Consider the following 55,099-nt stretch of genomic DNA (forward strand, 5'->3'; position numbering starts at 1 on the left):
GCCACTTTGGCTTATTTTTTGTCCTTATTCAAAAAAATTTCGTATCACTTGGCTTATTATCATTTTTTTGGAAATTATTGCATCCTTACGACAAGAGAAATCTAAAAAGTAAAAAATTTTGACCGAAATCCAAATTATTTTGAATTAAAAAAAAAATTAAATAAAAACAAAAAATAAGCAACTGTACCTTATTTGTCCAAACCGGCCTCACAAATTTCACCAACCGAAACATGTCCCTCTTCAACTACAAGCTTCACCAACTGCTCCACCGCTCATTCGTCACCCCTTGATTTTTCTTCTTTATCCTATCTTTCTCTCCACTAACCCATTCCCGTCGCCACACACCCCACCTCTTCCCCTCCGCATTCAGTCACCTCGCTCTTCGCGAGTTCTACCGGCTCCTCTTCTGCTCAAATTTCGGTCCAGAACCAGAGCATCACCATCCGCAATGGCCACTGGGTAAGTGGTTTTCCGAACTCGCGTCTGTTGGTTTTGCTGGAAATTGTGGCAAATGGACGAGAACGTTGGAGCTGAATTTTTTTTTTCTCTGTTCTCGGTCTTTAAATCAGGCATTTCTTTAATTACCTCTTCCGGGTTCTATAATCTAAAGGGAATGACTTCGGTGTCTCTGGTCATTTTGGGCATTTTGGGACACCGTAACTTTTGGCTTAACAAAATCATTACGACTATAACCAAAACCATTACGAGCATAACAGAACCATAGTACAGAACCATAGTAACGCATAACCAAAACCATAACAAGGCATAACATTGGGTTTAGTTACGCCTTGATTGTTTTTTTGGATATTCTTTGGTTATGCCTTATTTGGATTCTGTTATACTTGTAATTGATTTTAGTTATGCTCTTAATGATAAAGTTATGCCAAAAATTACGGTGTCCCCAAAATGACCAAGGACACCATAGCATCATCCCTAATCTAAACTATCATGTCAAACCTTTGAAGTTGTGCTGAATACGCTCATATATCAGATTTTCTGATGGTATCCGATCAGAAATACGCATTGTTCTTGAGTATAGCTATGGAATTAGTGATGCTGTACTTAAACTTTATGATTAAACAATGCACAATACGCCTGTTTGTTTGACGGTACTAGGTAAAGATAGATATAATCCATACGGGATTAGCAGTGGTGAAGTAAAAACCCCGTTTAGCTAAGCGTTTGTCCTCCATGGGGTCGCATATTCGAAATTTTGAATCCCACAGAAGCCAAACTCTACAAACCTTGGGGCCACCGGAGGGGTTGCCCAATCGTTAAACTTTATGGCCCAGAATTATTCGAGGTGCGCACAAGCTGACCCGGACATTCGGTTATAAAAAAACTGTGGTGAAGTAAAAATACCACACCCCACGATATTGTATATTTCACGCATCGGGCTTATATAGGTGATTCGTAGTTGAATTTGGAATAAGAATTTTGACTAGAAACTGAATATGTTGTTCCCTTGGGTACATTGAATCTGATGCTTACATGATTATATCGGGTTACAACTGGCCTGCTGGAATTATATAATGACTTCTATAGGTCTACTTATGGACAATTGCTAACATCTCTCTTGCAGAAGTGTGCAAGAGGTTCTGCCACCTGCTCTTGACTCTACCTCAGACCCGCCCGCAATATTTGATGGGACTACACGGTTAGTTCTGAATTGACTCACTTTTCTTGGGTTGTTGGATTTGAATTGGGTTTTCGTACTTTTACGGGATGCATCTATGTGGTTGTTGAAATACCCGTGTGGATTTTACAGTTTATGAATCAGTTTATATACAATAAATTGACCATGTGATGGGGTGTGTTTTCTTGATTGAAGGTTGTATATATCCTACTCGTGCCCCTATGCACAACGTGTGTGGATTGCCCGAAACTGTAAGGTTGTGTCCAAAACATTTTGTTATTTGGGTTTCTCTGTCTGCATGTGTGACAATTATTGGCACAAATTTACAATTTGTGTGATGTTGGGGAACAGGGATTGCAGGACAAGATAAAATTGGTACCTATTGATTTACAAAACAGGCCAACATGGTACAAGGAGAAAGTGTACCCTCCAAACAAGGTGAAATCGTCTGAATTCTTCTGCGCTTTACGACTACTTCGATGTACAATGTAGATGATTTTATAGGATATATTATCTGATGCGTGAAACAGTTGGTCTGATGCCTCTAATGCTTGGTTTTCATGTTGAATGTGAAAATCTGTAAAGTTTTTGTGGGTTTGAAATGCAATGTATGTTTAACGCTTGATGATTTAGGCCCCATTGCATAAACATAGCTTATTTGGATTAGGTGCATATTTAATCAAGACACAAAATAAGTAAAGATTCAGAGACAAAATAAGCAAACAATCTAATAACAGATGTTCACCAAACGGGGCTTTGATACCTTTGTATTGGAGAAGCCTATAGGACCATGGCTTCCTCCCTTAGGACCTGTTTATGTGGCAAACGTAAACTGGGCTTGGATATCTCTGTTTACAGAAAAGATGAAATTGAGATGACTCAGAAACAGCCAAGAATTGTGTATTTTTAAAAACCATCGCTTCTAGAGATAGTCCAACTTTCTCTTCAAGTTTTTTTCAATCAAAGTGTTAATGCAGGTGCCATCGCTGGAACACAATAATGAAGTCAAGGGAGAGAGTCTTGATTTACTTAAATATATCGACACTAGCTTTGAAGGGCCTTCCCTTTTCCCTAGTGTAAGTTTCACTTTTTTCATTTTTAACTCTCTCTCCATTGCATGAAATTGAGCTCATAATCTTGAGAATGCAGGATCCTGCTAAGCGACAATTTGCAGAGGAGTTACTCTCATACATAGACTCATTTAATACAGGAGTGATTAGTTCATTCAAGGTTGAAGGAATGAATGATGCTGGTAAGTTGAGCACCTAGGCTCTGGTACGGACCATATGGTTTCTGTAAATTTCGAATTAAGTCATGTTATGTAGAGGCCGGGACACACGCGATGCCTACAAGTAGAGTTTGTTAAAATAGGCACAAATAACTTCTGGCTTATTCTTAGATCAGTTTGTAATGTCATATTACCCTTTCGTGACAAATAAACAATGTTCAATAGAGGCCGGGTCACACACGATGCTTGTACAAGTCAAGTTTCGTTAAAATAGGCACAAATAACTTTTGGCTTATTCTTTGATCAAACGTAATGTCATATTAACCTTTCGTGACAAATAACCTATAGTAAAATGAAAAACAAGAAGGGTGGACAGAAGGTTGAGAGTGGGACTACCCTGATATGGTGGAAGGTGGGTGTTTTGCAGACATTTTCCCTTTTAATTCATGTGCAGAAGTTTTAGGGCAGTGAACCAAAGGAGAGAGAGAGATGGTTACAAAAATTTGGAAGAATTGGAAACTGAATGTGGGAGGAGTTAGTTTGAGCGTGGACTGAAGGTGAAGTGGGTTAATTGCTGTTTCTGTCCCTCTGCAGATTCTTTCTCAAGTCTCAGTGTGGTTAGTTTTGAGAATTAGAAAATTATACACCACCTCTTTTTGGAGGACACCACCAGGTGTAGCTCCTTTATATTAGGACAGATGTATTAGAATAGGTTTCAACCAAGAAATAAGAGGTAGCTATAGGTGGCTTGTGCAATTAGTGAATTAGAGGTAGAAGGTATATATTTTTTTGGGATTCTTGTCTACGACAATACTTTAACATGAAGGACACTCCTATTAGATAGTTTACTTTAGATATATCATGAAAACTCACAAACTCAATGTCAAAATCAAATGGTAAGCTGTCAAATCTAAATTGACATTTTCACATTAGTTAATAGTGTCAAATCCCTGAATTTGTTGATCAAAAAGAAAATCCCTTCATTTGAATCCCATATCTATCCAGACAGACCCTTAAAGATATCAAGGTACTTGCTCTCGAAATATAGATGTCTAACCATTATATGATTCTGCAACAGATGCTGCATTTGATTACTTTGAAAAGGCTCTTTCAAAATTTGACGATGGACCTTTTCTACTAGCTGAGTTCAGTCTCGTAAGTGAAACCCTGCATCTGTTACTGTCATTTTGTTTTTGGATTTTTCCTCTTACCTACTCAACATTTTTTGGGCTGCTGTCAAACACTGGTCTATACTCTTCTACTGGTCTTTTCTCCTAATTTACTTATTCTTACTTATACTCTTCAGGTGGATATAGCTTATGCCCCTTTTATTGAAAGATTTCAGCCCTTCTTGTTGGATGTAAAGAAGTATGATATCACAGCAGGGAGGCCAAAACTGGCAGCATGGATTAAGGTAAGACTAAAAATCTTCCTTCTCTGGTGGCCTTATATTTATCTGGAATTCCAGCAAATTCATGGCCCTTCTCATTAACAAGGATGTGGCTCTAGATTGGGTAATCCAGTCAAGTATGATGGTTTAATTAAAGGAAATAAAAAAGGTCAGACAAATGAAGTTCGTGTTGAAGACGAGTGGGATGCAACGTTTAATGCATAGTTGGTGATTTCTTTTCTTCTTCTTTGAACTTTGGTGTAGGTGGTGACTAGAAAGTGTAAAATTGTGGTTATGGAGTATGAACCATCTTTCGCTATCAATATTATTTTTCTTCCCTGCCTTCTCTTTTTAAGAGGAGGTTTAGACAACATGCATATAACCCAAAATCGTTGAACTTGAGTATGTTACCCACAATGGGATAGTGGACTCATTTGGCCCTTAGTCACTTACCATTTGAAGCCAAGAGGCCTTTGATCCAATGGCATCAGGGGGTGTACACAGGTGCTAGGAGAAAGGAGGTCAGGAGTGCAACTCCTCTTCCAAGGTGCTAATCTAACTTATAAAAAAAAAAGGGTGTTAATCTAACTATTTTAACAATACAAACTTTCGCCGATCTCAAAAGTCGCTTACCATTTGAAGAGACCAGCATGTATCTTTTTGGCTAGTGGAAGTGAGGACAAGTATTTATGTTGCATATAATCTGCAAAACAGGCTGAACTGGAATGAATCTTACAAACATCACTATGACTTCCACCAAGACCGAGAACTTACTATATAATTCAATCGGTACTTGTGGTGCTTAAATGATTAAACTCCAAAAGTATTTTGTGTATGAATTAATAGGTGGTGTATCAAGAGTACTTATGGGAGTCCATTTGTCGTTGTTACTTTTCAATGGATTGGATTGGATACAAAGCATATCAAGAGAACTTAATCTACAGCAATCGTAACATGCCTGGATTCTTTTGTAGGAGATGAACAAGAACGTGGCTTACAAACAAACCCAACGCGATCCAAAGGAGCATGTCGAGTCCTACAAGAAGCGTTTCTTGGTATTCCTTGCTTTCCCTACTTCTACATGAGAGATTGTATTTTTCTGAAGTTTTCTTGGCGATTGCTTTGGGGAATGACTTCAGATTTTGGTGTCTCAAAAGTTGTGCGGTTATTTTGTCATCATTTCTTCTTCTGCTTTTGAGAAACAAAAAAAACTTTGAATATTGCTCAAGAGCCGATTATGAAAAGCATCAGTTTTGATACTTTCAAATTCTGATTTTCACAATTATGTTTCGTAAAGCTAAATTTTTTGATAAACACCTCTTCGGACTCTCCATTTTGTTGAAGGAACCCAGCTAAGTTCTCGATCCAATTCTCTTAATTCTCTTTTCATGCAGGCTCAGCTTTGAGTTCGCAGAGCATGTAATTCAAGACAGCTTTGCATATGTAAAATGGCTCTAAATCAATCTCGAAGTATGGGTTCAGGAACCTTAATAATGGTATACGATTCTGTGGTTCAAGTAGGAGTCATGCCCTGAAATGCTGAGAATTCTGATATTAATAAGTCAAAAAATGCCAGTACAATACAACTAAAAGTGCATAGATTTGGATACAAATATGTCCTCACGATATGTGACCTCGCATCTATTGTGTTGGATTCACATGCATTTGACGGTTTCAGATCTATGAACTTCTGAATGTGTTTGCAATAATGTTGTTAATAAGCAGATTGGGCTATTACTTGCAGCGCTGGAGCACCACTACTTGTTCTGGTTCTTGATAAAATATGGTTAGCTGAGCTGAGCTCACCACTACTCTCTCTCACACGCGCACACACACACGCACACACAGAAATGGCGGACAAACCTGAGCTGAGCTGCCGACCCATTTGTAAACGACAACGAATAAGAAAGGTTGGGGGAAGGCGTTGATGAGGAAGAGCCCCACGAGAAGATAGAAACTCCCAAGTTCTGGACTTCACTGCTCCCTATCATTACTAGCTAGTGCCTATTAGAGTTAAGAAATTTTTGAACATCTTATTAAAAAAAGTATGGAGCCACCATTGCCGTTCCCGATCCTCGAATCAACATCGATTCCCCTCCCTGCCCCCGATTCCCATGGAGTTTATCCTCCATCCCCGCTCCAAATAAGAAACGATGATCTGCAAACAAGGAAAGAGATCCAAATACTGTAAATAAATAAATAAAACCCTTACTTTAATCCGCGAACAATCATTCTATAAAGCTAAATTTCAACATGCATTTTTCTAACAAAAGCCCAAAACAATTCGAGCCATTCATTTTTTCTTAACATGCATTTTCCTCCACAAGTAACTCATTGCGTAGCAACCATAGTGCCATACCATAATGTTCAAACCAAGGGAAACTAGTTACAACCCAAAATGAAACATAATTCTTCAACCCTTAACAGAAACGAAACTAGTCTTGCTTCATAACAAAAACTACATTTTCAAAAGACAAAGCAACATCATCATTAGCCATCAAAAAGCATCATTTCCATCCTTTTCAAGCAGCGGATGCAGTAATTTCATCTCTTACTTCGTACAACATGTGATGTAAAATACAAACATATTATTGCTCTCTAGTTAAATATAATCACTTGGGATGATTATGAAGTCAATAAACTCTTACCCGATCAATAATCATCAACACATGTTACATCAAACACGCGCTCGTCAATATCTGTATCCTCATCATTCATAATTGGGAAGGAGATTCTCGGCATTATTTGCATGCCTTGAAACATAAGAAAACAATGGTTGTATAGAACGTTAGCAAATAGAAATGACATAAAAACAAAAACAAAAAGTACGGAAAAACGGAAGAGTAAAGGAAGGAAATCCCAATCCCATCTTCACAAACAGCATTCAAGTTTGATTTTCCAAAAAAGGGACAGAGAAAGAAACTAAGAATAAAATGTACAAGTGTGAAATAACATCTCTATTTGTTTTATACTACTAAACAAGCTTAAATCCAAATCCATATATTACAAGACGATTTACTTCAGAAATCAAGGGAAATAGAAAGTAGGGAGAAAATTATTTGAAACCCTGGTGGGAATCTTGATGACATTCTGATTCTGTACAAAAAAAAATCAAAAAATTATTTTTTTAAACTCATTATTTGTAAGCTAAAAGGGAGGAAGCGTGTGCCAGTATATGTAGGTGTACCCTGCACGATTAGTCATCCCAGTCCTGAGCTTTCACTTTTTTGGATATTTTTCCCGTTCAAATTTTATCCATGTCCAAGTTTGGACAGGAGGAGATAGTCCAATAACTTGGACTGTCCTGCAATTAATAGTTTGAATTTACTCAAAGACTAGGTTCTGTTTGGATAACAGAAATTTTCAGTAGGAATAGAAATGTGATTAGGGAAAATGACGGTCCAAGACGTGTTTTGATAATTAATACCCACTAACGACATGTTGAGAACATTTGTTAATGCTAAAAATGTTCTTGGCGGGTATTAATTATCAAACACGTCATTGGCCGTCATTTTTTCCCATGTGATTACTAAGAATCAAATTCCTAGCAATTTTATTGAGTGGGAATAGGAATATGATTAATAGGAATGAAATTCTTAAGAATACTATGCCTGAAGTAATTTCATTCCAGTGTTTGGATTAATTCAGTAATCTTATGCATGAATCAATTATTTTAAAAATTTATCAAAGTCAATATTTCATTTTTTTATTGATTGAGCAAAGAATCTAAGATTCCCATGGGGTAAGAGAGGAATCACATTCCCATTCAATCTAGTAATGTGATTTCTGGTCGGATGTGTCGAATCACAATCCTATTCTTGTCTCTCTCAAACATGGAAATCCTGAGAGTGTGACATCACAGTCATGTTCTTGTTCATTTCAAACGTTGAAATCATGAAAGCATGGTGTTACATTCCCATTCTTCCTTAAGATTCCTGTCATCCAAACTGAGCCTTAACAGAAAGACTAGATTCTCCACGCAAAGAGTCTTTGAGCAAATTCAAACCATTAATTTTTCAATGTGTGGTCCATATTTGAACTATTTCTTTCGGCCCAAAATTTGGACCAGGCAGGATTCAATTCCTTTCCTGTTTTATATAAAACGTGGAAGGATCCATAATTTTCAAATAAAATAATTAATACATACATTTTTAAAAATTTATTTACAACAATATAACTTAATAGTAAATGAGATCATTAATTTAATTCAAATAAATTGAAAAAAATTATGTATAAAAATAGTTTTTTATTTAAATTTGGGACGTAAGGAGTTTTTTTTTTTTTGTGTGTAAGTAATGACATTCGGGCCTAGTTTTTTAAAAGTTCTAAAAGTAATAATTAATTTTTTCCCCTTTGTATTTTCTGAAGGAAAAAAATTCTTTATTGATAAACTTTGTATTTTGTGAAGGAAAAAAAATCTCTTTAGTGATTGAAAAAAAACCTCTTTAGTACTTTCAGTATTTTTAGCACTTTTAGGAAACTATACTCAATTTGGCGTGCATCAATTTAACTCCATGAGCACTAGCTTTTTAGTATTAAATTAAAAATGGAATGCAAAATAACTAATAAAAATACTTTTAGCTTTCCAACAAAAAATAACAAAAAGACAAATTGCTTGTATTTTGTTAAACTTGTGTAATTTGCATATCTACAAATGAATACTTTACATTCAAATTGGTATGAATTCAAAAAATTATGAACCAGTACATTTTATTTTTCAATTAGAATATGACACGATTGTTTTTTGAAAAATAACAAACAATTAAATGGGAATATGTGAGGATGCGAGTAATTTAAAAATTCTTATGCGTATATGGGAATTTCAAAACGGGACTGTTCATTTTGAAAATCAATCAACATTAAAGAATTGAACATCAATTTTCCAACAAAAGAACAATCTTATGGCAAAATTTTAATATCCAGTTCCATTTGTCACTTGTTTTGATCCCACAAGAACGTCACGATATAAAACTTATTATGTGATTTAGTCGTAGAAACAAAATACAAAACGAGAAATTTTGTGTTCAAATTTTAATGATGGGAAAACTACTTATACATTAAAATTGTGGTGGTAGCGTGAGAAGGATTGAAACCTAGCAAATGGCTGTCGGGCCATTGAGTAAGGATTTGAACACAGGAATGACACTTTTCGACGAGGGTTAGTTGTTGTTGGATATTATTCGTAAAAGTTTAAAGCGGGAGGTTATGTATATGTATTTAAAAAATTTGGTTCTCCATGTGCGTTTTTTTGTTAAACTTTTTAATGCTTGATTTAACTCTCTTGTAGTCTTCTAGCAAAAGCCACTGGGATATTGTTATTTTCATCCAAATTGTTGAACTTTTAAATAGTGATTTCTACATAATCTGTGTAAAAATTAAGTTGAACGAATACTAATAGGTTCCTCATCGAATCCCAGTAATGTAGGAAAAATAAATCATGTTAAAAACTTTGTATGGAGGTGGCACGGTGGCACTGGCACCTACCCGACCGTCACCGGCCTTGTGGCTCCGCCACTGGTCAGGGACCTCGGGGTAAATGCATGTCCACTTGTCCTACCTTTGTGCATCAACGTCCAACGAAAATTGTAAAGACACTGACGGTGTGTGCATTGACGGTGTATAAATCGGCACATGGGGCCAACTCTGGATTCCGCACGAAAAATTCAAGCTGTTTAATAAATTTTAAAAGAAATCGAATAGGCCTGTGAAAATTCATCGTAATTGGATATGTTTAGGTGTTCGATTCAATCTTCAAATTCTTCATTTAGATTACAAGTTTATCCAATTAAGCTGAGTTTTTATCGGCCCACTCGATTTTTGTTTATATTATTGAACAGCTCGAATTTTTTGTACAAAATCCGAAGTGGGTTTTGCGTGCCGGTATCTGCACCGTCAGTGGACGCACCATCGGTGTCCATAACAGTTCTGAAAATCCAAGTGCCGTATTTGATTCATCAAATTTAGTTCGTGTTAATGTACTCCGTAATTTCTCTATAGGTGTCAAGTAGGAATTATTCACAATATTAGGCGGCAAGGTGCTATAACAAGAAAACAGGTGGCATAGCCATTCATGTCAGTGATGTCACGCCAGCGGCCAAGGACCAATAAGGCGAGGCGCTGTGGAGGTTACTGGTAAATACACTTTTCCTCCCAAGTATCGTGAAACTTTTACTTCGGCTCCTCAATTACTCCATTTTTTCAACCTGGTTCTTAAATTCTCCGCCATCATTTTCCATCCCCATCCCCGCTCGAAGTAAATTTTCTGCTCCCTGGAGTACAACGCAGTGTTACCTACGTGGTACTCCCAAGTTGTGACATCCCGACATTGCTCAACGGCAAACCTATAATTTATTAATGTGTTATTTTGTGTTCCTAAATATGGCCCGGTGGTAATGTAGCACTCATTTATAGTGTGAGATCCAATGTTCAACTCTTGTGAACAAAAGATTGCCCCTCCTTGTAATCAAACAAGTACTAAAGGCATCTCTAGTGGGGGTGGTAAGATGTGAGAACCCACCTCTTGGGCACTTGTCCCACATCGGGAAATTCTAAGAAGTGAATAAGGTATATAAGTGATTCCGGCTAGCTATTGTATAATTTGATGTTAGCCTTTTAAGTCACGTGGTTAGGCTAAGAGTTATCAAGTCAGCTGGCGCGAGTCGTTACAGTTGGTATCGGAGTACAACCTTGGTTTACATGGTGGGGGCCACTTTTAGAATCTGGTACGAGCACATTGATTGTGATGTACATAACTAAGTGCCACACCATGACCTTCGGGGGAAGGTTAGTGCAACGAAGATGTTGCATCATAATGTGAAGAGATTGTGAGAACCCACCTTTTGGGCACTTGTCCCACTTCAGGAAAGTCTAAGAAGTGACCATGGTATATAAGTGATTCTGGTTAGCTGCTACTGTATAACTTGAGATTAGTGTGAATATGGTGTATAAGTGATTCTGGTTAGCTACTATATAACTTGAGGTTAGCTTTTTGAGCTATGTGGTTAGATTAAGGTTAAAAAATTACCTAACTTAATGGAAAGGCTAGCAGTTTGATCAATAGAAGAACAATCAGAGAGTCTAGCTGCTCATCCTCCCACGCAACCAAAGAAAATGCCTCCACATGTCTAACTAAGCTCATTCCGATCTTCCAAGTGGGTTTGATAAATGCTTGGTTAACTCTAACTAAAACTAACTATTGAGATAACTATACACTTGTTAGTAGCTAAAAAAATTGGAAAAGATAGAGAGAGACAAGGAATGAGTAAGCACAAAGAAAAACGAAAGGTGCGACTGAGGTGGGCCAGAGGATGTGAGAGAGAAGGGAGAGACGAGATAGTAGAGAGAAGAGAGGAGATGGGTGGGTCCAGATGCATACATGTATGTATTTTTTTTTTTTATCTCTATTGTTATTTTTTTTGATAAGTTTTTATCTTTGTTGTTAACTAACACTATCACAGGTCTTAATTACATCACTACAATACATATTCATTTCTTAAATTTATACACTCTTAAGTCTTTACATGCAAAATTGAGACCCACATTGTACATTTTTTGGGGTCATATAACACAAACATTAAAACAAAGACACCAAATTCTCTAACATGTCATCGTCTAAACAATACTCCTACAACATAATTTAGGGTTAAAATGACAATACACTAATACTTAAGGGTTAATGTCGTAGTTTCACTTCTCCGGCTCTGGCTCCTACAAAGTCTTCTCCTCGTCCTCCACTGATCTCACGACCTACAAAAACCGTCTCTGTATCTCTCTGTCCCTCCAGTTTCGGAGCTCGGATTAACAGTCAATGGCGGCCTCAGAGGACGCCAAATCGTCGAGTCTACGATTCGCATTTGGAAACGTTCTATCAGTCTTCATCCTCCTCCTGATCGGTGTTCTCGCATTCTCGATCCGTCTATTCTCTGTAAACACTCTTATTATCATATTTTGGATCTTTCGTTTGAATGTTATTCAAATTCCGTATTTACAGCTGTTTGAATATGAATTTCGTTGCTGTAGGTTATAAAGTACGAGAGTGTTATTCACGAGTTCGATCCTTACTTCAATTACAGAGTCACTCAGGTTTGATTCTTTAAGTATATTTTTTTTCCCAAAGTGCTGATTTTCTATAATCTGTAAGATGTATAACCAGAAGTCGAGAAACAGAAAGAATACAAATGTGTCTGAAGCTAAGTCACTTTATGCACGTGTGTGATCGGGAGCGCAAGTGCGAGCATGAACGCGTCTTTCAAAAGCACCTCAAACTACAACGAGAATTGGGAACGCGAGCTCAGAGTAGGACTGAGAGTGAGCGGAGGGTACTAGTGGAGGATTATGTGACTAAGGTCCGAAGTGTATGTGGGCTACGTGCATCAACGGTTCTCGACACAATAGTGTCCAGAGTTGTGTTCTAGAGTTTGTGTTCCTAACATGGACACAAATGCGTCTGAAGCTAAGTCACGCTATGCACGTGTGTGATTGGGAACGCAAGTGCGAGCATGAATGCATCTTTCAAAAGCACCCCAAACTACAACGAGAATTGAGAACGCAAGTGCAGAGTTGGATTGAGAGTGAGCGGAGGGTACTGTAGACACCCTATTTTGGACTATTCGGATTAGTTTACTTACGGTCTTTGATTCCCCAATGATGATTAAGGTCAAGAACATTTTGAGATTATTAGTATGTTTGAGCTTTGAGTTTCCCGGACCTCATTCGAACCTTTGTCGAGCCTCTTTCGAACCCTTTAAGCCAGAGCCAAATGGCCTCAGCAAAACCTTACTGGCTTACGCAAGTGCCATTCTGGCGTGCGCTGGTAAACTACCATGTGTCAGTCATCGACCGTTGACTCAGTTGCCACTGGTGTACGCCGGTACACAGGTTGCGTATGCCCGTCAAAGTCAGTCAAATATCTCTATTCAACCCCGTGCACGAGACTTTTGCGGCCACCCCAGTACGATGAACAGTCTTCTGATGATTGCCAACGTGCAGGGATGTTCCCTCTACTCCCACAAGCCCTTTCATGCAAGTCTCATGCATTAAATGCATGGAGACTCCCTCCTCTAACCAAACCAGCCCTTAACCCCAGCTGGTTACTGCCCTCTTCAGTCCTCCCTTGGGCTATAAACACCCCCTTTGCATTTATATGCAAGGGGTTCACAAGTATTAACCACCATTAAAGAGTTGGAGTCTTTCTTTCTCTATTTTCCTTGTTTTCTTTGCTTCCTCTTCTTTCATCACTTGAAAGAGTAAGCAAGGAACCTTTCTTTCCATATTACAATACCCTCACACTCTTCATCCATCCACAAAATCTCAAGCTCAAAGCTCAAACCCATCATCAAACTCAATCCAAAAAGGTATACCACCTTTTATTTTGTAACCTGTTCTGACCCCTGAAGGGGGCTGGTAGGGTCGAGGCCGGTAATCAATACCAGTCTTGGCCCTAAAGCTGGCATAGTTTCAAAGATTGTGTGGGGCTATCATTGGCGCACGCCAGTAACCTATGAAGCACGGATACGCCTAAACCAGTCACGTACAGGTATCAGATACTTCCCAGATACGGATACGCACCCGATACGTATCGGATACGGCAAATAAGTATCCTGTAATTAAATTAAATGTTTTAATTTTCGGATACGCGAGAGATACGGCCGGATATTTTTGTGATACGGTGGCAGTCACTCACAGAGAGAGAGAGAGAGAGAGAGAGAGAGAGAGAGAGAGAGAGAGAGAGAGAGAGAGAGAGAGAGAGAGAGAGAGAGAACCAAACGACGACGGCGGCAGCTAAATCGACGACTGATTTTTGTACCCCTTTCGATCGACGAAGACGGCAGCTAGATCAGATGTAGATCGTTATGTTTTTTTGCTGGGTTTCTCTGTTGTTCTGTACTTATATATATATAGAATACAAAAATTACACCATAGCCCCTTAAGTTATTTTTGTTTTGATCATACCCCTTAAGTTCTTTATCACGACACTAAAGTCCCATAATTTCTAAAAATTACAGTTTTATATCTCCCAGACTCCTAGTTTTATATTTATCTCCCAGTTTTACCCCTAACAAATATAAACATTACATCATTTTGACTTCTTATGCCTAGTAGGAGACTAACAATTATGAATATATATAATTTGCACAGCCGTATCTCCGACGTATCCGTATCCTAGTTTTTTAGGTTTGGCCGTATCTGTATCGTGTCGTATCCGTATCCCGTATCTGTATCCGTACTTCATAGCCAGTAACATAGAGCTGTACGCCAGTTATGGTTGAGCGTGCAATACTGGCGTGGGGATCACTGATCAGCTACCTCCTGCTACCCCTTTTATTTTATCACCTTACTGCATGCTATAAAACCAGTTTACAACTTTCTGTATTTTAGAACCGTGTAACTGTTTATTTGTTATCTCTATCTTAGAAGGCCTCTGGGATCCTTCTGGTCATATTCCAGAGCCCAGATGATGCAAAACCATGCATTGGATCAATGAAGTAACTGGCATACGGTCCCTTGTGACCGGTGCACGGCGGTTATTTTAAGGTCCAGTGGCTGGCCCTTGCATGACAGTTAAACCCTGGCCTCTGTTTACTTCCCCACATTGTTTATGAGGCGTCTTGTCTATTTTGTTTCCTTAGATTCATTTATGCTGTTTGTATTTGTATGAATCTGGTTATATAAACTGCGTGGTTTGTCCTGGGTGTGCACTGGTCCTTTCCAGAGCCCAGAGGGTCGAGAGTAGGAGCTGTGAACTTAGATCTACCGGTGCACGCCAGTCCTATGGTGGAGTACGCAGGTAGTCTCTGTATGCAGTGGCCTGGCCAATGCATACAGGTTTTCTCCCGCGTGCGCCATCCTGGGTCAGTGTGTTCCAGTTTATCTAAATGCTCACAGAAGTGCTTATTCTCAATCTATATTCATTGATTCAATCAATCATCCATCACATTTTGCCATAAATACAACTTGTTACAGTTTAATCCCCCTTTAACTGCTTCCCCGCCCTAACTGGCTAAAAAATGATCAGTGAGAGAAAAAATGCAAATATTTTATAAAATGCCCGAGTAGAGACCGATCTCCGGATTGGGCGAGAGGGGTGCCATAAAACCCTTTCCTTCTCGTAACCTGGCTCCTGAACCTCAGTTATCAAAGGTGACGACGGACCGGTCTATGCCTTTTTCAAAATCAAATTACGTAGCAAACATTTCAAGTTTGGTTCCTTGGGTGATTTACCGCTAAAATCTGAGTGGCGACTCTGAATTGTAGCGTTTCGCCGCACTTTTCCAAAAATGGCGCACCCGATTTTGTACACGAAAAATGGAATTTTCGGGGCGTGTGCCCATAGGTACTAGTGGAGGATTATGTGACTAAGGTCTAAAGTGTATATGGGCTACGTGCATCGACGGTTCTTGACACAGTTGTGTCCGGAGTTGAGTTCTAGAGTTGTGTTCCTAACATTGCTCAATGCGTGAGTAAAGTGATGGTTGCTGCAACACTTGTGCATTTTTGGTTAGGGACACTGCTTCTGTGTTTGACTTATTGGCCAAAATCACACCATATGATTCTTTACTGCATCTCTCTCTGAAAAGGTCTGAAGGCTACGATTTTTTACGTTCATTTTGATTCATCCTTTGCAAGAAGCCGCAGCCAGTACAGGCTCACACATGAGCTAGTAAATCCATTGAAGGAGGTTGTTGCACACGTAAATCCTGACGTGGCGACAATCTATCTGTTGCTGATCGGTGACAATTGACAAGCACAATAAGTCAATAACCTATTATGAGTAGTCGAGTTTGTATTTTTTTTTTTGCTGTGTATCCACACCTGCAAGTGAGCCCCCAAAAGCACATTGACTCATTAATTCCAATTTGCAATTCTTCTGGTTGCATTTCAGTAAGATTTTAGTTGGTAGCTTTAGTATAGTATGTTTGCTGCGACACTTGTGCGTTTTTTGGTTAGGGACATAGCTTCTGTGTTTGACTTATGGGCCAAAATCACACCATATGATTCTTTACTGCATCTCTCACTTTAAAGGTCTGAAGGCTACGATTTTTTACGTTCATTTTGATTCATCCTTTGCAAGAAGCCGTAGCCAGTACAGCCCCACTCATGAGCTAGTAAATCCATTGAAGGAGGTTGTTGCACACGTAAATCCTGACGTGGCGACAGTCTATCTGTTGCCGATCGGTGACAATTGACAAGCACAATAAGTCAATAACCTATTATGAGTAGTCGAGTTTGTATTTTTTTTTGCTGTGTATCCACTCCTGCAAGTGAGCCCCCTAAAGCGCATTGACTCATTAATTCCAATTTGCAATTCTTCTGGTCGCATTTCAGTAAGATTTTAGTTGGTAACTTTAGTATAGTAAAAAGTGCACTGTAACTTGATTTCTTCAATTGTGACCACTTTGTATTGAGTCTATAACAATTTATCTTCTGCATGTTTTGCTTTGGATCGTTAATAATTCTGATGCAAAATGAAGATGACAACATTGTTTTTTGATTTCAGTATCTCACAAAGAATGGAATATACGACTTTTGGAACTGGTTTGACGATCGGACTTGGTAATTGTAATTCAAGTGGTTATCATTTCATGCAGTGAAACACTTGTTTACCTAATTCTCCTATACGATGTTGTTTAATGTGAATTACTAACAGTTTATCTTAACTTGATGTAAGGTATCCTCTTGGTCGAGTGATTGGTGGAACGGTTTACCCTGGATTGACATTGACAGCTGGCACCATGTGGTGGTGCGTATTTTAGATTCTGACTGAAGATTACCACATACTTTTCTGTGTCCCTTTGTAAATGGATGATTGAAATCTGTAAATTTCGGTTTGAGCGGAGCCAGGATATTCAATAAGTGGGGTCGGAAATTTGAACTATGTGTACCGTGTAGTTCACTTTTTTAGTTGCTAATTGAAAAAAATAATTAGGATTAACAAGTTAATCAAAAAGATATATATTAATAACAAAATGTAGCTTCGATTTACAATTGACCTCGACAACTTTTCATACTTTGGAAACGATGGATTATAGCCTCGTTTGTAATGGTTTCAAAAACATCTTTCTTTATATACACAATCAAACTATCATGCATCCATTGGTCACATATACAATTTTGAAGCCTACTCTTTACAATCTTCATAGTGGAAAATGCTCTCTCTAGCGTGGCAATAGCAACTGGTAAAATAAGGGCCAAAGTAAGAAGCCTATAAACCGAGGAATATGCCATATCTCTTCAAGTCTCAACCATCTTATGCGCAAGGTCACTAATTCCTTTCAAATTGGAAAACTCCTCACTAGAATGCACATCCATGATGGAATTTTATGGGTGGAGATTCTATTTTGACTCCTTTTTTCCCCCAAGTACAAAACCCTTATATGGGCTAGGGCAAAAATAAATTTCAAAGTGGGCTCAAATTAGTAAAAATGGGGTAAAAATTATACCTATCTCTATGAAAATTTGGCAGCCTATGGGGTCGGTTGCCCACCCTTGTCTCTATGTCCTCCGCCTATGCCTCTACTACAGAACAGTAAAGCAGGTGTATGGGAGTAAGTATTGCTTCAATTGGTTTTGGTGAGACTGACTTTGAATATTCCTCTATCTGTGGAATCCGGCAGGATACTGAATTCTTTGAATATTCCTCTATCCGTGGAAACTGTTTGTGTGTTTACGGCTCCAGTATTCTCTGCTATTGCTGCATGGGCAACCTTCCTGCTTACGAAGGTTCACTTTCTGGCTAGATTTGTTTTTGTGTTCTGGAACTTGTATTTTATATCCTTTGATTCATTGTTATGTCTCATTGGGTGTGTATCTATCACAAACTGATATTTGTCAATCTTGTCCAATTGCCCCTCTATGTAGGAAGTTAAAGGCACTGGTGCTGGACTGACTGCAGCACTTCTTTTGGGCATGGTAAATTCTATGCTGTGTTTTTACCTTTATTTGTGTTTGTTTTATGGAATTTCAAAACTTCAAGCAACTGTTTTCCACTTTTGACCTGCACCTTCTATTATCATCAGTTAGCATGTTCATGTTCCGTTAGTTAATCTTTGAGTGGATAGTAAATAATAGTAAATAATTTATGTTTCCAAAGAATTGATAGTTACCAGTTTATCTTAACTTAACAAAATAGTACAAGATACTAATAGTTTATCTTTAATTCAGTAGGTCTTGCTTTCTTTGATTTTTTCTTTTGGATGTAAATAGGTGTCTGTAATGCTGTACTTTGGCACTTAGCAGCGATATATGGGCGGGGCAGTATTAGCTTAATGGTCTGTTCCTTTGTTTAGGGCTCATTAGTATTTAGTTAACTTGCTGCCCACTGCCCGGTATACCTTTTTGATGTTCCCATGTTTGCATTTTGTTCATGGTTTATTAAACTTACGCTAGTTGTTAAATTTGATATAATTCCGCAGTTCTTCTGACTATCATCTTTTGCATGTAGTGATATTCTTAGTACTTCGTTACCTTCTTGCCCACTGTCCAGTATACCTATTTGAATTTCTAAGTTTTCATTTTGTTCATAGTTTATTTTATTGATGTCAGTAGCTAAATTTGAAATGACTGCAGTTCTTTTGGAACATCATCTTCCACTAGAATTTCATCGTCTAATGACTAGTTAGATGCTGTCGATGAAAGAATATCTTTAATCTCTCACCCTCACAAACATTTTGGCAATTTGTTTGCTGTCAGTGAGCGAAGGCATCTGGGGGCCTCAAGCTTATTGCCTCTTGTGTACTTCAGAAACTGCAGAATTTTACTGAAAGTGTGCTACTTTACATAATTGACAGCGTCTAAATCTCTATCATAATGAAATTTTACTTGCTGCTTTTCGCTATGTTATATTCCACAGGTTCCATCCTATATATCTCGATCTGTGGCTGGAAGCTATGACAATGAAGCTGTAGCTATATTTGCTCTGATCTTCACTTTCTATCTATATATAAAGGTCAGACTTTGATCACGTCATTGCATCCTTAAGCCTTTTGTGCTATCTTTCCTACTCAAATGAACTTCTGTAATATCCTTTTTATTTGGTAACCACAGTTTGTTTGTCTCTTGGATGGTTCCTTTTTCTTTCTTTGCTGGATGTTACTGCATCATAACATGTTTTGAACTGTTTCCTGACCTTAGTTGTTTCATGCAGACGTTGAACACAGGATCCCTTTTTTATGCCACTTTAAATGCCCTAGCATACTTTTATATGGTAGGTTTTGTTTATTCTATGTTTCCAATGCCCTTTTTTACGTTTAATTGATTTATGTTTTCAGCTTAACAATTCCTTTTTCAGGTTTGCTCTTGGGGAGGGTATACTTTTATTATTAACCTCATTCCAATGCATGTCCTTCTGTGCATTGTAACTGGTCGCTATTCCTCTCGGCTGTACATTGCGTATGCTCCACTTGTAAGTATTTTTCCGCACTCACAAAACTTTGATGGCATTCGAAAGTAATTGATGCATATGTTTTAGCACAAAGAATGTAGAATGCATACTTTAAATGGAATAAGTACATTTTACTGCTTGACGAAACTCAACTTGGCGAATGTGGGTGGTTTGCAAGTTAAAAGAAGTTTGTGAAGATGTGGGAAGGCTTTGGCCTTTGGGAGACGGATAACGGACATGCAATAAAGATATCAGTGTTATTGATAATCTTATGTCTTTTTGCAATGCAGGTTGTCTTAGGAACATTGTTAGCCGCATTGGTGCCTGTTGTTGGTTTTAATGCGGTCATGACATCCGAACATTTTGCATCATTTTTGGTGAGTTCCACATCCATAAATGGAGCTCTGTTTGGCATATTTTTATCCAGTTTTACCTTCTGAAATATTTCAGTGTCTATTAGTTGCCACCCCCTACTTGCTTTTGATTAATCAGTAGGGGCCTAAAGGCCTCTGAAGAACAGGCTCTACGGGTAGTCCCGACAGGATGGAATCCTCCTATAGTAGTTAGCAGTACTGGACAGTGGACAAGCGAGTCATCGGTCCGGCCTTTTGTCAAATAATGTCTTCGCGAGAATAAATCTTTTCAAAGCACAGTTTGAAATGGGATTGTGATCGGGGGTGGGAGGAATAGCAGATCCTATCAATGGTTGGCCTGGCCAGAGCCAGGATTGTTTACCCACTTTCTATTCTCCTTATCAAGATAGATGTACTCAAAAGGAGTTCTAAAAGTAACATTGTATATAGATTATGTTGTGCTCCAGCTGTTTCACGAAGCCATCCGTATTCTTTGGTGGATAGGTCAGGGTTTACAACAAGGATAATAATGCCATGAGGGGTTGTGTCCATGGTCATGAACCAAGTTTTCATTAGGAGGATGGTTTTGGTGATTTTGGGCATCAAGAAGTAGTCTTTGGAAGTAAATATTATTTGTCTGGTATAGCATTTAATGACCTGATGGTCATGATTTCGAGTCATTGTGACCTTGTGGTCTTAAGTTTGAGTCCCGGAAACAGCCTCTCCGCTTGCGGGGTAAGGCTGTGTACATGTGACCCTCCCCCAGATCCAGTAGTAGTGGGAGCCTCATGCACTTGTTAGACTTGTCCCACATCGCTCCTCTAAGTCACCCAAGCTTGGTTAATAAATTCTAGAGGTTACTCCACCTATTGCCAATTGGTTTTAGGTTGGAACCCTCCAAGAAATCTAACATGGTATCAGAGCTAGGTCTTGGGTGGTCTCACCTCGCGTGGGAAAGTCTCTGTCATTTCTGTCGCCCGAGTCAGTCAGTCAGCTCCTGGTCTGTCACCTCCACGTGCATCCGGGCTGCACGTGAGGGGGAGTGTTAGACTTGTCCCACATCGCTCCTCTAAGTCACCCAAGCTTGGTTAATAAATTCTAGAGGTTACTCCACCTATTGCCAATTGGTTTTAGGTTGGAACCCTCCAAGAAATCTAACAGCACTCTGTAGCCTTTTGTTTTTTTTATAGCATGTAATGAAACAGATGGTTGACTAGAAAGGTAGTCGCTTCCTTGTTTTTGCAGTAAGGATTTTTGCAGGAGTCAATACTCGCCTGCGAATTGATGATATGGTAATCTGCTACAATACGGACTGTTTGGTGATATTTGATTGGTGGTCAATTTGATCATGGCATACTTTGTTTTACTATAGCAAAGTACCCAAACAAATCAATGTACATGTTCACCAGAAAGTTTCATTATCCTTTTTCCTTTTCCACCATTTGGATGGTCTATTGTCACCTTCAAATGTGAGTTGACACTTGACTCATCTAGTCGGTTTAGTTTGGAGTTATGGTTATCATGTAGTTTTGCTTGTGTCAGCCTACTATTGCTTCCCAGAGTCTTAACCGATGAAGAATATAATTTGGAATGTACTTGTATAGTTGTGTTATAAGAGCAATATTTGTTTGTGTAACTCTTACCTATCTGCTTTATTTTTTCTGTTTGCTTGTTGAGGTACTACTAATCGTAGAATTCAGACTTTAACAGTTTTGATTTGCTGAAGTACCAAGATGATGTTTTGGTTTTGAATGAAGGAACAAAGTATTTATATATGTCTGGAAACTGGAAGGAAATAGCGTCTTTGGTTATATAACAAAAAGACTAAGGAAAACATGTAACAAGTACTACATGCTCTTTCTTGGCAATGGGCGCGTTTATTTCGTGAATGGAAGTTTGGTGAAGAGAAAAACAAACATGCTCTGTTCCAGTGTTATGTGGAACTTTTGTGAAGTGTTATCCATGAAATTAAAAGGGGTTTAACTATAGTGTATGTGGATGGCACCCCCGATACTTTTTTAATTGAATGATATGGATCAAAACATAAACCATGTCTTTATTGTAAATGAAGGTTATTCTTAGGGATAAAGATTAGCTTTAAAAAAAGGGCTACCCAGTCACGAGGCTCCTGCTACTGCAGGGTCTGGGGAAGGGTTAGATGTATGCAGCCTTACTCTTGCAAGTAGAGAGTATGTTTCCGCGACTCGACCCCGTGACCGCCATGTCACATTGGAGAGCGTAGAGTTATGACAACTAGCAAAATGATTTTTCTTGGATTCAAGTGGAGACGTTGATGCTCTGTTTTTCTTGAGCCCTTGTTCCATTCCACTGCCTAGTTGGCAAGATAGTGTGGAATTGCTTCCTTATCCAAATACAAAGGGTTCAGGTCCCTTATTTCTCATCTAGAAGGCTAGAACATTTAAGTAAAGAGTCGGTATGATACTTTATGTTAGCATTTGTTATTACTGCTAATTTTTTATCTTCAGGTTTTCATTATTCTCCATGTGGTGGCTCTTGTGCATTATATCAAAGGGATTCTCTCGCCAAAAATGTTTAAAGTTGCTGTTACCCTTGTTGTATCTGTTGGACTGTAAGCTTCCGTTATCTCTATTTTCTTCAAAACATTTACAAAGCACTATAAAAGTACTCTCTCCGTCCCATATTCTTGGTCCTTTTAAGAATAATTCCAATCAAATGTAACTGGATGATATTGATTTCTAAAATTATACCTTTAATCCCACCTTTTTTTGTAGTCAGCCATTGACTAGGGATAGTTTTGGAAAACTAAAGCATATATACTGACTTTGTAAAGACGACTTATACAGTTATGGAGGACTAATAATCTGAGACGTCCCAAAAATAATGACGTACCAACAATTAGGACAGTAGGAGTATTAATTAAGTAGTAACATTGATTGTCACAAACTCGGGAGTTTTTCCCGGCCTTGTTAAATTTTGACAATTCGATTTTGCAGGGTAGTATGTTGTGCTGTGATAGCTGTACTAGTAGCACTGATAGCTTCTAGCCCAACAATGGGATGGAGTGGACGAAGTCTGAGTCTGCTTGATCCGTAAGTAACTCGTTTATTATTTGAGTGAGTATCTATATATCCGGTTACATTAGTCTTCCAAAGGGGTAGTAGGAAACTTGAAGCAATTTGCTTCTGCACTGTCATTCTATTAGTGGGCTTGAATACGTGGATGCCCTGTTTCCCTTAGTTAGGTGCCTTGCTCTTGGAATCTGGTAAGCTGGTTATTGGGCATCAGCTCTACGACTTTGTAGCTGATTGCTTATATAAACGATTGCTGAAATATTCAGCCATAGAATGTGTAGATATGTAATATATGTATTATTCCAAGTACTAGTTGATATTCAGGTTTAGATCACCATAGTGTTGCACTGTTCTAAAACCATTCCTTGTTATGTAACTACAGGTGTGGGTTAGGCCAACTTTTTTGGTTTTAAGCTGGGTTTATTGCAGTTTTCCCTAAGTAGTAGCACAGATTTATGGGAGATGTGAAATTAGTTTTCCGATTTCTTGATTTACTGCAGATTTGATATCGATTTTGTTTAATGATTTGAGGAACTCGAGGATGTGTGATGTTTGTGTTGTCTTGTTTCTTATGCTGTCCTTTTGTTCTGTTTCTGTAAATACATTTGTTTTATTACATTTTGTATAATGATTTGGAAATGCTTCTGTTATTACATTTGTTTTTCATTATTTCTGTCATCACACTTATAAAACCTTCACCATCAGTTCTATGTCTAGTTGTTCTGAGGGACCTTCTGACATTTGCCCCCATAATGACTCATCACAGAACTTATGCAAGCAAGTATATACCAATTATTGCAAGTGTTAGTGAACATCAACCACCTACTTGGCCTTCATACTTCATGGACATAAATGTTTTGGCATTCTTGGTTCCAGCCGGCATTATTGTAAGTTCTGGATGTCAGACCCATATTTACGCTTGTGTCTATTGGCATTCTCTTCCTTTCTTAAGTTCTATTGTTTTATTTGCTGATATGTTTTGAACCGCTCAACTTTATGCTATGGTCTTCTTCTTTTGGTTCTTGGCAGGCTTGCTTTTTGCCACTATCTGATGCAAGCTCCTTTGTGGTCCTCTACATAGCAACATCAGTGTATTTTTCTGGAGTCATGGTAAGTACATCCGACATTCCCCCCCGCCCGCCCCCCTACTTTTCTTCATCTTCTTTGCTTCTCTTTCATGGTCATCATTGATTTTTGGTTTGCATTACAGGTGCGTCTAATGCTTGTTCTTGCTCCAGCAGCATGCATAACATCTGGAATTGCTCTTTCTGCAGCTTTTGAAGTTTTTACACGTTCAATCAAATTTCAGTTGCCTGAATTGTCTGGAAGTTCCCAGATTGATGTAATCGTATTATCATCTCTTTTCATTTGTAATAACCTTCTTACCGTTTGGTGAGTCAAAATTGAGCTTCTGGACTAATATTTGTTTCCCCGCTGTCTTTTTAAGGCAGGGGATACCAGTTCAGGTACAGCCGTCATACAAAATGAGACTACGAAAATTGATAAAAAAGAAGATTCTGCAAAAGAAAGAACTTCGAGAAAGACTGAAAAACGTGAAGATTTATCTAAGGAAAGACCTTCAAAAAAGCACAAAAAGAAGGAAAAAGAAAACGTGGAGAAGATTTCTGTGAAGCCTCAGGAGGAAAAGAGGCTTCTGGTTTTACCTTTGGAAACATCTGTTCTTGGTGTTTTCTTACTTGTGTTGCTGGGTGCCTTTTATGTGGTATGTATACTTCACTCCGTCTTGAGTGAATCTTAACTGCACATTGAGATTCAAATTTACATATTTGATATAAATGCTGGATGCTCTTGAAGTCACTGTTAACCTTTTGCATATTATGAACCCACTCCTACTCACTTGTGCACCCTTTAATCTTACTCTGTAAGAAGTTGAAATTTTTTAGTCCACTTGTTCTCTCAAGTTTCAATTTTTTCTGAATCGGATGATGCTGTGATTATTTTTATTACTTGTATCTTTGCATATTTTCTTCTAATTCTTGCCCTTTTTCCTGTAAGAATTTAGCTCTTGTATTTCCTTGTAGGTTCACTGTGTCTGGGCGGCAGCAGAAGCTTATTCAGCACCTTCCATTGTCTTAACATCTCAATCTAATGATGGTCTTCACGTGTTTGATGATTTCCGGGAGGCTTATGCATGGTTGAGCCACAATACTGAGTTGGATGATAAAGTGAGTCTTAGCCCACTATATACCTCCTTAAAATCATATAAGCTTCTTTATGCCAGTTTTGTTTTGCAAACCGTTAGTTCTCAATAGTTTCTTTGTGGCAATACTGTTTGTAGGGGCTGTCACTCTATGATCTTGGTCATGTTAGTGTTTCAAGTTTATTACCTTCTAGTACTCTTCCTAGGGTAGGGTCGTTAGGGATTTGTCATGCCAAACATTTCCTTTCATTTCTCTGAATGTGATGTCTTCGTTGGTGTTATTTCGATGTGCTACTTCTTGAGGTGCTTACAAGTAAATGACATGGATAAGCTCTGAGTAGATGGATTGTGGTTGATGTGGTCTTCTGTATGCCTTTTCATTGCTGCTTGTGGATGAAGTTGTTAATGGACAGGTCAAGAGTTAGCGATAGGGATCCACTAAACATAGTACTTTTTAGGCTGCTAGCAACGGCAATTTATTCAGCTACTGGGAGAAGAGCCAAATTATCAATGTCTTCAAGTAACTTCGCGTCTGATGTTTAAGGTTGAATGTAATCTTACCTGATTTGATGACGGACCGTTTCTAGAAGAGATTTCATTTCTTACCATGTTCTTTAATCATCATTCGACTATATGAACTCCATAACAGATTCTATGGAAGAGTTCCTGTTGAGCTCGCTTGGTATCTTGACAGAATGAAGTCTGATGGTTTCTGTGATCCTTTTTCAGGTTGCCTCTTGGTGGGACTATGGTTATCAAACAACTGCTATGGCTAACCGCACTGTCATTGTTGACAACAATACTTGGAATAACACACATATTGCAACTGTTGGTACTGCCATGTCATCTCCTGAAAAGGCAGCTTGGGAGATTTTCAACTCCTTGGATGTGAAATACGTTCTTGTTGTGTTTGGAGGTTAGTTTTCTCATCTGCTGCTAAGATTGTCTATAAGAAGGAAAGCTTAATGATTGATTGTCAACTTTTCAGGTCTTATTGGCTATCCGAGTGATGACATCAACAAGTTTCTGTGGATGGTTCGTATAGGTGGTGGTGTATTCCCTCACATCAAGGAGCCTGATTATCTTGTAAGTAGTTTCTTATTTCAGTGTTGTTCAGGATAGTGAGTGTGGCCTTAGAAGAAATGATACTGTTCCCGCACCTGGGTTTTGAAGTAGATGGAAATTAAGTACACAGGGTTGAGAACTAGGTATTATGCGTGATTGTCATGCTTACGAAACAGATTGCTATACCTTGGTCATTATCTGTAATCTGTGCATTCTACAAACATGCGTGGACTGTAAAATTATCCACACTATCTTGCTTTAGTGATAAAAATCCTGCCAACATTCAGCTCTAACTTGGGTCATAGCTTCAATCAGATTACACATATACTGAACTCTTTCTTTCGATCTAACAATTGCTCATTTTGATCTTTTTCAATTTCGTTAGCTTACCATCTTGAAGCAGTTGCTAGTCTTTACAGAGCAGGGCCAAAGCATTAAAGATGATTTCTCTAATTTTGCTCCAACTGCTATAAACCTGAGAACATGGCTCGAATGTAAAAGCAAATAAATCTACAGTATTTGGGAATACGTCTTGGAGTTTCAGTACATATCATGATACCATGTCATTGGAATTGCCTTGGATAGATTGAAGAGTTTTGTTTTGAAGTGTCGTCATGTTGGCAGGATTTTTCTATACGTATTGCTTTTTTTGTGTTTGTTTTTTCTACCAAGTGTGACAGTTCTTGTACATGACCGGGTTCATGTGTAGCTGTCTATTAGATGTCTTTCTGTATTATTACCTTAGCATATTTGTTATTGTTTGACTTAGAAAACACATATCTTTTTGTATATAGACACAAGTGACAGCTTTCTTATTGTATTTTCTGTTTGTTATACTGGCAATACCAGATTCTAACTAAATTAATTTGTCTTCCTTTCTAAAGAGAGATGGTCAGTACCGGATTGATTCCCAGGCCACTCCAACCATGCTTAATTGCCTCATGTACAAACTGTCATATTACAGGTTAGCGACGACTTGGTTCATTCTTCGTGGATGTTGTGTAATTCGTGTTTATTTTGGCTTTCGTGGTTGTTACTTGATGAGTTGATGTCATCTGCTTTGTTCTAGATTTGTGGAGACAGATGGAAAAGCCTTTGATAGAGTGAGGCGGACTGAAATAGGGAAGAAATACTTCAAGCTTACCCATTTTGATGAAGTAAGATAATGGAAACCTCAAATGTGGCATAAGAACTCAGTTTAGGAATTAACTTCATATGTCTTGATTTCCTTTTATGCCTTTTACCGTATTTGCAAGGGAAAAGAAAGACGGGGAAATTCTTATTCGAGGAGTTTAAAAAAATGAGGAGATTCCTTGCATATTGTTCCCTATTAAACAGAAATTACTTTCTCCTTGTTAAAATTAGCTTCTTGTGGCTTATTTACAACCTAGGTATTCACAACTCACCACTGGATGGTTCGGATATACAAGCTAAAACCTCAGAAGAACAGGATCCGCGGAAAGACGAAGAAAACTAAAGCGGTATGCAGCAGTGGTGGTTCCTCTTTATTTTCGTAGAATGGATATGCCTAAATCCATACTGTTGTATTAAAATGCCTGTAATTATATCTTTGTTCTACAGAAAGGTAGCTCAACGACTAGCTCGAAGAGAAGTGGATCAAAAAGGAAGAACCCTTGGCACTAACCCATATTTTCGCGGGCTTAATTTAGGTCAATCACTGGTAATTTTTATTTTGCGCATGAGCCTTCTCAGAGGGATTGGAAGGGCAAAATTGGCAAATTTTCTTGCAAATATGAGATTGACAAATCCAAAGATTTTGTATGCTTGTACCTTATTGTTGCCTAATGAGCGTTACTGAGGCGATTTTGGACTGGTTATTTTGCTTGTAATGATGTACAACTAGCGTATTCGATAGCATCAATGGTACAAATTAGCCCAAGTTTGTGTCATATTTTACTTGTATTGGTTCATATTCTGTTGTTTGATTTCTCTCGTCGAGACAAAAATAAAAAGCCAATATCTGACCAAAAGTTAGAAAACCTCACTAATAGCAAAAAATAAATCTGTTTTCTTGTTTGGGCACCTGATTGCTCAACGAAATATGAACCGAAGGCTGAACTTTCTTGTGAACCTATGATAGTAAATTAGTAATAAGAGCGAAGGGATAAAACCCTACCAGCTGAGGTGAAGATTTGAACGAGAAAATAATATTTTTTCATAAAGTTAAGTCATGCAAAAAAGTCAAACTCCCTGCATCCCAATTTGTTTACATATGACATCGATTTAATTTGGTAGATTTTAATTTATTTTTCATGGGCAATGTTTTCAAAATCATGAAAAAATTATACATTACTACAAAATATAGATAATTTTTTGAGAAATACAAATCGAGACAGGGAATAAAAAAAAGGGTTTTTTTTTCTCTTTTTTCGGGACAAAGATAAAGGACTTTTTAGGTGAAAATAGACTAAGTTGAGTCATCAAGAAAACCACAGCTAATTTGGTTGATTCGTTACTCTCATTTCTAAAGAAGTTTTGAGTTCTTTTTGAATGAAAAGGGTCTCATCTTCTCCAACAGATACGCTAACCGTTGCTTTCTTCGGTCGTACTTGTGATGCAATGCCCCATTTTTTTGATTTCGTTAGTGTTTCGTAAGAATGTGTTCGACTCCCGTTGTAAACCCTAACACTTTTCAACATTCTATCGTCAGAAAAAAAAAAATGGAAGAGAAAAAAAAAGTCATTAATAAGACCAGTAACAGGTCTCAGAAGCCCATCAACACTGCCCGGCCCATATCTTCAGAGAGAAAGAAGCCTATTGGTGTCTGGTGATAGTTTTTCGTCACTCCGACCCAAAAATCGTGCCCGAAACGCCGCTGTCACGATATCTACCGACTGCTTCACTGTTCACCGGACCCCGACACGTGTGCTTCTGAAGCGCTCCATTGGTCTCAACTCCGCCCGGCAAACTGTCAACAATGCCTTCTTCGAAACCCGAAACCCGAAACCCGCAACTTTCTTTTTTCGATTCCTTCCTTTGCCTTTTCAGTGTCAGTTAAATTCAATTTTTTTTTAATCTAATTCTTGGAGGGCTTTTTCAACCACCAGCGACTTTGGAAAAACCCAGTTGTTAGATTTTGGAATTGGTCGTTGGACATTCTTAATTTAGATTGGGTCTAAGGTGGGGCCATGAATGACAGGTAATTGGATAACGATCACCAGTCAGTTCCATTGCTCCATTCCCATTAATTCGGTGTGTATCTTCGGAAATATTCTATTCAAATATATGTATCAAGTAATTAACACACAGACACCCCACACGCCATTATGTTTTAATACCCATTCTTTATTGGTTTTATGAAGTTTGTGCTTTCGTTGGGAATGGGCGTAGTTGGATTTTCCATGTTCATTTTTCTACTTATAGATTTGAGATTGGTTAGAAAAGGAAGGGCAATCTGTTTCTGGGTTTTGCAGATCTGCGTCTCCCTCTCACTGCAGACTCCAAGATTTCAACCTTTGTAAGTCTATGCAATTTGGGTTTTCAGTAATTACTCAAGTCTTGTAGTATTTGCATGTTTAGGAAGAATTCTTTGCGTTTGAATCACTCTTTAACTGTTTTGGAGTGATGATTTGCTTTTCTCTTCTGGGTATGTGATAGATTTGCATTGGCCCATTGCTTCTCTGTTTTGAGTTGTAGTTCTAGCTAATAGGTGGAGATGAATGAATCAAAAGTTGGTTTTTAACGTACTACCTAACCGAGTAAATGTACTCTTTAAGGATCAGACCCATGAGAAAATTGCTGTGATCTAAGTTCGGTAATAAAGGATTAAAAAAAAGGAAGAAGTTTGGTAAGATTTTGGAGGATTCATCATTTCAGCTCATTGAAATTCTTTCTCGAAGTTGGTTTCCTTGTTTTCAGGGCATTCTTTTGTTATTTTTCTAAGCCTTGTGTCCAATTTAGTGGGTCGGCATTTTGTTGCGGCGATGAACTGTTTTTTGAAATATGCAAGGAGTCATTGTTGCACTTCGAAATAGAATCTTTCCAATGTTCATACTAGTTTGTTTAATCTAATAGGTGTGGGAATGAATTGTTTCAGGACTTGAAGCACTGATGGCATACATATATTCAAATGGCGAGATTTCCAATATCAGTGCAACAGTGAGTAATAGATTATGTCTGATTTTGCAATAACTGTTCAAAAGATTGAGGTAGCTTTTAAGGTCCTGATTTTTGGCAAATTAAATTTTGTGTTTCTTGTTTTTGCCATTCTATTCACATCCTGGACAATATAAGTTTCATTTCAGCCTGGTACACTTGATTAGGGGTGAGTATATGGTTGTGTATATGCCCTAACTTTCTCATTGGGTTGCATTTTATGAGGGGTGTGTATTTATTTTATCTGGCTTTTTCCGCAAAAGAAAAACATAATTTAATTTTGCGTGGTCCACATGTAACTATGTATGGTTCATATGAATCATATCATGGAATTGGCTTACACTAAAAGGTTAGGTATTGGAAAGCCCATATTTACTAGCAGTTCTGGATGTTTGGTTTGTAGTCAATCCAGTTTGATTTAGTTTGGTTCTCTTCGTCTAAAGTATGTCCTTTTATCAGGTCTGCTCTAATGAGTTGAGAAACGGAAGCCTCCTTTCTAATCAACTTGATTTTTGCTCGTCAATGGATGATATTTTTGCTCGTCTATTGACCTTGACTTCTTATATTAGTGGTCGATTCGTTCGTTTCGTTGGTAAGTTCATCATTTCTTCTTTTTTTAGGTAATCTATGCATGGTATGTTTCCTTAGATCAATGGCTGGAATATGAATGTTGTACCAATGCTACTGCCCTTCTGCGATGATCCACTGGAATTCCCTTTTTAAATACTTAACGTGGGATTGTAATGGCTGCAGAAGAACTTATCTACAGAGACATCAACAGATGCTCTGACGACATGCTGGACATTCCTTATGGACAACCATCGAGATCTTCAAGTTGCAGATGTTGTTCATCTTCTACTCCTCGGCCCTGCATTGGAATCCTGGACAAAATAGCATCAGATCTCAAAAAAAAGTTACCTGTAAATTCAACATTCGAAATTGTAGAAAGGGATAGCAATCTTCGAGGCATCAACTTCATTTTTCGCGGGTATAAATTCTCCTTTTATAAAACAGTTTGCTTTGTTACCAAAAAATAATTATTTTCTGATTTATCGAGCCTGATCTTGATTTGATCTGGAATATTTGCATTGTTCCATGTGCTTTCATTTATATTTGTGGTTCTTTTATTCTCATTTCTCTGTTTGATGTATTTTGGTTCTTTTACTCACGTTTCTCTGTTTGATGTACTTGCAGATTTCTCGTGCCTAAAGGCACTCCTAATAATAATCTCATTCTTTTTTAATATCCGCACGCATTAAAACATTATCTCAAATCTGTATTATAAAACAGAGTGGTTTTCTTTAAAAATGTCTAGACATACAAATAAGAGCAACATTTATTGCCATCCAATTTTAGTTTGAGAGAAATAGAGAGAGGAAGAAAAATGTTAAAAAAAAGGAGAGAAATTCGGTAAGGAAAGCAATAATTAGGTTTTCCTTTTTTGTTTCTTTTCTTATCACATGGCTACTATTTTAACGAAAAATAATTCAATGGTGATAAATATTGCTCTCATTTATGTGCCTAGATTGGATATTTTCAAAAAAACTGCTCTATTTACTATATTAACAAAAAATAATTTGATGGCGATAAATGTTGCTCTCATTTATATGCCTGGACATTTAAAAAAAAAAACTGCTCTGTTTTATAATAAAACATAGTGATTTTCTTTAAAAATGTCTAGACTTACAAATAAGAGCAGCATTTATCGCCATCCAATTTTAGTTTGAGAGAAATAGAGAGAGGAAGAAAAATGTTGAAAAAAAGGAAAGAGAAATTTGGTAAGGAAAGCAATAAATAGGTTTTCCTTTTTTGTTTCTTTTCTTATCACATGGTTACTATTTTAACTAAGAGTAATCCAACATGATAGAGATTTGGTAAGGAAAGCAATAATTAGGTTTTTTTTCTTTTCTTTTCTTTTCACATGGCTACTATTTTAACGAAAAATAATTCGATGGCGATAAATGTTGCCCTCATTTATATGCCTAGACTGGACATTTCCAAAAAAATCTGCTATATTTACTATTTTAACGAAAAATAATTCGATGGCGATAAATGTTGCTCTCATTTATATGCATAGACATTTAAAAAAAAAAAACTATTCTGTTTTATAATATAGATTTTATCAACTAATCATCCTTATTTGTATCATTTGCAACTTGCATTTGCGTGCTTAGGTGTGTTTTGTGCATATCTAATCCTCCTATGCATATCTAAAGAACTCAGAGGCACAATAGGAACATGGGTAACAGATACAATAAGAGATGAGCACACCATCACGACCCATTAATTAATAAAAGCTGAAAAAGTTCACCAAAGATAGTAGGCCAACTGGCCTTTTAGAGAAGCCAAACAAAATCATAGGATTCTATAAAGTTTTTGAATGTGAAGGAGAAGGGATGAATTGTATAACTATACATTCTTTTCTTGTAACCATCCGATCCCCAATTGTTTTTTATATTTTGAACTTGGGAATGTTCTTCACGCGTGTCTTAGTGATGGACACACAATCCTCCAACAGTCCAATGCATGTCCGATTCTGACAAAAAAATGGGGAGGACCCATTAATGAACTATCCGACACACATTTGGGGAATTGGCCAACAAGTATTGGTGGGCAGAGTGTTCTGGAACAGACTTGCCAACTTCTTTGAAGCCTTTTTGATTCATAGCTGATAACATGGTGTATGGTATGAGATCTTGGTATTCTCACTGTGGTAGTTTGCGTCCCTCGATTTTTTGCTATCTCCGTAATATCAATGTAGGTTGCACAGTATGTTTCATGGTCTATATTTCTTTAGGTACACAGGCTATGTAATTGCCTTACTATTTGCTCATATTTTTGTAGGTTGATGCTTCCATTATTTAGTTTAAGACTTGCCTTGAGGCTAGCATTGGCTTCTTGCAAAATTTCTCTCTGTTATGTCAGATGTGCTCAACTTCAAATTTGCGGGTATAAAACCATGTCTTTTAACTTACTGTTCAGTTCAGTCATCTGAGAAGAGATAATACGGAGTGCTAAAACTAGCTCTTGCATTTTCAGTATTATTTCTCGAGTTAGGAAAACTTTGCATGGTTCTACTGAAGATATTGGATGGCTTCAACATACTCCTGGAATGGTTCCTGTGGAGGATGGTTCAGCAAGATTTCTTGAACTTCTACAACGTGTAAGGTAACGAATTTATTTGTATCCACAACAAATTTCAGCTTCCTAATTGAGACCTTTTTCTGTTGTCTTTGAGCATTTTATGGTTTTTCCCGTTGTAGTCCTAAGAATGTACATGATACTTAGGTTTGGCGTTAAAGTATGATCAAATAGTTGATTCCTATCCACGATGTTATTGAGTTGCATGTGGAATAAGTTTCGAGACAAGAAGAAAGCTCAGGCCTCATAGATATGTGTCCTACTTGCTTTGCAATTAAACAATTTCAGTTCATAGCCCATGGACCATGTCTGACCTAGGAAACCTCAGATTGTTGGTGGTGATGTAGGTTCTTTTAAAACACACGTGGTTATATGATATCTTATCTGTTGTGTTTTCAGAAAGAAAGAACCATTCTATTGCATATGAACTTGCATCTACTATCAAGTCGTTGTAACAGCATCTTAAGGTTGTGCGGTGACATCCTACGTCACTACTTTATGCGAATGCTATACATTTGAGTGGCAGTTTATTTTATCTTTTGCAAGTTCTGTTCAGATTGTTGGATTCTCATATTTATCTTACTTGTCAGTTCATAGATCATAAATCTCGTGTTGTTTGGCTTCTCAGAAATGGAAATCACAATCTTCCAGATTCATTTGTTTATCTCCTGATTCCAGGTGAAAGAATTTTATCATACACTTTTGACATTGGCTCTCTTTATCTATTAAACATCAACATGGAGGTATAAACTAACTTCTGTTTTTGATGTATTAGGTCTGTTTAGCAATCATGGTCCCTTGTACTTTGTGAGTACCAAGAGGATTTTTTCAAAGATGGGTCTAGCTTGCCATATTGCAAAAATTCACAGTGAGGTACTTTTTCAATTTGTTACCTTGTGGACTGAAAGGTAGCTATCATTCGATCCAATTTTACATTGGCTCAGCTACAAGTATTGGGTGTGGCTGTGTCCAGGACTAATTATCTTATTAGGATTTGGTACGTATCCAAAATTTGAGAATGTGCGTATGGATACTGTGTGCAACAATTAATTATAATAGTAGTTCGTAATACTTTCACGTGATGTCATTCTGCCCTTGTAAATAATGATTTTTCTCGATCCCTTTTGCTCTGTCCTTTAAACTAAAGAATTTTCATGCCGTCTTTCCTGACTCTTGGCACTTATTTGTAAAGGCATCCGTGGAGCACAATGCGTGGGAACTGAAGCAATATATTGAGGAGCTATACTGGGGATCTGGCAAGCGAGTGATGTTGCTTGGGCACAGCAAGGGTGGGGTAGATGCCGCTGCTGCATTGTCAATATACTGTGATGATTTGAAGGACAAAGTTGCTGGCCTTGCACTTGTCCAGAGCCCGTATGGTGGCACACCCTTAGCTTCGGATATTCTTCGTGAAGGCCAGATCGCTGACAAGGAAACTCGGAGGATCATGGAGCTTTTAATATGCAAGATAATTAAGGTACCTCACTCTTGTGTTGAATATGCTTTTTATTGGTGGGTGTGATTGTGTGGAAAAAAGTTAGAAGCTCTTATTGTGGTGGTGATGCTAAATACACATCACAAGATTGTCTCCACACATCAAATTTGTTCTGCTTAACGTATTTCAGGAGTTGTTTTGTACAAGGTTCTGTTTGCTCATTTTACTATCTACAGTAACTGTCCAAACAATTCGAAAATAGGTGGGAGAAGTCACGGGTTCCGCATTAGTGGGTCCTATAATCTTGCCTGGCCTAGACAGTTACCGGAGAGGATTCATGCACTTTCAGTATTTTCCATTTTTTCCCATCTCTTTCTCCTTTGTCTTTCCATATTTACTTCTTAAAAAAGTGAAATCAAATGGCAGGGTGACATCCGGGCGTTGGAGGATCTAACTTATGACAAGCGGAAAGAGTTCGTAACGAAGCACAAGCTCCCCGACGACATCCCTCTCATTTCCTTCCACTCCGAAGCGAGTGTGGGTCCTGAAGTCCTTGCCACGATGTACCACATAGCACACGCAGAACTCCCGTGGCTCCCTTTTCCCAGCTTTGGCAGCAGTGAAGAATCCACAGATGCCCAAACAGGGCGCAGAGTGCCCGTCGTCATTCCCGTTTCTGCTGTCATGGCTATCTGTGCACTCCACCTCAAACTGAGGTACGGGGAAAAGAGCGACGGGTTGGTGACCTGTCGCGATGCCGAAGTTCCCGGGTCGGTGGTCGTGACACCGGACCGGAAGCTGGATCACGCGTGGATGGTTTATTCGTCATGGAAGAAGGATTCGACCGAGCCCGATGCCTGGGAAATGTGCGAGGCTTTACTGACTCTGCTTGTGGAGATTGGGAATGAAAAAGGAAGAAAGGGTGGAGTGTAGTGATTTGAAGTACTAACATTAGGGTTTGTATCATTTTGTTGGTGGTGGTATGATTCAATCCCTTCTGGAAAACAAACTTCATTGAAAAAAATCAAATGACAACAAAATTGTTTCTCCGTCCGACGATCTCACCCCCTTTTAGATGCTCTTGTTTTGTACCAAAAACCCATGTATAGCTCGTATTTTGTTCTTGTTTTATATATATAGGATGATCTACTGTTGAATTGACGGCCTCCAAAAAAATCGAAGTAACTACTAATTAGAAATTAATCCTGAAACTTTTGTAATGCTTTTTTTTTTTCCTGTTCATAACAATGGGAAGAAACAAAAGTGATGCTCCATGCCAAAATTTGTCAAAGCCAGTTCTTCTGCTGGATTTGGGTGAGATATAAATGATCAATATGTAACGGATAATTGTCGTTGAAGTTTTGACAATATAGGAAGCTAAAAAGTACACATTGAATTTATCTAAGATGGGCATCAGTGGATATGCTGTTGTTACGCGGTACAGGTACTTGATATGGTAAGGTCCCGTTCTGTCAAGGAAAGCACTTATTTTTTGAATTAAAAATGACGTATTATGAGAGAATGAACTGTCTCGCAAAATAAAAAATAAGTAGTTACTAAAAAATAAAAAACATAACGGAACGGGGCGTAATAGTTCTGGAAACCGTTTATATGATAAGCATGTACTAGTAGTTACGGAGCAATGCTATTAAGACATCCATATTTACATTCGTTTGTGTAGGTCCGATAGACCAATCGTTATTAGGTGGTGGATCCACATCAATAGACTGTACATGTGAATTTACAAAAGGGATTTATTTACGAGATAGTTTTTTTCATGGAGGCTCCGTGAACGGTGCAATTTCAGCCGTCTATTCGAGCAATTAATGGCTGCGATTAATTTTCAATTATGACCAGTCACAAATAATTCTTTCCCGAAAAAGTTTCATTAACATTTTGACCGTCCAAAAGTACTCAGCTGTCTATTCGCGCAATCAATCGCTGAGATTCATTTTCAATTATGACTAGTCACAATTAACTATTTTCCGAAAAAGTTTCATTAATATCTTGATTGTCCAAAATACTTTTGGACGGTCACAATTGCTCCGTAAAGAAGATTTTCTCTTTATTTACTAGTATAATTTTTTCCTTCTTTATATTCCTTGATTCCCATGCTTGGGAGCAAGGTACTAATTGCACCTTCCTCGATGCCCCCTCCATGGGCCTTCAGGCCCTATTCATTAAATGGAGATGTCGATGGGCCTAAATAATAGTAGGAGAAACTGTTTTCATCACATGGAATTTTACGTCAATGTGTGGCCATAGGATCACCATCGTAGCAGTGCTAGCGCATCATGATTTGAGGAGTGGGTTCAAACGATGTCCGGCGCCCCAGCTCGCGCGCTTCTCGACTATTTTTCTGGATTCTGAAGTTAACGATTGGAGAAAACCCTCTAGCGGTCCCAAGATTTGAAACGTTTGGTCTCCGTGGAATTCGAACATTGCGAATTCAAGGAAAACAAACACTTATTAACTTTCTCGTACCCAGTCGACCAAACCGGTTGGGGCTTATATCGGGATATATTGGTGACCCTGTGATACGCGGTTCGGCCAGGTGTCCATCCTTATTCATCGAAGGGGTAAGGCCCAATTAGTGGCTCCGTGCTACGGTTCGAGTCCATTAATTTCGGTAGGCCGAAGGGGTCCCCAGCCCATTACCATATTTGGTTTGTACGTCTCTATCACCAAAAAAGGCGAGTACTTGGGTTTAATGTACTTTTTCAAACCCCGAGGGGTTGGCCAAGTGATTTTGGCCTGAAATTTATGTGTTTTGTTTCATCATAAGATTTTATATTCATTATCCTTGCCAACAACTCCCGGGACCACCTCACCCCACGCGTGTAAAACAACTGTAGGAATTAGTCCGAGGTGCACGCAAATTGACCCGGGACATCTTGCATTACCAAAAACAGAGAGAGAACCTTTTGAAACCGGAAGGTCCGGTTTTGGCCTGTGACTTAGGTGTTTACTTTATTCTAAGGTCTCAGGTTTGATTCTTCTTACCAACCACTCTTGGGGTCACCTCGCACCCACGCGTAAATGTGAAAAACAGTTGTGTAAAGGGCTAAAAGAATTAGTCCGAGATGTGCGCGAGTGAGCCTGGGCACCCTGCATTACGAGAAAAAAGAGAGTACCTTTTGAACTTTTATCCACGAATGCAAAAATCACTGTCTTATAACCCTGCAGTTTGGGTTGTTACTTGATGTTGGCCAGTATAGTTTCATTTTGTGGTGCAGCAGACCATTTCCTTTTTAATTGATTTCAAAAAATTATGTCCAATGGTCAATTCCTTCGAGTACAGCGTTGTCCTTCGACGAGAATGACCTTCAATTTGTTTCAGATCTAGGTCACTCCATCCCCTTCACTAATGTTATTAAGGCTCCGTTTCAGAACATCTTTTTAAAAAATAAGTATTTATTTTATATTTTTAAATTTAAAAAAAAATGTAAATGAAAAATAATTTTTCAATTTTTTTTTGCATCGTATAAAAGATCTTAATGAAATATATCAAACAAAATTCATAGAAAAATTATTTGCGTAAGCGCATGATTTTTTAGCTTGAAATTGTTTTCTTAAAAAATAAGTACTTATTTCGGGAACGGAGCCTAATAGATCCGGCTCCGTCGTTGATTTCACATGGTTTTTCTTTGTATTTTTCTTTGTTTTTGTTTGGTTATTTTATTTTTTTATTAATATAATCGGAATGATGTTTTGCTAAAAACAAAAGAGAATAAAAACTCCTTTACATATACCCTCGAGTTGTCTCATCAGCTAAGGGGGTGTTTGGCAACCCCATTTTCCCATTTTTGTATTCCATTTTCCTATTTTGGGTGTTTGGCAAGCCCATTTTGAAAACCCATTTTGGAAAATCCATTCTCGGATTCTCCTTAAAGAAGCAAAAATGGAGAATCAAGTCCAGATCTCCTTTTCCCATTTTGAGGTGAATTACCAAAATGCCGACTTCAACTCCCTTTATTTACCAGTTTTGCCCTTCATTTATTTTTACATCTTTTAACACAATATAATAAGGCAAAGGACAACTTGGTAAAAAACCAATCCATAATTCATTTTCATCATTCATCTACCAAACACTACTACAAAATAAATACTTATTTCACATTTTCAAATTCAAAAAAAATGTAAATGAAAAATAATTTTTCAATTTTTTTTGCATCGTATAAAAGATCTCAATGAAATTTATCAAATAAAATCCATATTGGTAGGAAAATTATTAGCGTAAGCACATGATTTTTAAGCTTGAAATTGTCTTTTTAAAAAATAAGTACTTATTTCCCTTTCGGAAATGGGGCCTAATAGGTCCAGCTCCGGCGTTGATTCCACATGGTTTTTCTTTGTATTTTGCTTTGTATTTGTTGTATTTTGTTTGGTTATTTTATTTTTTATAAAAAAAGAAAGAATAAAAACTCCTTTACATATACCCTCGAGTCGTCTCATCAACTAAGGGGGTGTTTGGCAACCTCATTTTCCCATTTTGGGTGTTTGGCAAACCCATTCTCGGATTCTCCTTAAAGAAGCAAAAACGGAGAATCAAGTCCAGATCTCATTTTCCCATTTTGAGTTGAATTACCAAAATGCTGACTTCAACTCCCTTTATTTACCAGTTTTGCCCTTCATTTATTTTTACATCTTTTTAACACAATATAATAAGGCCAAGGGCAACGTGGTAAAAAAACCAATCCATAATTCATTTTCATCATTCATCTACCAAATACTACTAATATTTCAAAATACATTCTTCGCATATTTCTCAAACACTACTTCATTCTCCAAAACAGATTCTGACTATAATCTAAAAAGCCAAAAAATTAAAAAACTGAAAATGAAAAGCCAAAAAGTAGGTAGTCAAACACTCCCTAAGTGCATCTTTCCTTCCTCTCACATATAAGGACTTTGCAAGGTCCAACATGCACTAATAGCACGCATCAACGGGCTCTCCGTTCCGTCTCTTTAAAGTAGTTCTATTAATTCTGTCCTCAGGGGGTCCCTCGGAAGAGAGGTTGTTTCTCTCACGTAATTGATCGACTTAGGTATTGAGCCATGCATGGTAGTGAGACGAACATGATATTTCCTGTAACACCCAATAACGTCACCGTTTTTGGCTTGGCCAAAAAGGATATTAGAAGGGCCAACAAACAGTTGTAATTTTGTTTTTGAGTAGTGGCATTGGAGTCTTTACTCGCTGGTGATTGGGAAATTTGAGTTTGGCTCAAAGAACAAAAGCCGGAATCAGAGGAGAACGGAAACTACCACACATCGATCACATAGGAGACTCGGATGCAATGACTCTAGTTCAATATCTTGTTTTTTCCGATCCCGACGGTCAAGGGTGTCCGGGTCATCTGCGCACCTCATTTAATTCTCTATCCGGTTCAGCCAAAGACAACCGATTTAGGCTCAGACTAGGGAGTTCATAAGAATCGATCGGTATCATGTTCTCATGACTCTGAGCCAATTGCAAAGTGGAACTTATATGGAGCAATGTTTTCTAGTCTAGGACAAAATTCTTCGATCTCCACTGTCTTGGTATAACTTTGTCTCCAAATTAATAGTAAAAACTCGGTCTTCGACTTCAAGATTTCGCACGATCTAATCTCATGGTTCATGTAGCTGCCCGTCCCACATATACCGGGTAATTACTTTAGCCCGATCGAGTTCATGAGATAATCGAATCGCGAGGGGTATTAGTCGAAGGAAGAATTGGTCCACCTTTTATTTCGAATCCCTGAAGATAGATGACTTGAGCTCTTATTTCACAATCAGCGTACGGTCTGGTCATAGAAAATGTGGTGCGCGACAAAAGCTCGAGTGGCGTTTGTAATACTATCCTATGTGGCCCAAATTGACAAAAATCTGCAAGCTGCAGCATCAACGTCTCCATAATTGAGTGTGAGATAGAAATGTTTGATTTGGCAAAAATAAACTAGGCATCCTTGTACGATGCACGCTTCTGAATAGGAATTGGATCCTCTCCGGTCTTATAATTTGGACTGGACAAGACAATCTGAATCTGAATCGTCCATTGCTGCAATTAAGGATTCGGATTTGCTCAGAAACTTTTACGGATCACTCTTGGTAGTTCATTTTACTAATGTATAGTTCAAATTTGGACTGTCTTTTCCAGTTCAAAACTTGGATGATAGAAAATCCAAACGCTTTTTGCATGTATGGAGACAAATGCACATCTAGACTTTGTTTGGAACTTAAATTTGTGGTTTAAAAAAGGGAAGAAAAGGGAAAAAGATGAAGTAGAAGGTAAATTTGTAACTAGAGGACTCCCAAGATGAAATATTGTGGTCGAGTAATTTGGCATTGAGAGTGGTCGTCGAATTTGATTAATTAGAAATTAGTGGGCATCAATTAAACTGCATATTCTAAAACTATTGCTGCCAAACACACCCTAAATGGCGTGAAATAATTTAAGTTTTGCGCATGTCCGCGAATTCTTCAATTCGGTTTCTCACTCACAAGCCAAAAATGATTTATTTTTCATTTTGTTTTGGCCCGGCCTCCTGCATGTCAAATTATTAAATTAACATAAATGGCGAGACAATGCAAAAGCCCCTTAAACACCATTATTAGAGCATCTTAACACAAACTGTAATTTCACTGTTAATTTCTTGTCCCCTAACCCTATGGATTGTCAAATCATATAATTTCGTGATAATCATGCATCATGATATATACTCAGGCTATCTTTGATTTTAATTAATGAAGGAAAATACTAAAAATAAGCCCATTGAGCAGTTGTTAAGGTTGTAAATTTGTATCGGAATGTATGAAAAGTGTATAGAAGTGTGAAATTGCATTGAAGTATGTGTTTTTTCTTAACCTTTTTCTTAGCTTATTAACGGCCTATTGGGCTGTCTAGAATGACCCTTTAAAAATACCATGTTTTGCGATGGGGTCATGGAGATAGAAGCCGAAAGGTCAAGGGCAATTAATCCCCGTATAGAGTTCTAGCTTTGTTAGTTTCATTCCTTTTCCGTATGAGCGTATTTCGTGATTAATATATTATCCCGTCATTATATCTCTTCGAATGTAATTTTCCTAACATCGATCTTAGAGGCCGAGGCGCGCACGAGAAATTAACATGGGGAGCTTGAGACATGCATGTGATCATCTCATAGATTTGATGGAATTAACTCAGTGCAAATAGCCATGCATAGATCAACTATATATTCATCTTCAGTACCATACAAAAGGGGATGCGTCGCCCATAGGGTGAAAATAGGTGGCCTCGGCATTGAGAGTTGCATATGGTGGACCGAAGACAATTTGATTGTGGGAGCAAGCTTGTCTTATAAACAGCTCATATTAATTAATTAATTTGCAAGTAATACAATTTTCAACATTTTAGATCTTTTTCTGAATAAACGGATGCCCGGGCCAGCTTCCACATATCTCGATTAATTTTGGGGCTCTGAACTTAACAACCGGACAAACCTCAAGGTTTAGAATGTTTGGCCTCCGTGAGATTCGACGATGCGACCTCATCACGGATGACGGACACTTATTTTAAACTAGTCAACAAATTTCTCGCAATAACTAAATTAAGGAATGAATGCTCTTTTAGAGTAGCTCTTAGAGCATCCGCAATGTAATAATCAAAAGTGAATAATCAAAACTTGTCACGTCAATTTTTGATTATTCATTTAGAAGGTTGCTAAAGTTAGTAATGTGAAGTCTCACATTGTTACTTTTGATTATTCAAATGCCCAAATTTAATTATTGATTAGGAGGTTGCTAATTTCGATTATTACAATGTAAAAACTTTTTTAAGCATACATTGTTAACTTTAGCAATCTTTTGATTTTGATTATTACATTGTAGATGCTCTTACCATAACAAAACGTGACGCATTGCTCACCCAAATCTGAGCTGTTGAAAACCCAAATGTAATACTAGCAATTATGAAATTTGGCGTCAAGTTTGGCCTTCAGAGTTCAGAATCATCACGTCGCACTAAATGAGTACTTTTTTTATTTTTTTTGCGTGAAAAAAGTATGGTGCTGAACGACTAATACTTTTAAAAACCGACAAAACGCGCGGCACTGTATGTCGCAAACCAAAATTTGACAAAAACATCGCTAGAACGACAAAAAATAAGTGAAGATAACGTTTATTTTTCATTAGTGAAAAATTCTATTTACTTACCCTCAGAGGAAAGACTTGTAACATATAGCCATAAAAGGAAGGCCTTAGAAGTTAAAACCATATATGGTAAAACCCTAGCTAATTAATGGGAACCCATTCCCCACTTGCATGTGGTGAAGACCTCCCATTCTTGTAGTACCATTGTTTTCTGGAGTATTATTTATTGACCTCATTTTTATTTTTATTTTGGAAGGTATTTATTGACCTCATTGATATACTAAAACAGTGAAGGTGTCAGTAGTTCTTTATCAACTCCTTCTTTGTATCCAACCAAGGGGGAAAAAAAAATGGAAAACCCAATTGAATACAGATATATATAGTACTATATATATGAATATGATTTCCCAGGAAAATTAAATTGGACTTCAAAAACTTTGTACATAGGTTAAAACAAAATTAATCTCTTAGGACTATTTATGAAGGCTCTCAGTTGATCAGCTCGATCGTGGTGAAGTTATCCAATAGTTCAGGAGTACCGCCACGTGGTATTCCGGATCACTTTACAATCGCACATTTCTGTGGGGTTTATCACTAAGTGTACGAATCCCATAGTAATGTGTGGTTGAAAAGTGATCCAGAGTGTCACATGACGGTAATCCCGAACTATAGAATAGTTACTCTCGATCGTGTTATATTACCATGCATGGGAATTAATGAAAGCCCTCATGTTATTGTAAGTATAATTTAAGAAGCATGGTTTCACTGCCAAAACCCTAATTCTACTGCGCCATGCTGTCACACAAGAATAGTATATACCCTTAAACTTATGAGCAAGTCTCCTATATCATGAGATGCAAAAACCTTTATTAGGCTAAGGCCAGAAAATTAATATGAATATAAGGCACATGCACAACTTATAAAGCTATATTCATAGGGTCCGTTTGGTAGCTCTCTCTTTCTCGTTTGATAGATGTTAGTTTTACTAAACAATGTTTTTTAAAATCATGAAAAATATTATAAACGACAAAATATAGATGATTTTTTTTTTTTAGAGATATGAATAGTGGTTTGAGACATCATTGTGGAATGGAAGGAGTTTTATCAAAAATTCGGACCAAATGTTTTGTGATCCAGAATATGTGGTACACATAACGTGTGGTCCAAGGTTCGTGCTCAACCTCGTCCGAAGGGCATTGAATATCTTCTTGTAGCTGCAGACGGCTGTTTCCTTAGCATTGGCCCAGTTGATTCAGCCTAGCGTACGTCGTACCAATATCCTTTTCGCTTCTTAAATCCCATTCCAGTTCCATATTAAACTCCAACCAAACACGCTCTATAATTCGGTGAAACGTACTCTCCCTCCCTCCCTCTCTCCTCTATTTGTGTGCTGCGTCATTAAGTAAAAATCATGGGTATAGGCCCAGGTCGGTCGCCGTTACCAGGGGTCAATTACCCTACTCTCTCTCTCTCTCTCTCTCTCTCTCTCTCTCTCTCTACAATGTACAGTATATATATTCACTCTCTCTCGCAAACAAATATTACAGAGTTCCACAAACCATCCTTTATCACCTCCTTCTCTCTCTAGCCTATATATTCATCAAACCACATCCTATCTCTCCTCACCACTACCCACTGTACTGCTTCTCTATACACATAGCAACTCCGGAGTCACATCATTGGAGCAAAAAAGAAAAGAAAGAACAATGACTGAGCCACCAAACTCGGAGACCGAGTCAAGTAGCTGCAACTCATCCTCACCCACCCCACCCTCGCCGTCGCTCAACGCAGAGGGTTCGAACCAGAACAGGCCCAAAAGGACCAGAGAGAGCAAACACCCCGTCTACAGAGGGGTACGAAAGCGGGCCTGGGGTAAATGGGTCTCCGAAATCCGCGAGCCCAGAAAGAAGTCCAGAATCTGGCTCGGAACCTTCTCGACGCCCGAAATGGCCGCCCGGGCCCACGACGTGGCGGCCCTATCCGTCAAGGGAAAATCGGCCATCCTAAACTTCCCCGAACTGGCGCAGCTCCTGCCCCGGCCCGCGACGTGCTCGCCACGTGACGTGCAGGAGGCGGCCGCGAAGGCCGCCTCCATGGTCCACCTCGGCTCCACCGAGACGACGTCGTCGTCCGGGGAGGAGCTGAGCGAGATAGTCGAGTTGCCGAGTTTGGAAGAGAGTTACGACTCGTCCGAGTTCGTGTTCGTGGACTCGGTGGACGTGGACGGTGGGTGGGTTTATCCTCCGCAGTGGTTGCACGATGATTGTTATGGGTACTTCGCACCTGATCAAATTTCGACGATGGCAGATAGTGTAATTTCGGGAAGTTTCGAGACCTTTTTGTGGCAACAATAATATAGTACAGTACTCCCTAGTGTGTGAGTTTATTTTTTTTTTCCCTTGTCTCCCTCTCCGTTTTTTCTTTTGATTACTGGCCCCATTTTTGCTTTTGTTTTCCATTTGGAGCACTTTTGACCTTTTTTTTTTTTGGTGTCTCATATTTTGAGAAGGGCTAAATTCCATTGTAACTTTCTTGTTTCTCAAATTCTTAGTAATATTTCTCTCTCTAGCTTGTGTTTGTACTTCTGTCTTTGTAAAATTACTACTACTAAGTTGTGTGGTTCAACTATCTCAAACTACTCTTTGTTTTTTTTGTCACAATTCATACATCAGCAGAGATGTTAGGAGAGATAATAAGTTATAGTTCATAGGAGATTTTTAGAGACTGTCCATAACCGTAAACTCCACCCATGCCCCTCGTGTACACCTCCACAGGGGAGGGCTGAGGGGGAAACACCAATTGAGCTAAAGCTCATTGGCGATCTCAAACTCCTTGAAGTCATGCATGTATTGGTACTGTTACTAGTTTTTACTCCCTCCGTTTCATATTGAGGGTTCATTACGAAAAGTCGTATTATTTTTCAAATCGAAAAAATCAACTATTTATGTATATAATTTTTTGAATTTTTTCGCACCAAATTAAAGTACTTATTGGGATCTTTAATACGGTGAGAAAAAAATTCAAAAAATTATACACGGAAGTAGTTGATTTTTTGATTTGAAAAATGGCAAGAGAGAGTATGTAACTTTCAATATGGAACGGATGGAGTATGCAGTATGGCTCGGTGTTCTGGTTAGGTGACGAGAAACTCGACTTAACTTTTGCAGGATCAAAGTCATGTACGGACCGGTATGGACAACTAGAGGATTGTTCCGGATTTCTTAAAAATTGTACTATCATGGCATATTTTGTTTATTCTTTTTGCCATATGCATCCTCTACAATGGTAGTATTATTTCTTTTTAAAAGAATAGGAGAAATTAATGAGGAAAGCTATAATAAAGTGAAGTCGTTAACTGGTTTTAGGAGGGGTCCGATCCCCTCTATCCAAAAACCAAGAATGGAGTCAGGAGGTCTAGTAGCGGCAGACGGCAGTCACCATGATAAAGATTTTAGAAAATGCTATTATTATATGTAAAATAAAAAAATATCCCCAATTTATATAAATCTGCCACCACTAGATTTTTTTTTCCATTATTCTTTACTATATACTAGTCCTTAATCTTCTTTTTCTTTTTTTCAAGAAAGGAGACCTAAAAAAATATTTTAAAATTAAATTCAATGGACCAAAGTGAAGTATTATAAAAGATAAGTCTAAATTAAAGGGAAAAAAAACTTCATATTAGGATGAAAGATGATTTTCTGGCAAGTTTCTTGATCACATACATTAAGAAGGACATAGCAAGAAGTTTTGATGCTGATTCTATCATCGATGCTTTTAACGACATGAAAGAGCGTCACAATTCAAGATGCCTCACTTTAGTAGATAGATTAAATTAAAATTAGTCTTTTTTGATACGCTACGTGCATATGACAAACATCGTTGACTGTAGAATTTATTATGTAATAGTAATTTTTCCTAGATTCAATAACTTTTCATATTATAGTTAATCTTTTTATTTTTTTTTAGTATACATTTTGTTACTGGTAAGGTAAAATTCTGGCTCCGTCCATGCCGAAAATTCATGTGCCTCTATACTGAGAGTTTTCCGGCTGTTTTATTATGATATTCTTTTCTTATATTTTAAATTTAACGGCGAAAAAACTTCTCGACACAACTTTTCGGACAGAAGATTCTAGCTGTCTCGCTTTAGGCACACTTATATCGTGTTTTTTACATCGCTTGTGTTATGTCCTCATCAATGAGTGTTATTGGGTGATGATGAGAGGGCCGGTCAGTGGTACTATGCTGTGTTGAAATTAAATTATTTGGCCCATCCGCACCTAATAATTGTTTTGCTCGCTACATCTTTTAACTTTTCTTTTCAATCAGGTTGTTTAATTTGGTTTGCATTTGGAGCCCTTCTGAGTTCCGACCTCTTTGTTTGCGCATCTACTTATCATTTGAGAGGGGCTAAAATTACATACATGTCTTGTTTTTCAAATTCCAAAACGGAAAAGATGTAAATACAAGACTACTCCTCCGGCGGAACAACAAGCACTTTTGGAATCTTTTTACTTGCGGCAACCTGATAACGTCAGGGTAATAATAATCTATTAATTGTAGTCTCTCTCCCTCTCGACTGCACTTTTGTTGCCGTTTTTTTTCTCTGCAAAATGAAATTTTATAAAACTCGAAAGGATATATTGAGAGAGGGAGGCTGAGGAGCACACATGTTCAACTCATCCAAGGGAGGGGGAGACGAGAATCATCCAGCAGGAAGTTGAATGATAAACGACAAAACAGATTACAATTTTAGCGAACGAATACCATCTAAAAACCTTTTGAAATCCTCCACTTTTGTTGTTGTTACGATGTCAATAAATTGTTTAGCAACGCACTCCAACAATCTCCAACTTCTTGTAGTCATGCAATAGTATATAAATTCTACGTACAACTAAGTCCATGAGACTCATAATATTTTTATAACTAAGGGTATTCGGACCAGCTGCTTATCCAAACTTCATCTACTTCCTAAGATACCAACCGCATTGTCCATTAATTAGCTAGGCGGATAGTCCAAATAGACGTCAACATAAAGTTTTGAACTTGTACTGATGGTAGGAAATACTAATTGCATTATTGTGTTTTTTTTTTTTTTGGTAGGATAAGATAAAAGAGGAAAGCCATGCTATTGAAGTGAACCCATTCACCAGTTTTAGGCACACTTTTAGCCTTATATATACAGTGTATTTAAGTTTGTGGTTTATTTGAACGGGGCGTTTTCTCCTCTTCAATGAGTATTAGCATTTCGTTGATTGATGATGAGAGGGAGCTATGGGACTACTAGCTAGCTACTATACATCGTGAAATTATTAGTTGGTCCCTCCTCGGCTCCACACCTAAAAAAGTTTTTCGATCTGTAACATCTTTTATAAACTTTTCTCTTCAATCAGGTTGTTTGTTCCAGATTTGTTTTTTTATGTAGGCCTCGGATGTTTGGCAGCTTGCGCGCTTTGATCATTTTCGGGTTCTTTGAAGTTAATGATTGGGCAAACCCTATCCCGACCCCGGAAAGGGCTTGAGTTGAGCAATTTTTTATTGAACCGTTCAATGAAAAATTGTTGAGATGAAGTCCTTTCCGGTCATTTTTTTTTTTGCTAATTTCTCGCGGGTACATTTAAAATCACGTTCTGATCACATTGAACGGCTTAGATCATAAAATTTTGATCGGAAAAATGGAGGTCCTGACCGTAAGAGGTCCTTACTTGAATCGGACTGTGGTAACATTATAGTATGTTAGTGATAAATATATCAAAATAATACTCCCTCCGTTCCAAAATGAATGACCTTTTTGGGACTCCGTGCCATTTTCAAATGCTTATATCTTTCGATTTACCAAGTTTGATGTGATTTTGAAAACTTTGTTTAATAAAACTAATTATAATCTATCAAACAAGATCCATATTGCATATTTTTTGACATTCATATTAAAGATTTAAGCAATTGAAAATGACACGCTTTTTCAAAAAGGTCACTCATTTTGGAACGGAGGGAGTATGTTGTATCAACTACAAGATTATACACTTGACCATTTCAATCAAAAAAAATAAACTAAGGATACAACTATATATTCCCTCCGTCCCAAATTCTTTAGTCTTTTTTTTTAAGGTCTCAAAAGATTAGTTATATCTTCTAATTTATAAAATTTCTATATCAAATATGGATTTTGTTTGATAGATCTACATGAGCTCTTTCATACAAAATTTTTAAAATCATCTATAAAATTATAAATTGTAAGATATAATAAATTGAAAAAAATGACACGCAGTCTCAAAAAGAATCAAGATTTTGAGACAGATAGAGTATTATTTTACTTTAATCACGACATACAATGTCAAGTGATAAAACAAGCCTAGCTACCAAGATTCTCTATCGAATAAAGTTGACAGTTGAGGTAAAAATGGATCGATAAATTCTTCCTTTGACATCACATCACACAAATGCATGTGTTTATGTGATGTGTGTGCATGGGTCTTAGAGCATCTCCGACGAAGCTCTAAAACAAAAACAAAAAACAGAGAATGAATGTAATATATGAAGGGGGATTTTATAATTTATTTCATCTTTTTGCATTTTATAAGAAAATCTTGCAGGAATTCATGGTATTTTTTAGAGATTTGGTCTCTAAAATGGAAGAAGTAAATGGAGACCCAAAAGTAAATTTTTCGGTGTCGGGTTAGTATACTCCATATGGTGCCCGCTCAGCACATCTTGGCAGTCCAATGCACTTTTTCTCTCTCCTCTCATTCCATCACTCTTTCTCATTTTTCTTTCTCTAAATCTGACTCGTTCAAAACTGCAATGGACGGCTCGGATGTCCCGAGCGGACACCACGCACGTGATACGCACCCAGCACTGAAAAATTCTTCCCCAGCTATATCGTCTAGAGCCACCGGTATCGAACAACTATATATGAACACATCTGTGATTAAACTTTTGTATTGTTTATATTCTCAAACAAGCCCCAATTGAGAGAAAACTATATGTAGGTCAATACATTATTGTAGGAAATTTAATCATTCGATAAGGTTTAATTAAGTTCACCATTTTGATGAAGAGTAAATCATCTCATTTACTCTTATATACTCCATCGTGCTAGCTTTAATTGTATATCGATGATCGTGGTGTTTGGTCCTCATTGGTGGGTGCTATGTGGGGTCCCCAACCCCAACAACCAATCAAGATTGAACACGTGTCTCGTTCTTTAGGAGACCAAATACAATGTTCATTAATTAAGCTAGGGAAATGCAATTTCAGAAAAGGGAAAAAAGAAGCAGCAGCAGCAGCTAGGGACGAAAAATTATTCAATGCTCCTAGGGCACTGGCACGTGGTGTCTTAGTCCCTCATCAATCACACATTCTGTGGGGCTTGAAACTAATTAAGTATGGGAACGCCACAATAATGTGTGGTGGGAAGAGATTTGAGGTACTACTGCGTGGTGCCTCAATGCCATTGAATAATCTCTCGCTAGGGACAATAACCTTCCCAGTGTCGTTTTTTTACTTTCGGGTTCATCACGAGCTTATTTTGACAGTTGAAACAGTTTATTTTATAGAGTTGGGTGACAAGTTTAACTATGCCAGAAATTATGTTATTTTTTTTATGCCTGAAATTATGTTCATCTAATATTGATTGACATATAGTTAATCGAATCATATTTATCTTAGAAAAATGAGTTTCGATTCAGCGTGTCTAGGGTAGTGTGAGGCCATATAACCTCTGATGCATGGAATAACTTTTTCAATCCGGCCTACAGCTGTGAAGATGATCAAAGCAATATTTGTAAGGCCTCACTTCTTTCTTCACCAATTTTTTCTTGATATCTCCTGTTTTTTTCCCTTTTATTTTTATCATTACCATTTTGTTTTGGGTTCGACTGTCAGAGGTGTCCTTGTCATCTTACGCACATCCCGACTATTCAATTACCAGCTTATGTACCATGCATCAACCTTAAACTCATGCACTCAATTTTCCAGCACCATTAGAACAGCTAATGGACAGCAACTTAACCAGGACATTAATTAGGTCGGGTAAATAAAATGTGGTTGGAAATTAAGAAAACCTCGAACCTACCAGTACAATATTTATTCAACCGTACTAAATTAGTTTCAAAAGGACAAATCATTGATGAAACATCATATTTTGTCGTGAAAAAAAACTGTACATTGAGTTTATTGATGATCTTATTTTTCAGTGCATATGCATTGGTGATTGATCCCTGCATGCTTCTCAAAAACTTTATGAGGCATCCAAAGACCAAAAACGATTAAAAAAAAAACATCTTATTACATATCAATTATTGACATTTCGGTCAAATTAGGGTGAGTTTCCACTAAATTTTTTGTTTTCAAATTGATGGCAATAGTTAAGTTGTTCTCACAAAATGGTATTTTGAGTTGATATATATATATATATATATATATATATGTGTGTGTGTGTGTGTGTGTGTGACTAAAATGATTTGCCCAGAAATTTGTACAAATATGGGCTTTAGTCAATTTAAAAGCGTCTTGACATAGATGCAAAGTCATGAAAACCAGATTAGACAAATAACGTTACAAGTAGCGCAAGGGAAGGCTTTCCGCAATTAAAGATGCTAGTTGTTAGTTAGTCCACTTCGACAAGAAAGTGGGGACGTCTATAGGGGAATTGTAGCCTTGGATGTTACAGCTTGCGTCACATACTGTGCGTGCATAGCATAACTAAAAGTGAAAGTGTGAAAACGTCTTTTAAAAATATCTCAAACAATAAAGCATTCACAAGACTAAGTATTGAAAGCATGAGTGGAGTCCTAATGAAAGAATTATATGTGACCAAGCTAACAAGAATCCGAATTTTTTTTTTTTTTTGGGTGGCGGTACAAAAAAAATAAATAATTCATAAGCTTTTCCATTAATTGGCAACTTTACCTATAGTTATCACTCGTGCCATCACACGTGCGATTTAATTAGCAAGTTGACCTATAGTTATGAAAGTGGGATTTTCAAAGTAAACATTTTCGTGTTTATATATGTTTTTTAATAAAGTACATCAAAAAGTGTTAGTATAATATAATATAATGGTTGACTTGATTGGGTTTGGCTTTCCAATTAACAGAATTGTATAGATTTTGTCGGGTAATTAACAACGGGATTATTTTATACACAAACTTCCTTTTGGTTATATTTTTTATGGGAACCCCCTAAAATAGAAAAAAATTACCTCCATAATTAATTAAGAAAATTGATTTTCACGCTCTACTTTTATATGTAGGCGCTTCACTTTTTACATGAAACTTCACGTTAAAAGTGGAACGCCTGCGTACGAAAGTAGAGCGCCAAAATCAGCATCCTTAATTAATTACCAGAACAGTGATATTATACACACCTCATTTATTTATATAATACGTGCCTCTCCATATGCGTAGAATTCATAATAATTTTATATAAATTCTAATAATTTGACATAAATTCAAAATAAGATATAATCTAAACATGCGAAATTATTGTGGAGCCCATTTTTTGTTATGAAGTAACCTGCTAATGCCATTAACAAGGGAGGCACTAGGCCATTAAAACTAGTGCTTATAAGGCCTTGAATTTTGAAAGGCCTCACTTGCATACATGTGTGTGTGTGTGTATATATATAGTACAAGTTTTGAGTTTCCACAGATTATTCAAATTGAGAGAGAGAGAGAGAGAGAGAGAGAGAGAGAGAGAGAGAGAGAGAGAGAGAGAGAGAGAGAGAGAGAGAGAGATCTTTAACAAGGTAAAAGGCCTCCTAAACAAAAGCTTTTCGTTCCATAAAATTATTTTTAATCATAATTCACATTCTATGTAGTAAAATACTAGAATTGTATACTCTAGAGATCAGTATTTTATGAGAAATAACTTTACAATTACCGAACAAAAAAAAAATGTTAGATCAAAATATTTTACATCGATATTCAATTCTTTTTTGAAAGGCCAAAAAAAAGAATTGAAGTATCGATACTTCAATTCTTAAAAGCTTCACACTCAAATTTTGCCTTAGGCCTCCAGAGATGTTGGACCGCCCGTGATTATCAATAAGAGCAAACTCTAGTCACGTGATTGATTGATTGATTTCCACACCTAATAAGAATCTAGTTTTCTTTTGTGGGAATCTTTTGCTGGATTGGCATTAATATAGATGTAAAATTAGCCATTTAAGTTCATATGATCATCAGATCAGATTAAAATTTCCCTTCTATTATTGAAGGGTCCTCAACCGTCTCTGTCTTTAAAAACTCAACGGTTTCTAGGTTCACTTATCAGTCCTTCGGATTAGGTCAGGGTTAAGGCACCCCTCAGTGTTTACAATGACAGAGTGGTCCTGATTAATATTGCAATTTCAATGGCTAATTAATTAGCCCTTGAACAGGCCAGGCTAGCTTGAGGGGATCCAAGGTCCGTGCCTCGCTAATTATATTCGGCCTATAACAATTATTAGCACGTAATCAAAAAGTCCAATGGGCTCCATGGCTTTGTACTCCATTTGAGAAGAAGACAGTGATGCAAAGTTTTTGTGCTTCCCTGTTGAAAACTCTATTTTCTAGTCAAAAATGGATTTTATAGGCAACCTTGGGGATCGATCCAGAGGCCCCGTGGTGCAGGGCTAGTGTAGTGCTGTCCAATGATACTTCTTAAAATTTGGACACTTGATAGTAAAAATGCACAACTCGAGTCACGCGCTACACTCCTGTACGTAGTGCAGGTGCAATACAAGGTCTCCGGTCACCAATCTTAGATATCGTTGACAAAAAACACAAAGAAGCTGTGAGTTGCCATCGTAATCGCAGACTCGCGGTAAACATAGACTTTTTTACGTTCTAGCTAAGTGAAAGCTTGTATGAAACAATTGTAGCAGGGCTCCCGGTCTACGGTGCCGCCACGAAATCTGAAGTCATGGTCGGTCAATTAATCGATTCCGAATTGCAAGTGGAGTGGAGTATAATTGGTGCCTCTCTTATGAGTGCACATGGGTATAGCTTGATTTACGTAAGCATTCATTCCTCTTCCCGGTCCCTAGAATAGAATAGATTGAGATTAACAAATAGAAAAAATATATATATATATTGATTCCGAATTATACGGAACAATAGGACTGAACAATTACAGAGTAAAGTGACACCAAACGCCTACTTTAGGAATTATTGGTGTATTCGTTAACTAACGGTAGTTAGTTTGCAATCGAACCCTTCTGATACAAGATGAAATTACTTCGTGCATTGGGTTTCCATAAGATCGCACGTTCGAATTTCACTAAGGCCAAACATTCCAAATTTCGAGACTACCGAGGGGTTTGTCCGGTCATAACTTCAGAACCTCGCAATCAGTTAAGATACGTGCAAGTTGATCCGAATATCCAATTATCAAAACGAAAAAGAAAAAACGTACATCTCCTCTGTGTATATATAAAGAATGTCGGCATGGATTCTCAGGTGATGTGAGGACAAGGGTTGTTGGTTTCTCGAATCAGCAGGAGCAGTCAACTCTTCCACTGGATTGCAGAATTTGCAGTGGATGCATGATTTGTTCGCTTGGGAAAATTTTTGAGTGCCGAGCAGGTACACACGTGGTACCCACTCGTGCCTCCGAGCCGTCCATTACGTGTTTAGAGTTAGAGAGAGTAAAGTGAGAGAGAAAATGTTGGCGTAAGAGAAAGAGAGAGTTTCAATTCCAGCCGTCCAAAAGTGTATCGGATGACTCAAATGCACCAAACGAATACTACGTAATATATACTCTCTCGGCCCTGAAAAATCACTCTGTTTGCTTGGCCCCCCAGAAGTAGGAAGGAAACAAAAGAGATCTTTTACTTTTTTATTCCATGAACTTTTTGGGGCGGGTGATTATTTGCAAGAATTTTCAAGGTTTTCGGCTGCAAAAAAGTTTGAGAAAAGGGGGCCTTGAAAAGGTTTCAACTTACTTTTGGAGCTACAAGACAGTGTCGACTGTCGACGCATGTAGACTCGCCACCAACCTCCGCTCAGAAAACTTTCCTAGATGATTCTTCGACATGCATGACGT

General features: G+C 37.8%; 4 protein-coding genes and 1 long non-coding RNA gene across 6 annotated transcripts; all 5 read left to right on the forward strand.

Moving 5' to 3' along the window:
* Positions 1 to 206: 206 nt before the first annotated feature.
* Positions 207 to 5,997, forward strand: LOC131320132 (protein IN2-1 homolog B-like). Of its 2 annotated transcripts, none has more exons than XM_058350728.1 (10): positions 207 to 459; positions 1,583 to 1,657; positions 1,832 to 1,892; positions 1,988 to 2,074; positions 2,614 to 2,712; positions 2,786 to 2,888; positions 3,943 to 4,019; positions 4,171 to 4,278; positions 5,229 to 5,309; positions 5,649 to 5,997. In XM_058350728.1, the coding sequence occupies exons 1-10, from the start codon at positions 449 to 451 to the stop codon at positions 5,658 to 5,660; spliced, it is 714 nt and encodes a 237-aa protein (XP_058206711.1). In that variant the 5' UTR covers positions 207 to 448; the 3' UTR covers positions 5,661 to 5,997. The 2 variants fall into 2 exon arrangements, with proteins under 2 accessions (XP_058206711.1, XP_058206712.1); XM_058350729.1 differs by having other exon boundaries at positions 1,586 to 1,657.
* A 5,956-nt stretch (positions 5,998 to 11,953) lies between these two features.
* LOC131320127 (dolichyl-diphosphooligosaccharide--protein glycosyltransferase subunit STT3A) lies at positions 11,954 to 28,175 on the forward strand. Its single transcript, XM_058350724.1, has 23 exons — positions 11,954 to 12,178; positions 12,274 to 12,336; positions 16,751 to 16,806; positions 16,922 to 16,993; positions 17,868 to 17,973; positions 18,112 to 18,162; positions 19,103 to 19,198; positions 19,397 to 19,456; positions 19,541 to 19,654; positions 19,924 to 20,010; positions 22,473 to 22,576; positions 22,962 to 23,057; positions 23,806 to 23,926; positions 24,069 to 24,149; positions 24,250 to 24,381; positions 24,487 to 24,762; positions 25,082 to 25,225; positions 25,930 to 26,116; positions 26,189 to 26,286; positions 27,150 to 27,229; positions 27,335 to 27,422; positions 27,657 to 27,746; positions 27,847 to 28,175. The coding sequence occupies exons 1-23, from the start codon at positions 12,062 to 12,064 to the stop codon at positions 27,907 to 27,909; spliced, it is 2,382 nt and encodes a 793-aa protein (XP_058206707.1). The 5' UTR covers positions 11,954 to 12,061; the 3' UTR covers positions 27,910 to 28,175.
* Positions 12,343 to 15,829, forward strand: LOC131320134 (uncharacterized). Its single transcript, XR_009198124.1, has 2 exons — positions 12,343 to 12,835; positions 15,587 to 15,829. It is a non-coding gene; the product is annotated as an uncharacterized LOC131320134 (long non-coding RNA).
* A 1,931-nt stretch (positions 28,176 to 30,106) lies between the features above and the next one.
* Positions 30,107 to 36,006, forward strand: LOC131320129 (uncharacterized). The gene is made up of 10 exons (XM_058350726.1): positions 30,107 to 30,124; positions 30,323 to 30,384; positions 30,841 to 30,973; positions 31,135 to 31,369; positions 33,226 to 33,330; positions 33,421 to 33,549; positions 34,151 to 34,200; positions 34,298 to 34,395; positions 34,715 to 34,999; positions 35,384 to 36,006. Exons 2-10 carry the CDS (start codon positions 30,337 to 30,339, stop codon positions 35,888 to 35,890), a joined length of 1,590 nt encoding a protein of 529 aa, XP_058206709.1. The 5' UTR covers positions 30,107 to 30,124; positions 30,323 to 30,336; the 3' UTR covers positions 35,891 to 36,006.
* An 8,416-nt stretch (positions 36,007 to 44,422) lies between these two features.
* Positions 44,423 to 45,637, forward strand: LOC131320133 (ethylene-responsive transcription factor TINY-like). The gene has a single exon (XM_058350731.1). The coding sequence runs from the start codon at positions 44,776 to 44,778 to the stop codon at positions 45,421 to 45,423; it is 648 nt and encodes a 215-aa protein (XP_058206714.1). The 5' UTR covers positions 44,423 to 44,775; the 3' UTR covers positions 45,424 to 45,637.
* The last annotated feature ends 9,462 nt before the right edge of the window (positions 45,638 to 55,099 follow it).

Source organism: Rhododendron vialii, chromosome 3a (assembly GCF_030253575.1).
Source record: "Rhododendron vialii isolate Sample 1 chromosome 3a, ASM3025357v1".
Taxonomy (NCBI): Eukaryota; Viridiplantae; Streptophyta; class Magnoliopsida; order Ericales; family Ericaceae; genus Rhododendron; species Rhododendron vialii.

Excerpts from the sequence above, each read along its gene's own strand:
- LOC131320132 (XM_058350728.1), top strand. Across the intron at positions 2,075-2,613 it reads AAGTGTACCCTCCAAACAAG|GTGCCATCGCTGGAACACAA; the intron begins GTGAAATCGTCT and ends GTGTTAATGCAG. Across the intron at positions 2,889-3,942 it reads TGAAGGAATGAATGATGCTG|ATGCTGCATTTGATTACTTT; the intron begins GTAAGTTGAGCA and ends ATTCTGCAACAG.
- LOC131320127 (XM_058350724.1), top strand. The coding sequence starts at position 12,062 with ATGGCGGCCTCAGAGGACGCCAAATCGTCGAGTCTACGATTCGCATTT. Across the intron at positions 23,058-23,805 it reads AGTCTGAGTCTGCTTGATCC|AACTTATGCAAGCAAGTATA; the intron begins GTAAGTAACTCG and ends GACTCATCACAG. Across the intron at positions 24,150-24,249 it reads TGTATTTTTCTGGAGTCATG|GTGCGTCTAATGCTTGTTCT; the intron begins GTAAGTACATCC and ends TTTGCATTACAG.
- LOC131320129 (XM_058350726.1), top strand. The coding sequence starts at position 30,337 with ATGGCATACATATATTCAAATGGCGAGATTTCCAATATCAGTGCAACA. Across the intron at positions 30,974-31,134 it reads TCGATTCGTTCGTTTCGTTG|AAGAACTTATCTACAGAGAC; the intron begins GTAAGTTCATCA and ends TAATGGCTGCAG. Across the intron at positions 31,370-33,225 it reads ATCAACTTCATTTTTCGCGG|GTTGATGCTTCCATTATTTA; the intron begins GTATAAATTCTC and ends ATATTTTTGTAG.
- LOC131320133 (XM_058350731.1), top strand. The coding sequence starts at position 44,776 with ATGACTGAGCCACCAAACTCGGAGACCGAGTCAAGTAGCTGCAACTCA.